At 36.8% G+C, this 72089-nt stretch overlaps 4 protein-coding genes, 1 long non-coding RNA gene and 1 pseudogene across 6 annotated transcripts; 4 read left to right on the top strand and 2 right to left on the bottom strand.

Moving 5' to 3' along the window:
* Positions 1-11780: 11780 nt before the first annotated feature.
* LOC114536628 lies at positions 11781-20331 on the top strand. The gene is made up of 3 exons (XM_028557982.1): positions 11781-12444; positions 18076-18324; positions 18981-20331. Exons 1-3 carry the CDS (start codon positions 11781-11783, stop codon positions 20114-20116), a joined length of 2049 nt encoding a protein of 682 aa, XP_028413783.1. The 3' UTR covers positions 20117-20331.
* An 854-nt stretch (positions 20332-21185) lies between these two features.
* Positions 21186-24587, bottom strand: LOC114536627 (uncharacterized protein K02A2.6-like). The gene is made up of 2 exons (XM_028557981.1): positions 23112-24587; positions 21186-22986 (listed from the first exon to the last, which is right to left on the bottom strand). The coding sequence occupies exons 1-2, from the start codon at positions 24585-24587 to the stop codon at positions 21817-21819; spliced, it is 2646 nt and encodes an 881-aa protein (XP_028413782.1). The 3' UTR covers positions 21186-21816.
* Positions 24588-45903: 21316 nt separating this feature from the next.
* Positions 45904-66001, top strand: LOC114536605. Of its 2 annotated transcripts, none has more exons than XM_028557962.1 (4): positions 45904-45990; positions 59347-60388; positions 60486-60734; positions 64380-66001. In XM_028557962.1, exons 2-4 carry the CDS (start codon positions 59365-59367, stop codon positions 65507-65509), a joined length of 2403 nt encoding a protein of 800 aa, XP_028413763.1. In that variant the 5' UTR covers positions 45904-45990; positions 59347-59364; the 3' UTR covers positions 65510-66001. The 2 variants fall into 2 exon arrangements, with proteins under 2 accessions (XP_028413763.1, XP_028413762.1); XM_028557961.1 differs by lacking the exon at positions 45904-45990 and adding an exon at positions 47053-47142.
* Positions 49515-51537, top strand: LOC114536626 (annotated as a pseudogene).
* LOC114536607 (putative nuclease HARBI1) lies at positions 51578-53008 on the bottom strand. The gene is made up of 2 exons (XM_028557963.1): positions 52262-53008; positions 51578-51812 (listed from the first exon to the last, which is right to left on the bottom strand). Exons 1-2 carry the CDS (start codon positions 52827-52829, stop codon positions 51619-51621), a joined length of 762 nt encoding a protein of 253 aa, XP_028413764.1. The 5' UTR covers positions 52830-53008; the 3' UTR covers positions 51578-51618.
* Positions 66002-66505: 504 nt separating the features above from the next.
* On the top strand, positions 66506-68013 carry LOC114536631. The gene is made up of 4 exons (XR_003688469.1): positions 66506-66583; positions 66767-66823; positions 67368-67457; positions 67927-68013. It is a non-coding gene; the product is annotated as an uncharacterized LOC114536631 (long non-coding RNA).
* The last annotated feature ends 4076 nt before the right edge of the window (positions 68014-72089 follow it).

The following is a 72089-nucleotide window of genomic DNA, read 5'->3' as shown; positions in this document are numbered from 1 at the left end:
TTGTATCGGATTGCGATGTTTTGGACGTGAAATTTAAGGAACGAGGCTTTAACGCAACGGCACCTTTCCCCTGTTCAGTGTCTATTTTGCGTTTCTTGTCCGCTGGCGATCGGTTTACAACTGGGCAAGGTGAATCCAGCTCAGATACACGAAGCTGGATTTTTCTTACGTTCCTTTCCTCAACAAATTTAGCCTGTTGCAACATTTCATCTACGTTTTGAGGATCGTCTTCTGTCAGGTTAATATAGTCGCCGTCGTCGTCAAGGAATCTAATACGGATCGTTTGTGGTGTGAGATGTGCAAACCCAGGACAGCGTTTCTTGATGTCATCAACGAGATTATAAAATGTGTACGAGCTTGTATCGATATTACGAAAAAAATAACAAACTTTCCCGGACTGTACTCAATTTTAAATTGGTAGTTCACCATTTTGATAAAGAAACGTATGAACGCAGAGGCATGAACGCAAAATGCATTTGCCACGCCTCTCGGTTGTTTTTTAAAAGACGTGCGCGAGGAACACGCACGTCACCGCTAAAGTAAACTATATAAAATCGTTGCTCTATTTATTTTTAATTTGCACCATTTCAAGGAAAGAATTCAAGGGACGACAAAAATTATTTCACAGTCGAAGTTGATCGCGGTAAATCAGTTTAGCACATTACCACCGTGAACAAAAATCAAACGTCTTCCAATATTTAATACTCAAGACAAAAGTCAGCAGACAATGACGTATCTTGTGGTTCGAGGAAGAACAACACTTCGTATACTGTAAAATGTTCGTCTGCTGTAGTATTTATTCACGAAACACGCATAACGTTGGCAATAGGTGAACGTAACGTTGAGTAGGGATGAACGTAACGTTGAATATGGGTAAACGTCACGTTGACTGCGAGTAAACAACGATAAAAATTCGGCGCGCGGCGCGTTTGATTGCAAATAGCAGTAGGAGTGACCGGCTGCAAACTTACTGAACTAGATGTGAGTAACGGCAACGGTCAAGCAGTTGAAAGTGCTCAATATTTAACTTACACGTGGTGCTCTGACATCGCTTCATGTTAAATGCGATGGTTTAGCAGCTGAAAATGCTAAATATTCCGCGATGGCTATTTTTGTCAGTGCATGATCACTGGAGAATAGTTGTATGTGCTTTGTTATTTTTATAGCGCGACTTCCCAAGTCCACCAATTAGATTATTCTTAAATGAAAATATCTACCAATGCGATTGCGATTTTAAGCTGTAGTATAATTACTTTAATTTGACTACCACTAGATCTATTGTAGTAATTAATTTAATCTGACTACCTCTAGATCAGCAACTGGCCTGAACATGTACCGTGATGTACGTCTTCCCCGTTGAAACAAAAGGATTTTAATTCATGCATGACCAGTTAGCTAATAAATGACATTTCGAGTGGTTTATACACACTTCAAATTCAAGCCAGTAACAGTTAATGGAAATGGATGATTTTTTGCACTTCACGCGATGCAGGTAAATTCTATAAAGGTTTTTTTAAAGTGTCTTAATTTCGAGTGGATTATACACACTTCAAGTGGATTATACACAATTCAAGCCAGGAACAGTTGATGAAAAAATGAGTCAACTATCAGCCCTCCTGGCAGGAATCGTAAATTGTTTTACAGGCAGGAATCATAATTGATTTACCCTCACCTATTCCCGGCATTACATTAACTACGCTTGCTCTTTTCAGCTACCCCTGTAGCTCAGTGGCAAGAGCATTGCACCGGCATCGCAAAAGCGTAGGTTCGAATCCTGGTAGAGGACCGATAGTTGATTAATTTTTTCATCAACTGTTCCTGGCTTTAATTTGAAGTGTGCATAATTGACTCGAAATTAAGACACTTTGAACCTCTGGAATTCATACGTCATATATATGTGTCAATTTTATCTATGTAACAATGGCTTTGTTTAAATTTTAATTGTATTAGTGCATTTTTTCGACAAATAAAGTTTAAACTATTCGCAATTGGGTTACCGTTTAGTTCTCCATTTTTCTGCCAGCAAAAATAGTATTACTATCTGCCGACTGTAAGTCCAAATAAATTTTTTTTGGCCGGTGTGACATCCCCCATGTCTCATCCCCCGTGCATGTGTACTGCCCTGCTTCCAGATGCGAAATTTTAATTTTGGGAGATTGTCCAAGCTATGCGTATTTACGAGGCATTTATACGCATTATATAGATGATTTACATGCACATTATACGCATTTACACATTATTTAACACTTATTAAAATTATGATAAAAGTAAAGGTTTTTATGATAAAGATCAGGTTTTCATTAACTACCGTTTTTATGACGTCACATTTCGATCGATTTCAGGTTTAAATTCAAGCTTAGGTATTTTGGTGTAAGTATCGCAGCATATTCATCATTGGTAGTCAAGATTAAAGATAATATCGTAGATGGCGGATCGACAGTTTATTGGCTATTTTTAGCCAAAAGATTTCGTGAACAAAGCACGATATGACAAATCTAAAATCTCCCACTCATCCCCCAACTTAAAAAATAAATTGATCACAATTAGGGAGAAAAATATGAATAATTATAATCTTTGAAATGGTGACATAAATCTTTCACTTTGTAAACCAATTACTGAATATTTAAAAAAGAGTTTTGAGTACATTGGGGCTTCCCTTACAAGGAGCCATGTTGAAAAGCTGGTCATGCCAGCTTTTCAAAAAGGAAAAATGCTCGTATGCACGGCCATCAAAGAAAACTTGCGCAGTCTTCGTCCCAATCGAACGTCCCAATTGAAGTTTTATCATTTTTTGTTTGTTTTCAGATTCTGACGTATACTCATTTTATCATGGTTCATATTATCGGAAAATATACCATATTAATTATGACACCAAATATATCGTAAAACTGGTCAAGAAAAATTCGTGAAATTTTTCGCCAGTTGTACGGAGCTTTATCAGCTATAATGAAACCACACTTTACAAAATCTCATGGAGACTTTCCTGGAAGTTATTAAAATTAGATTGGACTTCTATGAGTCATAACTCATAACACTGCATCTAGGGATCACATGCCCGCCCCCCGAACTTCCAACACACTCAACCCTATATATTAATAATCTAAATAAGATCCAGTTGGCAATGGTCGACTTGCGATTTAAACTTTTTGATTGAAGTAACCAAAAACAAAATAAATCATCACAGTTAGAAAAGATCTTACTTAAATTAGTGCAAATGCAAAGATTGGCTGCGAAACTTGTAAAATACGAAAAAGTCGAAAAATATAGCCATGCGAAGTTGGCAAAATTGTGGAAATCTGTAACTAAATTAGTTACACACTTCTGGCCGTAATACAAAAGTATACAAAATTCGTTAACTTCGCTTGGCTATATTTTCCGTAATTTACAACAGTTCGCACCAAAACTTGGAAGTTTTACTAATTTCAGTAAGAGGCTCTTTCAGAAAATGTCATTTTTATCGCCAAGGTAAGAAATTAGTCTAAAGCGCAAGTCGTCCATTAAAACAAACTTTGTATGCACTAGTACATGTGATCAGGGCGGGTATATGTCCGCCCTGCAGTGATACAACATTCGACTTTCGATTTTAGAAACTGACGGCGCATGCGTGCTTCTATCTCATGTGATGCTAGATCCTAAAAATCCTAGATGCATTGATGCTGTGTAGAAATTTAGAGTTCCAATCAAACCACACTAAGTATTGGCTTGTTCGATAGATAAGGCGGTATATTCCTCCTTCAACAAAACAGCAGTGCTAGAAAGACGACTTTGAACTTCGTTTACGTTGTTGAACAAAAATTGGTCCCTGTTGACGGGGAACTTGAGTGCTTCCTTCCACTGGCGATTAACATTTAACACAGGCATTATAATACGGAATTTGTACAAGGACACACATTGTCTTTAGGTTCAATAATCACTTAGTCTTAGAAATTACAACGTGAAATTACAACGTAAGCATATAAAAAAGAGCATAGCCATGCAAAGCAAACTTTATAATAGAAACAATAATTATTTTAAAAAGTCAAATTAAAATTATGTTAGACATTTTTGTCCATGAGGCATGATTTTTAACTACACACTTTTCCATTTACAAGGACACATTCGCCTTTCACAAGGACACAAATTGTGTCAAAAACACGCGTATTATAATGCCTGATTTAACATTGATAATTACATGCTACGTTCCATCCAAAGAATATGGTCTACAAGTGTTGCAAGATTGGCAAACTACTAAGTGAAACAACAAGTAAGACGTTAAATACAGCTTTTACCGAAGTGTTGGAAAAGTTTAGTAACTAGAGCTCACAGGTATGATTTATTTTAACGCCTAATTTTCCCCTGTATAACTAGCGACTTGGTAAAAAATTGAATATTTTGTTGGCCTAAACGTATATGACGGTGATGTCAGAGATGACTGAAACCTCGACTGAAACGATACTCATAATTGGAGCTGTAGACTTTAGTTTTATATACACTCTGCATTTACCTGTTTCCATATGTGGATAAAAAGATTGAGTAAAGTCAGGATTGGTTGCTTCAAAATAATATGTGATGACAAATGAGGAAACAAAAAAAAAAGAATCAATCCCCGGCCATGCATGGAATTGGAATGCATGCAACTGTAATTATACAGGTAATTAATATTCTGGCTACATCAGTTGATCATTTTTGACATGGTTGTATCTGCATGGGTGCTATATATGTTGAGTTTGCGCTCGATGCCATTTTATTTATGCACACTAAAACACTCTCAAGGTTGAGACAACAAGAACAACATGATACCAAGTTACCAATTGAAGAATACAAGAGTGTGTTTACCTATTTATATGAATTGAGACTGCTTGCTGATTAGTCACATTATAGTGTCCGGTTTGACTATTTATGGTTACAAGTTGCAACATTTACAACAGTACATGACATGACAGTAAACAGATCATTACAACAATGAAACATTTTACTTACATGAGAACATTACACGTAACACTATATATACTTTTTGCAACTTTGTTAAGAACAGATTGCAGATTTGTTAAGAACAGCAAAATGTTATTGTAGATATCGTAATTTATATACTTCCTCATTAATTAATGGACCTGTAAAGGGCTGCATGAGTGACCATTGCATCTAAAAATTTAGCAGCACACACTTTATTTATTTTCATGTCTTTGAGTATAGCAGATACATTTTGCCATGACGCACCACTAGATTGGAATTCAGATGGTAATTCATTCCAATTAGTTAGTTAATTGCGCTAGATGGAGTAGGAAATATACCCTTGACCCTTCTTGTTTAATGCTTTTCTTACAAATTAAAGATACTTCAAATTGTCACAATGCAAATTCTGATTTGAGTTCAGCTTTAAAGTATTTGAAATATTATATTTAATTCAAACTATAATTCACTAATATTTTTGAAATATTTTCTAAGCATTTGTACATAAATATTGTTTATTTTGCACCAGTGGTTTCCAGCCAATTTCCTTTAGACTCAGACCTAACTTAATTAATATGATTTTCCTAACTTTTAATATGACCTAACTTTATATGGTTACTGTTTGAAAAATTTAAGATGTGACATTTCTCATATTAATACACAGTCTCACCTGCAGTTTTATCAAGATTGCCATCAAATATTCCCTTTTCACAATCAATCTTCAATGCATTATCAAAACCTTTCATCTACTATGCTGATCAGATACCAATATTATTTTACCTACGTGAATTTTTCCCATATTTCTCCACCTGGGAATTTAAACTTGCGGAGCCTCTAGCACCTCTGAACAACACCAATCCCCCGCCACTTAGGAATGCCCCAATTACATCAAAACCTTGGAAATGGAACCACTAAATTATAAGAGATCAAATTTAATCAGAATTCCCTGTGTACCGATGAATCGTATTTCCAATTCCTGTATGATTGATGTCTGTTTACTTAACGCAAGATCAATGAACAATAAAGCATTAACTATTAAAGATTTCATTGTGGATAGCGATATTAATTGATATACTGGCACTTAATGAGACATGGTTAAATACAGATCTATGCAATTAACCATTCCACAATAAATAGCTAGTTATATGTCCGACAGGATATCTGTTTCAGCATGAATCTCGCGAGAAAAGAGGAGGTTGGATTGGTATTCTATATATATAAACAATCTTTGAAGCTGAAGACCAAGTCATCCAGGTCCACATCCTATAAATCATTTGAATTAGCGGATTATACGATGAATTATTCAACCTTTACTATTAGAGCGATAGCTTTATAAATATAGACCATCATCATCTGCTGGAAACGGAATGACAACAAGCATTTCCCTGTAAGAATTTAGCAATTTTTTGGAGCAAGAGATTATTAATTTCAAATCAATTATCATTCTTGGTGACTTTAATATCCCTTTTTTAAATCCCCAAATGATGCAGCTGCAGTAAAGTTTATTAAGAAACCACCTCCTCAGCAGAAAAAAATTTCATATCGTAATATTAAAGCAGTGGATAAAGAATGTGTGAAGCAGACATTAAGAGATTATCCTTCATAGATTTTGACGATATTGACAATGTTGCTTAACCTCTGGCTCTTTATGATAATACATTGTCTTCAATTATTGAAAAACACGCGGAACGTAAGAAACGAATTGTTACTTTAAAACCGCCGTCACAATGGTATACGACCGAGATAAAAACTAAAAAGAATAAATCAGTCGATAGCAGAGAAAAATATGTTGAGCAATGCAATGTAGTAAATAACCTTGTCTATCAAACTAAAATGTAATTCTATAATAAACTTATAGATGAAAATGCCGACAACCAAGCGGTCTGGTTTAATACAGTCGATAAGATGATTGAAAAGTGAAAGACAAATTACCTTCTTATGACGATGCATATCCATAGTTTAGCTAATAAAGTTCACTAACTTTTTTGTGGAAAAGATACAGACTGTAAGAATCAATGTGGTTCTAGCGACCAATGTGTTCTAGCGAGGATAGTATAATATATAATAATAATGTTCTGTGATGGAACTTCATGAATTTACATACATTACCAAAGAAGAACTATCTCCTCTTATATCCCGTTTGGTTGGGAAGTCTTGTATCTTAGATCCTATATGTACCTGGTTACATCTTAAGGGACTGCATTGAAGAATTGCCACGACCTGTTACAAGAATTATCAACCTCTCATTACAAACAGTTGTGATGCCTAAAGACCTCAAGGAAGCCGTCCAGAAACCGAAGATCAAAAAGGCTTAACTTGACAATGAAATATTTCCTAGCTATCGAGCTATTTCTAATATTCGGTTCTTGGCGAAAGCTACAGAGAAGTGAGAAGGTTGTTGCACATAAACTAGACCGTCACCTGACCAATTCGAATATTCATGAAGTTTATCAGTCAGAGCTCATACAAGCAGGGACATAGTACAGAAACAGCACTTGTGAGGGTACATAATAATATTCTACGTGGAATTGACGAAGGTGGTTATGTGGTCTTGTTACTATTGGATCTTTCTGCAGCTTTTGATAAGGTATACCATGACATATTACTTGACCGTCTCAGTATCGTCTTTGGCATAAAGGAAAGGCGCTTGCATGGTTTAGATCGTACTTATCAGATCTAGCTCGATTTGTGCAGATAAATGATAAATGATTCTTCTCACCATCATAACTTGACCTGTGGTGTTCCACAGGGCTCTGTACTTTGGCCTATTCTTTACTTGTTATATACAGCGCCCCTTGCAGATGTCATCAGACGCCATAAAATGTGTTACCACTTCTATGTTGAGATGATCAAATTTATATGACGTTCAAACCATTGATTAATGAAACCATTGAAAATCAGAGATCCACCATTGAAGCATTTTCCAGAGATATAAATTACTGGATGAGTACCAACAAGCTCAAACTTAACAATGGTAAAACTTAATTACTTGCAATACAAACCTCTCATCGACCATTACCATTACAGAGCATTTACTTTGGTACAGAATAGACCTTAAGCCTTATCACGTCATAAGGCTTAAGGTCTATTAATTTAATCAAAACGATCTGCGAAGAACATTGCTGGATAGTTTGATAACACTATGTCCATGAAGAAACAGGAGAATGCCATCTGTAAGAAAGCTTTCTACCATCTAGGAAATATAGCATCAATAAAAAAGTTTTATCGCAACGACATTGTGAAACCTTAATGCGCGCTTTTTTGACGTCATCATTAGATTATTTTAATTCACTTTTGAATGGTCTGCCACAATATCAAATGAAGAAATTACAACATGTACAAAATGCTGCGGCTCGTCTCCTTACTGCTACTAGAAAACGTGAGCATATAACACATAGACTAAAGGAACTCCATTGGCTTCTAATTAAAGAAAGAATGGATTTAAGATTTAATACTCACGTTCAAGGTGCTAAGTGGAACGGCACCAAAATATTTATCAGATGTTTTAACTCCATAACGAATAAAGGACTTTTAGTAGTACCAAATTGTAATCTTAAATTATATGGGAGAAAAGCTTTCTCTGTTGCTGCACCAATGTTGTGGAATGCTCTAACAGATGATATTAGGATTTAGGAATGCAACTTCTATAACTATTTTTAAAAATAAATTAAAGACTTTCTTATAAAACTTCTTATGAAACATATTAATTAACTACTTAAGTAGTAAATTGTTATAATAGAAATAGTATTTTTAATATAAACAGTGTAAAGTGCCAATGGTTGATTAGAAGAAATGGCGCTTTATAAATGATTAAATATTATTATTATTATTGTCCAATAATGACTTTTGCAGCCCTGTTCTGCATTTTCTGAAGTAAAGTCTATCACGCAGATATAAGCCAAACAAGATAATATTCCAAACAATGCTACTGAAATCAAAATGAGGTTCTGTGACATTTTGTTATATTTTAGTCAACTATCAACTGTTTCAACCCCTTATGAGTGATTTAATGGTTTTCCACATAGATTTTGGATCCTTATTGGAGAATTTATGGCATTATTGAAATCAAAATGAGGTTCTGTGACATTTTGTGATATTTTAGTCAACTATCAACTGTTTCAACCCCCTATGAGTGAGTTAATGGTTTTCCACATAGATTTTGGATCCTTATTGGAGAATTTATGGCATTATTGTAAGAATATTTTAAGTGTCATTTTGCACACTTCTGTAAGTTATTTTGAGCCTTTTTATACGCATAATTTCCATTAAGCTAACATGAAAAATAATTTAACATGTTTTGACTGCATATTTTAAGAGATAATCACTACTTAAGGGTTAGAGACTGTTGTGAGTGTTTTGTTGACAAATAAACGCACGCGCTGACCATACAATGAACGAGACATTTCGAGCTCATTGTATGGTCAGCAAGTGCATTTATTTGTAAACAAAACACGAACATAAAGTCTCTAACACTTTTAATATGCAATCTGAGTTCATTGATTGCTGCATTGAAGATTTAACCTACGCTGCAGGCTGTCATTTTTGAATAAACTACGATTTTCATGGGTTATTGCGAATAAACCACGATTTTCATGATCTGTCGCCATCTGTTGCAGGCGACAAGAAACCACGTGATTGATTTTGACCAATCGCGTGAGTAGATTTAGGCCAATGCACGAAGACGATACATTAAAGTATGATAATCATTACATCTCTGACCTTTCCGTTTACTTCGTACATAAATATACCTATACCAACAAAAATCGGTTGATGGTAAGAATTAAACACAATGAACTATAGAAATTGATTTTCAAAATCGAATCATAAACACTATTCACTATTGTTACAAAAAGGCAATCACAAAACTCGATCATATAAGGAAGATACTATATATCTCAGACAACCCGTCGCATTTTAAAGAGAGAAGTTAAAAAATTTGGTTATGTTTTTTTCTTGCTATTATTGCATGTCCTTAGTTTTTTCATTGTTTTGGATTTGTTCGATTTTAGGCTAATTTAAGCACGGATAATAAAATCAGTCTTTTAACTATCTATGATTTAAGACATCTGAAACTACTTAGACCCCGTTTACACTAGAACGAAAGTTTCCGGATTTGTAAAATTTTCCGGATTCATTGTTACACACATGTATCGGATTCGTCAGGTGTTTACATTACACTTTAGCTGTCTCTGTATGCGGATTTGTCGGTTTACACTCACATTACTTGTTCTTGGAGAATTGTTTGGTCGTCATATCGAATTTCTTCGGATTCGTCGTGCAAAGCGTTTACACAAGAAAATTTTCCGGATTCAAATGTTTCTGGATACGAAGTTTCCACAAACTTTTACGGATTCAACGTTTCCGGATACGGCTTAAAACCGAGTACATTTTCTATCGGATTCGTTGCTGCGTGTGTAAACAGCAACATGAATCCGGTACTAAAACATTCCGCTTTCGTGATGAATCCGAAAACTTTCGCTGTAGTGTAAACGGGGTCTTAGAATTGTTTCTTCATCTTTGTTACCTATAATTCGTTTGTAGAATCACTGTGGCGGTCATTAACATTTACCAGGGAAGGCATTCGCGGAGGTGTCGATTAAACAAGATCGTTAACACCCAAAATCATTTTCACTATTCGGTTTTATTTATTTTTTATTTTTAGATCAGTGGTTTTATCGTCGCTATCTTTTTCGAAATTTCTTTATATTCGCTCGTCATATGACTTTCTAACAGCAATCTTTAATTCTCGTACCACCGGACATACCAAGACGATAATGTCGGTTGTCTTTCCCTCTTTACAACCTTCACGGAGAACTTTCGTGTTTCGATGGCCTTATCCAAACACAGGCTTCGACCAATCAGAACACACGTTATATACATGTTATTTTATAATACTTAATAATACCTCATTATTATAAATCGATGTAATAATTTAAAGCCTCCAAGCCATTTACACTTAATTACACCATCATCGCGTTTTTCTAGTACTGTGCAAATTTTAAAAGAAGTAAGGTATTCAGAAAAAAATATGTTAGTCTGAGCATTTCATCATCTGGTCTATTCATCATTAAAAAACAATCAATAAAATCTCGAAAAGTAAGAAATCAGTATGTGTTGTGGAATTCTCGCTAATATATCTTTCACGCCCGTTTAACCTCGCGACTGTATTCAACCAACCGCGACAACAAGCGAAACCTGCACCACTTTATATGTTTAATACATCTGTGAATACATGTATTTGACAGTACAGATACTAAATTACAGAATCATTTTACCTTTGTTACAAAATATTGGGTTATATTTATAGTGTTTTTTAAGGAATCATGCATAACTTAGGACCTACGTTAAAGGAAGAACATTTAATTGCTTACTTATTTATGACCTTTTGCTCTTCAGCTCTTCCAAGAAAAAATAGTAATGTGTATTTTCTTTGTATAGGTTTTCAATATAGGTGAATGACAATGGAAACTGTAAAGAATTTCGCAAAGAGAATGGTTTCTAGTTTTTTTCCGGCTGCTGCTGTATTGAAACCTTTGCCAGCTTCAGCTGAAGATTTTGAGGCGGAACTGAGATCATTTCAAGACCTTGATCGGGACGCCGACCCACCACCTAGAGCAAAACTTTATCACTGCTTGCTATCAAGTGTAGACATCAAACGTCCATTTAATTCTACGATGATTTTGGTGGTAGGAAGTACTGGGGTTGGAAAGTCATCTACGATAAACCATTTACTTGATACAGGAGAAGGAATCCCTGTTGCGGTCACCAGTGGTTCTGAGTCCGAAACTAAAGCAACCAGCGAATACATTCTTACCACTGACGACTCGAATTACGAAGTTTGCGATTTAAAAATGGGTATTATAGATACACCAGGTTTAAACGATACTGCTGGTGTGAAGCAAGATGCTTGTAATTTTGTTTCGATAAAAAGATTTTTCGAAACACATCCAGGCTTACCTGAGCAGTCTACTTATCCTAATCTTGTATTTTTGGTGGTGAACGTGAATGATACACGGGTCAAGGGTGAGAATAGCAGTCTTTCAAAATGCCTTAGAGGGATTAAATTGCTTGAAGTGGTTGACACAAGACATCCAAATCTTGTTGTGGTTGTAACACATTGCTGTTCTGTTGGTTACAAAAATTTGAGTAAGTGGAGAGACAAGATAAAAGAAAAGAAAGATGCAATTTCGGCTACCGTGTTTGAAGTGCTTGGCGTCTTAGCACCTGTCGTATTGATAGAAAATGATTTTGAAAGCTATGATCTTAAGAAGGCAGGTGGTTTTACAATTCTTCCTAATGGCGACAGACAGCCTAAGAATTTATACGACGCCTGTGCAGAGCTGCTTGATAGAAATAAAGATCACTTTGGTCTGTTGGTGTTTAATTCTTGTTTCACAGGAGCAAAAAAGGATAGGCCAACAGGTCATAAAGTTGAGGCGAAAGATTCTAAAAGTGAAGAATTATCAGATGAAGAGGAAGAATTTGGAAATGCTTTTAGCGATGCTGCAAAAGGAGGTAGGAAAAAGAACGTTATAGGTATTTATTTTTTTACAAGTCAGCAGCGGGGGAATCCAAGCCTTTCCTGTAAACTGATCGCCAGTACCAGCGGGCGCGGAGTTTTACGATATGACGATATCTGATCGCGGTCCGGAATCATATATTTTATGCTCGAGCGAAAGCGTATTTTTGTCTTATTCGCCATTTCATTTGCCTTTTTTTTAAATATTTGGATCTAATGATTATCACGATAAATTGAACTGAAATTTAGTAAATTAAACATGCACATGAGGTTTTGATTGTTTATGTTTTTGTCGTCACTGCTGAGTCTGACTCACTGAGCTATACTATAATTCCTGGAGGACTTCCCGCGACCAAAAAGTGAAGCAAAAAACATGGCAGATTTCGGCGTTTGCTGACGCCAGATTGACGTCACTGGTTCCTATTCGCCATGGTAGTTACCACTTACCAAGCCTCAATTCTGAGCCCGCTATGCCTGATGCACTGCCCCCTGGTTTTTGCTAAAAATATATATATATAAAAATATATTATATTTTCCGAGAAAAAAATCAAACGTCTGTCTGAGTGTCTGCCAATATTTTTGAACTGAAAACTTTTTAATCAGATATGTTCGATGTTTTTGTGAAGATGTCGAATTCGTACACGTTACTCCTTTAACAGGAAACAAATAACAGATAAACTTCAGGAAATTAGCCGAAACGAAAATGCAGTTGACTGACAGGTAAATATATTATTCATAAATTTCATTTTTTTAGATAAAATTTCACCATCTTTTAGTCGTGAACAGTCTTTAGATAGATGTCGTTGTTTATATATTATTTGCCCAAAAACGGCGGCACGAGAAGTGAAATGTACAGGGTGTATAAAAAATATTCGAATCGAAATTTCGCGTGTAATAATGCAAAATATATTTAACAAATTTGGTTGATTTTTACACCATTGTTAAGTTCATTTATTTCTCTTTCAAATGACACATTGTACGTGTAATTCAGTTAGTTGAAAAATGAAGAAGTACTGGTTCGACAAAAAAGTTCATAAAAATCACCATTTTCCGCCGATGGGTACTGGACGTTGGTTTTATTGCAAATAAGTCCCAAAGGGCTTTAAAATCTAATCATTACTGAAAACTAAAACGCAAATTTATCGCAAAAATTCTGCTTATTCAATGTTCAACGATAGAAGTTTTAAGAACACAATGCCTCCATTAATTAAATTTGCATTTTCTTTTGTCTGGAGGTCTCATTTCGAATTCCCATCGGCGGAAAAATTTGATTTCGAGCAACAATTTTTAAAAGCCACGGCCAGTTTTGGTCGTGTCGATATAAAAACGGTATAATCGTAAACTAAATAAGCTAATCTTTGTTGCCATATAAAAATTATATCGTTTACCTTAGTATTTTATACACAGCAGCTTGTCAAAGTTGGATTCGAATTTTTTTTATACACACTGTATAGTTTGAATTTGAGCAACCTAAACACTTTTCTAAAAAGATTACCCTGTATACGTACTGGGAAGTAATTTATTTTTACATATTACATGCGTACTTCAGGCATTTTCTTCTAAAGAACGCTAAAAGGTAACAAGATGTAAAGAGCTTTGTACTTAATTGAACTAAAGGCTAAGAATCATTCAGGAGGATGAAGATGTGTAATTTCAACCAAGGGTTTCTATTGGATTTAACTGGATTTCATTAGCCAGAAGAAATAGTTTTTTCTGTACTGAACTATATCATCATACAGTATATCATGTATATTGATGAGCTTATTAGCTTGAACCTACAGTGATGAACTATTAAATTGAAAGCTTCCAGCTGTTCTATACACGTATTGACAACAACAAGAAGCCTTTTATTTGGCGCCAAAAGATGTGATGAACGCGAGGTAAACAGCCAATTTCGCCAAAACAGTCTAAAAACCCGTCTTGAATTGAGGTTGCAGATGGGATATTCTCAGGAACTTGGTATACTTGCTTGATCAGGTTTAGTTTGACAGATGTGTTTAGTCCGAGAATGGGAACTGAATCTGAGTCAACAACGATAAAGAGAACATATGCTGTTCGACCTTTGTGTTTCAGTCCACTTGTCTGAAACAGGAATGGGCGTGTCATTGTAGGCAGAAAGCTTTATTGTAGCGGGTTTGAGCTTGAGTTTGGGTGACAATTTGTGAAGTAGACACTTGGGAATAACGTTGCACTGAGCACCCGTATCCATCTTGAAAGGTGCATCAGCACCATTCATTTCGAGTGTGACGGACCAGTCCAGTTTCGTGTCACCAACTGTGAATACATTTGTTTCACCAGGCAAAGTTGCTGACTGGGAAGGATTTGCACGAGATTCATTGATACTGGTGACCATATCGATGGGGGAGTCCTTTTTAGCAACGCTTTTGACTTCTTTCTCCGGACAGCAGGATTCAAAGTGGTTTCTCTTCTGGCATTTGTAGCATCTTTTACGATATGCAGGGCAGTTTCCACGTTGGTCAGATCCACTGCAAAATTTGCACTTGTTGATCATGTCTGGGTGTGTGGATTTCTTGTCAGAATTTCGCGGTTGGTTATCCCTTCGACGGTTGATTTTGTGAACCTCAGAGGATTCTTGGTGTTCCTTGAGCTCTTTGGCATGAAGTTTTGTTTCTTCTGCTGCGTGACCGGCAGCAATTGCTTTTTCGAGAGTGAGATCGGCATCACGAAGAAGGCGTTTACGAAGTGTGTGGTCAGTCGTGCCGCAAACAATCATGTCTTTAGTTTGCGAGTCTGTCAAATCACCAAACTCACATTCAGAACTGCATTTCTTTAGCTCGGCGATGAAGTCGTTGAAGCATATTGGCCTTCAACAGTGGCGTCGCTAGCTTGATAAGTGAGGGGGACTTATTCATGTATTCGTTTTTACATTATTCATTTCTTTTCAAATTGATTGTTTTAACGGTCTGTGAGCATGAATATATGAATATGTCCACCCCACTTATCGATGCTGGCGACGCCACTGGCCTTCAACTTGCTTGTACGTGAACAATTTGTGACGCAGGATGGTAATATTTTTGCAAGGGTTGCAATACGAAGTGAACTTCTCTAAGACAGGCTTTAATTTGAGTTTTTCAGTGTCTTGCTCAAATGTGAAAGTTTCGTAAATGTCTCTACCTTTCGGTCCGATGCACGTAAGTAGAGTGGATGTCTTGATCTTATCACTTTTTGAGACTGATTTAGTGGCAGTAAGAAAGAACTGAAAGTGTTTTTGCCACGTTTTCCATCCGTGAGACACATTTCCTTCGAAGGAAAATGGAGGAGGCGGTCTGAGTTTGTCCATGTACCGGGTGGCGCAAAAAAATGTTCCTCCTCTTTGACTTAATTTAATTTAAAAACTAAAAAATATATCATTTTCAAGTAAAGTCTATTGAGTGGAGTGGTGTTTAACTTAAATTTTAATTTAAGCCTTGTACATTTCTATACAATATTAGGCAAGATATAGGCGTTTAAACTCAAGGTAGCGTTTCTGGGAGAAGCAAAAAATGTTCTAAAATAGAATGAAAACATCACGCAACAGTAAGAACAAATATTGATAGCTTCGTCTGGCAAATCCTCACTGTTTTTATGCTTGGAGATGGAATATTATTCCAATGATTTTGCCATCGACGTAAAACTTCTTTTGCATTGTTAGTCCTCGCATATTCCAAACAAATCCAAACTCGTTGCTGTATCGTTAAACGAGGCATGTTTATAACAAAGCGGGCAAGCTCCTTTGCTTTCGTTCCCTTGCGCATTGCAACTCCTTGTTCGAACGATGAACAGTATTATTTTAACATCAAATACACTTACAAGATACTTCGAATACCTTAATCTAAGAATCTTTAAACATGCAAAGACAACATACATGAAAAAAACGCTTTAAAAAACGCCTATCGTGGAAGTTGAAAATTACTTAGTTGAGTCGCGATATTTAGTCATGTTATTTGCTTCGTCAAAAAATGCACCTTTATTTTAAACGGCTCGATCTCGACCAATATTGTACAGAATTGTTCAAGACATATATCAAAATTTAAGTTAGACATTACAGCGTTCAACAAACTTTATTTGAATAAGATATCTGTATTAGTTTTTTAATTACGATAAGTCTAAGAGGGGGAACGTTTTTTTGCGCCACCCGGTAGAATCGAACGAAATAGATAACCAAAACAGTTCAAATCGGAGCGTGATATACTGAGAAATAATTCTGCTGTTCGTAAAAAAAATTGATATAGAGCGGTTATGACAATAAAATCCCACTTTTTGACACCATGTTATATACGCGTATTGACAACAACAAGAAGCCTCTTATTTGGCGTCAAAAGACCCACTAACATTAAATAACATACATCGCAAGGATGTTAAAAAACATACACTAAAGGGAGATTAGACAATAACATAATACCAGCAGTCAACACCATGCAGTGGTCAGCACTATAATTGTCTCACTGCACAGGCCATGCTCTTTTCATAGTATAAAACCAGTAATTATGGCCCCTGGGCAGGTCATATGCTTTTCTATATTTGCAAATTATAATGCAGAGGTTGCATTAAGGAAGATTAGAACCAGGGATGTTTGTAGGTCAAGATTTCCATTGTAATTATTATTGATTATATAATCCCAGATTAGCCTGGAATGACTGAAAAGGTTTATTGGAAATGAAATAAACAAAGCCTTATCAATTGTAATATATTTTCTTTTAATAAAACATTGTATTTTGTAAAAATAATAAAACAGTTTCTGTATTTAAGAATGTGTGTAGTTCATGTGTATAATAGTATGGTTGTCTCAATTCAATTCTCCAGAATTTTGCATAACATGCAATGTCGTAAAAACCAAAAAATGTCGTAAAAACAAAATCTTGTTTTTATCGAAAACTATATAGGAGGGTGCTCGCATTTTTTCATGCGTTGGATCGCGGTTGGTCAGTGGTAACTACCATTGCAAATAAGAACCAGTGGCGTCAATCTGGCGTCAGCAAAGGCCAAGATCCGCCATGTTTTTTGCTTCACTTTTTGTATTTCAAAACATTAGGGGCCAGCGGCGTAGCCAGCCTTACGATTTTGTCCCGCTATGTAAATTTCGAGTTATTATAATTATTCATGCCCTTAGAAATCTATTGTTTTCACAGTCAGTGAACACTAAAATATTAGCATAGCGGGACAAATCGACAGGCTGGCTACGCTACTGTTAGGGGTAAGTCCTCCAGGAATTATAGTATAGCTCAGTGGTCTGACTACACAATGATAATACGACTGAACGCCGCCTTTTGTAAAAAATTGAATATATATTTATAAAATTAAATCTGTTCTTATGTCGACATTTTACAAAAAGTTCAGTTCTGTTATTTAATGTTAAAGTTTTAGATTCGCATGTGCGGAACCGACATTACTGTTGTTGATATCTAAAACCCTGTAATGTGGTTCGTTTGTGGAAAAATTCACGGCGAAAAAGCAGAATCTCTTCCCTACTTTTCATCTCTTCGCCCGCTTTTCATCTGCGCCCCTCGCTTTTCTCTAGATTGAACGTGCGTACGACGCCATCTCTTGTCCAGTAATCCCAATCGTAACGTTTCAGGTGATGTTATCATTAAGAAAGACCGTTTTAATTGGTCAAAAATTGATTTCAGGTTTGAATCCAATGGCGATTTATGCGATGGAATATGTTAAAGAAAACAAACTTGACAAAACACAACAGGAGAAAGTTTTAAAACTGGGGACCTGGATGAACTCTATGGGTTTGTCAAAGGAAGAGAAATTACAGTCTGTAACATTGGCAGCAATATATTGTCTTTATGACGGGGAGATTACTGACCATTGCATCGAAATGCTGAAACAGAAATTTGGAATTAGAAATGGAAGTAATTCGTATACTTCAGGTATTGATTAGACATTAAATATTTTTATGTTTTCATCAATTATTATGCTTTTATTAATTGAAGTGTTCATAGCTGGAAATCATGTAACCATAATTATGTGCAAGCTATCTGCTGTACCAGAACAATATTAATGACTGAATTACTAAGATTTATAACTACAAAACTACGCGCAACAAAACACAGAATCGTGTGCAATTTAGGTTATTAGGCCCAAGCATCACATATCTCGGCATACGTGTAATCCATCGATAAAATGCCAGAAACGTAACGAGAACGATGATTGCGGGTTAGTATTCAGTTCTGTCCCACAGATTTCTATTGTAAGTGAAATTGGAGAATTTTGAAGCAAGGCAATTCAGCCATTGAAATCCAGAGTTTGCCAAATAGGAACATACAAACCGTGTCTTAAGGCTGTTACCCGACATGAACCCGCTTACCCGAGATTCGACGAAACATGAGATGATTTTGAGGTATTGAGATAAGTTTTTGTGAGAAAAAAACAAGCAGATGATATTGTCGGGATGACTTCACCAGTGCCAGGATCATATAATTTATTTATATTCCCAAGGCAAAACATTTTACGCTTCTTTTAAACTCGGATACGCTAGGTGGATCATGTATAAACATCCCCTTAAGATCGATTTTGTTTCTTATAGCTGAACTTGTTGGCCGAGGATATAATATCTTATTAGACAAAACCGTCTCCGCTGATATTTTCAAGTTTTCGGCTGACAGTGTAAAACGAACGAAATATGGTTTTAATGTCCCGGCTTGTGCTCAAATCATCAAAGCCAATGATACCCAAGAATTTCAAATGAACTTTCAGTCCGATAAATTGTGCGTGGAGAATAGATTAAAAAATCTCGGTTTAAGCCTGGATTTTGCACAGAGCATGATAAGAATGGCGCCCAAGTTCAAAGCGAGTGCAAATCAGAAGGAAAATGGCAGCAGCAAGTCTACCAGGACCACCAAGATATCATTAAAAGAACATCGAATTGCTAAGATTCTTATTGGAAATTTTGAGTCCCAAGAGATCTCCTTCACAGATGATTTTGTGTCTGCTGTTAAAAAATTACCTGACCAATACACAGGCGACGAAAAATGCAAGGACGATTTTATCAACTTTTTCAATCGTTTCGGTCATTTCGTGGTCACTTCAGCTTATTTTGGCGGAGCGGTTGAGGTAAAAACTTGTACTGAAGGTTTAGAATCATCAAAACAAGGTGATGACTCAATAGATGGATCAGTTGGTGCGGATCTAAGTGGAGTTATCGGAGCTAAAGTGGGTCCCAAGTACCAGGTATCGACAGAGAGTGCAAAGAATACTGTCTTGGATAAAACCGAGACACGGTGGTATGGAGGTCGGAGTGACCTGCATAAAAAAAGCACACTACACTCTGAAGAGAACTTCCAAGAGTGGAAACTGTCCCTCTCCAAAGAGCCAGCGATGTTGACGACTGAAATGACTCTGGAGAATATTTCTACTGTGGTCGCCATCATTGATAAGAAGAAAGGAGAAGTTTGCAAACAAGCACTGCGTAGTCTTTTTGATGATAAAGTTCTACAACCTGTTCGTGATCAAAAAGAGAGATATCAACTGGAGGAAAGAAAGAAGAAAGATAAAGACGACGAAGAGCAACGTAGAAAAGAATCAAACACGAGAGAAGAATCAATAAAGCTGCCTGATACTAAGGGATGGCGGGAAACCATCACAGGAAATGTTTACGCAATCGGTGCAGGAGTTCTTGTGGTATTAGGTGTTGGTGTTGTGGCTATATTCTCAAAGCGCTGAAATTACCATATATGCATGTTAATTGTAAGTCTCATAAATCATATATAAGCAAAGGACATGCAGTATTGTTAGTCACTACCGTATGAGGCATGTATAGTAGCTAGTATGCTAATATTGTTGTATGTAGGTAATTTACATATCAACTTAGTTTTAGCTATTTTAGTTTTTAGGTCTAGTTAATAAATTGACTAGCTTTGATACTGTTTCAACGCTGTAATCACCCCTGCGAGCAGTAGCGTAGCCAGCCTGTCGATTTGTCCCGCTATGCTAATATTTTTGTGTTCACTGACTGTGAAAACAATGGATTTCTAAAGACATGAATAATTATAATAACTCGAAATTTACATAGCGGGACAAAATCGTCAGGCTGGCTACGCCACTGCCTGCGAGAAACCATCCTAGAGCGATTTTGATTTGTTCGTAGACTTCGTGCCGCCCACGCGCGATTTTCGTAAACTCACGACGCAAAAGGAAAAACCCGAGTTATTAACACTTATTATTTTTTTACTGCGACCGAAGGAAACATTATGTTTTGTGGACCCGAGACCAGTCGATATTTCACGAGGCGAAGCGGTTTTTTATTATACCACTTGTCAAAGAAAAACCAAACTACAAGGTAAACAACGAAATATCTATTCATAAGACATAATCTCAAATGGATAAACAGTCTAAAGGTCGCACGCAGGGTGCTTCTATTTAAAATCGCTTGTTTCTCGATTGAATCCAACTGTTATATGCCGTGATAGTCAGTAAATGAAACGGATTCTTCTCGATTAAACGTGTAATTTTATAATATAAATACTCGCCATTTTGGCTTCGTTAACAGCCACCACCGAGCTGTAGGAGCCTGGTATTTAACCTAAAGCTAACTATATCACATACACCAAATGGTACTAAATCCCATACATTACATCCCTCCTTTTCCAGAAAGAGTTTCTAAATAAAAAACAATCTATAAAGTTTCTATCCCTTTTTGAATTCATTTTAAAGTTTTGTTCTCTTTTTTTTCCATAGTTTAAGATTGCCCTAAAGTTCATCATTTCAAATGTACTTATTTACCATACAACATAACTAGAAATTACAATATCCTACTAACTAGAAGTAATTTCAATGTTCATAATCGTTTAGATAACTAGGTTTCTTTTTAATCCTATCTGATCGTCTTAACGGAACGTTTTTCTTAGCGATACTCGCCTGTCCTACTCCCTCTTCTGGAATTCTTCTGTCTTCACCTGCTGTTTCTTGCTGCGTTGACACGAAATCTTGCACCTCTGTCTCAATGGTCGTTTGTTGAATATCGTTATTTCCTATACTGGTAGGTGACTCCACTTGTTCTGTATCAATTTCTGACTGACACTCTCCTTCAAAATCTTCTAGAAACTTTTTACAATGTGAGGTATTGCGTGAATATTGTACTCCATCTTTCGATTGGACTACCAAACTATTCCCATGTTTCCTCACCACCGTAAAAGGAACAGGATTGAATCGGGTTGAGAATTTATTCTTCCTCTCTTGCTGAACCAAGACTTTATCACCTGGACAAATATCGGAGTAACAAGCCCTTCGTTTGTCATCAGCATACTCTTTACTTTTATTCTTCTGCTCATGATCTCGATCTCTTACTTCCAGATCAACATACACATCCCGAAGTTCTGGCAAACGCGTTCGTATTTTCCGCCCAAACAACAATTCCGCAGGGCTCACTCCCGTAGTGGGATGGGGTAAACTACGATAAGAGGACAGATATACATTTCTTTCCTCCAATCTTTCTTCTCTACCTGTGCGATCTGGATTCTCTTCAACAGTGACCGATTTTGTCGTTCCACCTCGCCGTTTGCTTGGGGCCACTTCGCAGTAACTCTTCGGTGTCGAATTCTTTGATAATCCATATAGGCTTTGAACTCAGAAGAGATAAATTGAGGTCCGTTATCTGATGTAATACTTTCTGGAAGACCATATCTACAGAAGACTTCTTCAAGACTCTCGATTATCTTATCAGTAACAGTTGATCTCATGATAACAACCTCGTAATAACGACTGTAATAATCGATAATAACCAATATTGATTCTCCTGTCGGCAAAGGTCCTAACAGGTCAACAGCTAAATCTCTCCATGGGCCACTAGGAAGAGTAGTTGTTCTAATGGGTTCTACAAAATCAGGTCGACTAACCAATTGGCACCCATGGCATGCCTTACAATACTTCTCTGCATCCTTTTCCATTCCTGGCCACCAAACTTTACTTCGAAGCTTTTGTTTGGTTCCCACAATACCGAGATGCCCCTCATGAGCCAAACTCAGCACCTTAGGTCTCAATTTCTTCGGGATAACCACTCTCGTTCCCCTGAGTACCAGTTGACCAATTACACATAACTCATCACAACACGGAATGTATTGTTTGTAGGCCATTTTGTCCCATGAACTATCATTTATAGACTTTCTGACTGTCGCAAGTTCTTCGTCATCCGCAGATGCTTCTTCAACTTCTCGAGTTGTCATCGCGCTAGGCGTCGCCATCACTGCTACGAACCGCACATAACTTTCAACTTCTTCTTCATACTCGCTGAAGGTTTGACGGCCATTTATCAATCTTGATAGCGGATCAGCAATATTCTTTGATCCCGGGGCATATTTTACTTTAAATTGATATGGTTGCATTCGCAGCACCCACCGCTCTATACGTGCACAAGGCTTCGATTTTGGCCCATAGATGACCTCTAACGGCTTGTGATCTGTGATCAATTCAAATTGAATCCCATATACATACTGGTGGAACTTCTCACAGGCCCAGTAAGGCTGCGACTTGCGTAGCTTACAACTCGTGGACCATCTTTCTGGGTCTGTGTCAACACCGCCCCTAATCCAACTGGACTTGCATCAGCAACTACTTGAGTTGGTGCATCTTTGTCAAAATAACCAAGTGTTGTGGAACTTGATAACAGATTCTTTAACTCTTGAAATGATTTCTTTTGCTTCGGCCCAAAACTAAATGGTACTCCCTTCTTTGTCAGACATCTTAAGGGTTCTGATATGGTTGCCAAATCAGGGATAAACCGACCACAATAATTAACCAGCCCCAGAAAGCTTCGCACTTCTGATGCTGATTCTGGTTCTCTAGCTTCGACTACTGCTTTCACCTTTTCTTCTGTGCAGCTAATACCCTTTTCAGACAAGACCATTCCAACAAATGTCAGACGATCCATGCTAAATTGGCACTTCTCAACATTCAGTGTTAACCCAAAATCTCTCAATCTCTTGACAACATTCTCTAATCGAGTGTCATGTTCCTTTTGGTTCTGTCCGTATACAATAATGTCATCAGATATATTTACTTGCCCCTCTAATCCCGCAAGTGCTCTCTGAATTTCATGCTGATATTGCTCCGATGCAGAATTGACTCCAAACAATAGTCTTTTATATCTGTATAATCCACAATGGGTGACAAACGTGGTGATATCTCTCGATTCAGGAGTTAGTTCCAACTGATGGTACCCCCACTTTAAATCAAGCTTACTAAAGACACTGCTTCCATTCATGCCTTGTGTAATCTCATCAACTGTGGGAATGGGATGCCTTTCACGCATAATAGCCTCATTCGCTCTGCGCATATCAACGCAAAGTCTTATCTCCCCATTTCGTTTCGGAACTATTACCACTGGATTGACCCATGATGTTGGACCTTCCACTGGTTCAATAATATCTAGATTTATAAGTTCATTAATCTTTTCTTCAACTTTGGGTCGCAAACTGAACGGAATCCTTCGAACTGGCTGGGCTACTGGCTTTACTTCTGAATTAATATGAAGTTGTACTGTCCGACCTTTCAACTTACCAACGGCTTTAAAAACTTCTGGATATTTCGTCTGAATAATTTCTTCGACATTCTGTGGTTTTGACCTCACTGAAGCAATATCCATGCCCATCTTTAGAACTCCAAGTTTCATGGCTGTATCTTTACCAAGGAGTGACTCTCCTTTCCCAGAAATGACACAAATCTCTGCATCAGAGGTACGATGACCAACAGAAACTTTGCAATTAAATGTCCCAATTATCTTCAATGGTTCCTGTGAAGCATAGGTATAAAGTTTCTTTTCTGAACGAGTTGACGTACAAACGACTCGGTTCTTTTTCAGCCATTCCCAAGTTTGCCTATCAACGATGTTAACACTGGCACCAGAGTCAATAATCATATACAATGGACATCCTCCAACACTAACTTCAACTTTCTCTGGTTTGGTACTTCCCACAATAAATGCATATACTGGATCATGATCATCTTCCTTCGGATTTACCGCATTGACAGTTCCCTTACGCTGCGAGTGTCGATTGATGTTATGTCTTTTCTCTTCCTTGGGCTTCGTCTCCTCTTGCTGGACAGCTAAGATCTTTTCCGAAATGACCAGTTTTGCCGCATCTGTAACAAGTTTTATCTTGACCCATTCTCTGTTTTCTATTATGGCTATGCCCACCATCTTTTTTCCCTGTTACATAATTCACAACTTCACCACCGTCCTGTTTCACTGCCGACATGGCTGTCAACTGTGAGTTAACTTTCTCACAATTCTCAGCAATTTCTAGTGCTCGTTGTAGGGTTAGTCCTTGACCCTCCTCTAAAAGTTTCCTTTTAATATATGAACTTATACATTTGCAAAGGATTTCATCACGGATTTGATTGTCCGTTTCCTCTCCATAATCACAGTCTTTTGCAGCTCGTCTTAACCTAGTTGCAAATTGGCGGACAGTTTCCCCTGGTGCCTGAGTTAATTTTCTAAAACAATGCCTAGCATATGTCGTATCGACTTTTGGAATGAAATACTTATTCAAAGCGATAATAGCTTTATCATAATCTTCAACATCACCTGTTTCCGGTAGGGTTGAAAATATGTCCTGGACATCTGGTCCTGCTAGATGTAACAATAAGGCACGTCTTCTCTGTTTAACTGTCGCATTATCTCTTGTAATAATTAAACCTTTACCATCTGCATATAATTCGAAACCCGATAACCACCGTTTCCATCTTAACCCAAGTGTTTCGGGATCTCGAAAACAGTCAAACGTTTTAATACTATTATTGTCGTTTTCCTCCATGTATTTCTTTTATTAATTGTTTAAAACTCTTCTACAAGTATTGTTTCTCCTCGTCGCCAATGTTATATGCCGCGATATTCAGTAAATGAAACGGATTCTTCTCGATTAAACGTGTAATTTTATAATATAAATACTCGCCATTTTGGCTTCGTTAACAGCCACCACCGAGCTGTAGGAGCCTGGTATTTAACCTAAAGCTAACTATATCACATACACCAAATGGTACTAAATCCCATACATTACACCAACGAGCTCAAAGTTTTAAAATTTTTGGCATTTGGGAGCAAAACTTCTATCATTCATACTGTTAGATATTTCGTACCAAGATAATTATAGAGTATTAAATGACGACATTAATTAGCATAGAGACATTATTTGCATGCCAGAGTTATAATCCGTAATATATGACGATGTAAGTTGAGAGGTAGATTTAATTGTGAGCAGTGATTGTGAGTGACAGAGTGAACTTTGCAGTGATCGTGTTTAATTCGTTATATTTATTAAACTATACACTAACATTTCCAACACTAAGTGGCACTTCCGACGGGATACAACATTTGAACATGTCTGAAGAGAGTGAGGAAGCTAAACTGGTGGCAGATCTAAATGCCAAACTAAAGCATTTGAAGTTTACTCGGGACAGAACTAATTCGATCGTGGAGGGTTTGAATATTGTGGCTATGGAGCGTCAACTGAAAGCGTTGAACTCTGTAGTAGACGAGGTTGATTCGTTGCGGAGAAAAATCGAACAGTCAAAGTTTGGAAAGGGCGAAGAACCAGATGCGGTAGCCAAATGGGGCGAAGAAGTCGACGCGGAGACAAGCAAAACCGATGAGGTGATAACTACGTTAAACGTCACCATGAACGAGGTAAGATCAAACCAATTTGTTAAAGATAGAGAGATAGAGCATGCATTAAAAGAAAAGGAACGAGAAGAACAGTTAGTCTTCGAGAAACGTCAACTTGAACAGAAATTAGCTTATGAGAAAGAACTCGAAGTAACTCGGAAGGCGCAAGGACAAGGTCATACTCATGAATCGAAACCGCACAAACCCAATTCCAAACTTCCAGAGTTAAAAATTACTAAGTTCGACAGGCAAGTGAGCAAATGGCTAACATTCTGGAACAAGTTTGAGGCGGAGATTGATAAGTCCGACCTTGCGCCAACTACGAAACTCGCATATCTGAAAGAAATGCTCGAACCAGAAATACGTAAGGAAGTAGACGGGTTACCTTTTTCAAGTGAAGGGTATTTACGCGCCAAAACAATCCTGATCAGTGAATACGGTAAAACCAGCGAAATCGTAAACGCGTATATCCAAAATATAATGAATTTGCCAGTAATTACTGGGGTCCAGCCCTCCAAAGTACACGAGTTTTATAAAACCTTATTATTCAACGTGCAGTCATTAGAGACCTTGGGCAAACTTAATGATGTCAAGGGCAATGTGCGATTCGTCGTTGACAAGCCTAAAGGGATTAAATCGGAGTTGGTAAGGGGCCATAGTGGGTGGCAAGATTGGGGTTTCTCACAACTAGTAACAGCACTCGAGATGTGGAAAGATATAAATCCAATTGAGGCAAGCGATGACAGCAAGAAGATGACATCACGCTATTACCAAACACGTGATCATCCCACACCACCCGGGAGGTGTGTATACTGCAATAGTGAAGCCCACAAATCGATTGACTGTGACAAATTGAAAACAGTAGATTACCGTACGGTTCGAATCGCGTCTCATTAACACTGATGAAATACATTTGCTTATATCACGACAAAATTAACATGCATTTTCAGAGTAAATCTTGTTTAAATTCTTAAAATCAAGATTAAAACACACATAAATATGCTTATTTTGATATACTGCACTTCGTTTTGAATCACAGACATTTATATTCATAAAAACATGCCGCATGTCAAAAAAAATTAAAGAACTTATATGACATTAGCTAATATTATATCTCAACTGTAAATCATCCAATCAGAAAGCTCGATTTGTACCACGTGATCAGTAAATTAATCATGGAGTTCCATCGAATTTTTTCACATTATGCTATAAAGTCGAATACCCCGCTGCAGCGGGGTATTCGAGTTTGCGTGTACCACGCGTGAATGCCTCGCGCACGACTCGAGGTTGTCAACAATTTCAAAATGGAGGCAAAAGAAGCCATTTCACCCACACGTTGTTTCGATATAATATATAATTTATAGACCTTCCGCTCGGGGAATTCGACGAAATATTACCCCCTCGGGAAAATCTCCCCTTGGGGGTAATATTTCGTCGAATTCCCCTCGCTCCAGGTCTATAAATGTAATAGCTAAAAGCGAATGTTTGTCAAATACCAATGGTAATCTTTCTATGGTTGCCGAAATGGTGCAAAATTCAACATATAAATATTCATTCACATTCAACAAACACATTTCACATTCAACAACACTTGAACTTACACAAAGTATTGAAGAAGGAGTCTGGAACTGGTTTCATTAAAATGGGGTAGTTACTTTAAGTGACCCCTCTTGAAGTGTATCATAATTCCTAATTTTACTAGGTCTATAGCCTAACATATTCAACAATAGACCTCCATAACATAGCCGTCCGTAGACCTCCATAGCACTCCATAGCATTCCATAGCATTCCATAACGTTCCATAGCACTCCATACGCCTCCATAGCACTCCATAGCACTCCATAGGCCTCCATAGCCCTTAATAGGCCTTCATAGGCCTCTATAGCACTCCATACGCCTCCATAGCCCACCATAGGCCTGGCACATAGCACCATAGCACCATAGGCCTCCATAGCACTCCATAAGCCACCACCATACCACTCCATAGGCATCCATAGGCCCCTCCATAGCACTCTATAGGCCTCCGCATACGGTATAACTCACATGCATGTGGTACATTTCATTCCGTTCGCTTTTTTCAAGCGAGGTTCAAAAATTGTATTCTTTTTAAAAAAATAGTCTGAGCATTTCTGTTACATTCCTGTTATTTGCAGTTGTTTCCTTTCTAATGAAGATACTAATGTATTAATATTTTCAGCTAGGTGTATACATGTATGTTAATATATATTTTTAAAAGAATATAATTGAAAACTAATGACAGTGCATAAGCTGAAAATACAGATGTATATTCAGATACTATGTTGGTCATACGCACAAGTGATAATAAATTCGTGAAACCGTTTAAAAATCTGTATGTTCGTCTAAACGAAAGAATATTTTAAACTCGGTTCTTGGTTAACGATATTCGCCAAGGTTCATTTAATTGCTTCCGTAGCAGTGGCGGATCTAGGGGTGTGCAGAATAAATTACTACAGCTTAAAATCGGAATCGCATTGGCAGATTTTCATTTAAAAATATTATTTTCAATTATATCTTTTATATATAATATAAGTTCTTATTATATATATATATATATCAAGAGCCATAATACAAAGATCCAACGTGAAACACGCGACGCCAACGACGAATCCCCAACTAATAAGTGCAACTGCCCCGTCAAATCCGATTGCCCAATTAATGGAGAATGTAAGACCAGTAATATAGTATACGAAGCAACAGTAACAGCCGAAGATCAAACCACAAGAAACTATATTGGTATGACAGAGCACCGCTTTAAAACCCGATACGCCGATCACAAGCAATCCTTTAAAAAGAAGAAATACGCAACAAAAACATCGCTGTCGAAGTACTTCTGGAAATTAAAGGAATCAGGAATAAAGTATCATTACCAGAAATTTGCGACATGATAATTTGCATTTATACTAATTTGCATTTAACTTTCAGCATAATGGCCTTCAACTTTTACTATTAAATACATATAGTAAATATACAAAACCTTAAAATGTCGTTGCCCTAGACCTTGCCCACTGTTTGCCGACCTCTGAGTCAATAGAACAGCCGTTTCCCAACGTTTTAATGATCGAATTACTTACCTTAGGTATTTCTACGTTCGGCCAACTGATTGTGAACAAATGTGTATATAGCCTTCGTATTGTTCAAGTTCCTGATAAGACTGATAATATTTTTTAAAGTGATTGCAGTGAAAATCCGAGCCGTATACAGAAAAGTTTATACACAAATACGAAAGACAATATCTTTAACAACTTTTTTTGGTATATTACACGTCAATTCATCAACTACCTGAATCGAAATATTCGAATCAATGTGAGCGACTTTATAAGTTCGTTGACAGAACACGGACAAAACTTTGAGCAATATATTTTTAAATTTGGCAGATTACAGAAATGCCCAAGCAAAAAAATTCGGCCACCAAAACGTTTCTAAACAGCTGCTCGACCGATCTAGACGTCGGCAAACAGTAGGCAAGGTCTAGGTCAACGGCATTTTTAAGTTTTGTATATTTACTATATATATTTTATAGTAAATGTTGAAGGCCATTATGCTGAAAGTTAAATGCAAATTAGTATACATGCAAATTATCATGTCGCAAATTTCTGGTAATGATTCAATCAAGTGGTCAGTTATACAGCGAGCCCGTGCTTACCGTGGTGGATCAAGACAATATATATATTTCGTATCGATATTTTTAGACCAATTAACAAAATATAAAATGTTTTTGCTCTTCAGCTCTCCCAAGAAAAAAAATAGTAATGTGTATTTTCTTCGAATAGGTTTTCAATATACGTATGTGAATGACAATGGAAACTGTAAAGAATTTCGCAAAGGGAATGGTTCCTAGTTTCTTTAATTTCTACCTGCTGCTGTATTGAAACCTTTGCCAGCTTTAGCTGAAGATTTAACGACGAACTCAAATCATTTCAAAACCTCGATCAAGACGTCGCCCCACCACCCAGAGTAAAACTTTATCACAGCTTACTTTCAAGTGTAAACATCAAACGTCCATTTAATTCTGCAATGATTTTGTTGATAGGGAGTTCTGGGGTTGGGAGATCATCTACAATTAGCCATTTACTTGATACAGGAAAAGGAACCCTTGTTGCGGTCACCAGTAGTTCTGAGTCCGAAACTAGAACGACCAGCGAATACATTCTTACCACTGACGACCCAGATTACGAAGTTTGCGATTTAAAAATGGGTATTATAGATACACCAGCATTAAACGATACTGCTGGTGTGAAGCAAGATGCTTGCAATTTCGCTTCCATTAAAAGATTTTTCGAAACACATCCAGACTTACCTGAGCAGTCTACTTATCCTAATCTTGTATTCTTGGTTGTGAGCGTCAATGAAACCCGGATAAAGGGTGAAAATAGCAATCTTTCCAAAAGCCTTAGAGGGAGTTAAATTGCCCGAAGTGGTTGACGCAAGTCATCCAAATCTTTTTGTGGTTGTAACACATTGCTGTTCTGTTGGTTATCGGAAATTGGATAAATGGAAAGACAAGATAAAAGAAAAGAAAGATACCATTTTAAATATCGTGTTTGAAGTGCTTGGTGTTTCGGCACCTGTCGTATTGATAGAAACAGGGGCGGATCTAGGGGTAGTCACACCGATCACGCGACTAACGTAAAAATTTCGTACTAATTAAATGCAGTGAGATTATATTTTTCAGATCGCAGTCCTGTTGTAAATTTGTACAGTCGCATAATAATTTTTGCGCTTGATAAATTAAATAAACACTGATCTCGTTCGATTTCCTCGCTCCTGAATGCAGACTTGCGCAATATTTTCATTCGTTTCTATGGAGACAAACATTCTGCTCGTTCTGGAGGTTTGGTCTGCTCGTTTTGGAGGTTGGTTGGGGGCGTTTCTCTTCAATCTGATTGGCCCATTCGGTAGTTTCCATGGAGACAAAAATTCTGCTCGTTTTGGGGGTTGGTCTGCTCGTTTTGGGGGTTTGGTCTGCTCGTTCTGGAGGTGTGCCTGTGAGCCAGAGCCTGTGAGCTTTCGTTTTGAGCTTTCCGGATGACTTCATGCAGAGAAAGCTTTTGCAGTCGAATACAGTTCTTTGCAACGGACGCTATTTGTGGCACTGATAACCATTGCTGATAAAATGTTGTCGAGTAATTTTGCTATGGAGGTTTGTTTTCATAATATACTCGTTTGCGTAACGAATCGAGAAGTGTAATGTCGAGTGTTCTACGCGAAGGTAAATTTAATATTCACTCTCTGTTCATGTTTATTTAAACTATTCTCCGATAATACTATAAGTTAATATAAACTATAAACCGAGCGATAACATAAGCCGTATATTTCACTTGGACTTTGAAGCTGCCTTTATTAGCATTTATTTGCATTCGCCCGCCGCCGGTCAAATGTCATAAAATTATATTAATATTTAGAATTTGGAGCCGTTCATATTCTCATTTGTTGTATTGTTTATTCATATTAGCTGAGCGTGAGCTGGTGTGTTATATCTGTATTATTTAAAAGTGTGATAGATTTTGAATTTTGAATATGAATATTTGTAAAATCATGTTATGTCTGTATGTTTATATGTCTGCACCGTAGAAATAATATCCAGACATTAATAGTATTATATATTAATGCTTGTTATGTGGCCCGCGTGTTTCTGCTATAAACTTATAAAGCAATTTTGCTTTGACCAAGCTCAATACAATAAAGGTGTGATTTATATCGAATCAGCTAGTAAACTGTGAAATATAACTAATTTCATCAATCTGGGGGGGGGGAGCGAAAATTCTTCTTACTCTGTAAACGTAGAATTGACTTGAGTATTGACCAGCGAAAATTTTGACTAACGTAAAAAAAATCCTAGATCCGCCCCTGGATAGAAAATGACTTCGATGACCATGAACTTGAGAAAGCAGGTGATTTTACAGTTCTTCCGAATGACGAGAGACAGCCTAAGAATTTATACGACTCCTGTGCGGAGCTTCTTGATCGAAATAAGGATCGTTTTGGGCTATTAGCGTTTCACAAGAGCTAAAAAGGATAGGCCAACAGAAGGTCATAAAGTTGAGGCGAAAGATTCTCGAAGTAAAGAATTGTCTGATGAAGAGAAAAATTTTTTCAATCATGCTGCAAAAGGAGGTAGGAAAAAAGTATATATTTTCACAATCACGAGACCTGAAAGTGTCGGTAATAATAGAGAGTTTTAATGGCACTGTTTTGTTCAGCTTACAGACGATACGGCATAAATTGCGGAAACGTTCTGGATTAATCGATTGGGTTTTCTTAATGCTGATGCGGAATGGCATGAAAGCATATCTCGATTCATGCGTGGATTTAGCTAATATAACATTTAATTAGCTAAATTAACAACGAATTTAATTTTCTATTTTAATGTATGCCGTCGTTATAACAATTATAACAAAGTGTTTATATAAACACTTTAATTTCAAACATTTAAGTACATATATGACTAGAAATACATGCATGCAAAATCCCTTCACCTGAAGCGATAAACGTATATTTCCATTACTGAAATTCTATAATACTCGTTTTTGCTGAATGATCGAAGTCGTATATAGATATGTTTGAAGACGCTGCCACGCTGCTTTCTGGTTATATTGGCAAATGATTTTCATGGGTTATTGCGAATAAATTATGATTGCCATGATCTGTGGCCAGGCACAAGAAACCACGTGATTCATTTTGACCAATCGCGCGAGTAGATTTAGGCCAATGCACGAAGATTGTACGTATATTAATAAGGGCTATAGATACTGTTGTGAGTGTTTTGTTCACAAATAAACGCACACGCTGACCAAACAATGAACCTAACACTCGAAATAAATCAAGCATCCATTTATTTTTGTTTATTTGAAAAAAATGTTTTTTGGAAAAGTTCTTAACCCCCAGGGCGCGTAGACTATTTCTGATTGTTGGATCTTAATCGCACACGTGTTATTATCATGAATAATCGCAATTGTGTTATTTTCGCGTTTACCAATGGCGGATTCCCCAATAAAATACTGCATATAGCGAACCAACCATGAAGTAATTTGTTTATTAAATGTGTATAGTGAGCAATTTGTCGACGAAACACTTTTAATATTATACAAAAACACAGCGACAACAAAAAGCGAAATTGTGTAATTTAGTATGAATCAAAAGCCAGGCATGGCATTTTCTCACACATGAAAAACATCGTACGTCCAATCAAATTGCATGAAGTAAATTTACCCAATGATATACGATTTTTATTGCATCATTCCGCTGCGCATAAATCCCTATACACATATAAGGTTGCTCGCAGTGGAAAGAGTGCCGTTAGTGTCAAATTGATCTCTATACACATTTAATAAACAAATTACTTCATGGTTGGCTCCTTTGTACGATTTTTATTATGCACTCGCTGTGTGCACTTCTACGCACTCGCTAACCATTAAGTAATCGATATTTATATATGACGTATATGAGCATGCGTGAAACAAGTCGCCTTTACACTTAAGCAAATTCTCGTGGGTACAACTTTGCTATAAGTGTACCTCGCTTCCTCTATAATTAACCGCGCGTAAGACTCTTTCTTGTCCAGTTCTGCGCCTGTGCGCGATTCAATCGTATATGAAATACATGCATGCAGCAACCCCTCGCCATTTCAAACGAAGCAAAATATTTCCTGAGCTAGCCAGACCTAACCTTCAATATTATGAAATGTCCTAAATGTAAGGCCGATAGCTGATGTTTCAAATATTTCGGAAACAAACACAGTCGTAAAGGTGAAGTGAAATCACCCGTTTTCTTGCTGCTTTCCGTTGCATTAAGTTATAGACTTTCACAGTTTAAGTGAGAGTTAATACTTCATTATAGCTAAACCTTCAAAACATCAAAACAGCCCAAATAATATAAATAACCGAGCAGTGAACGTCGAATGTTGTTTTTCGATTATTAAATTCGTGCAGTGATTGCAGTCGACTATATATAAACCTTTAAAGTGATATTTGTTATATTAAAACTCCGAATTACACTCTTAAGGACTCTTTTCGAAGTTAAAACGATGATGTAAAGCCTTAGATAGTCGGTCACGTCTTCGCAAAACCGAGCAAAACGACATACTGTACCAAGGTCATAAAATGTATTCGTACAGCAAACACGAAATAAACCTCGAAATAAACAAAATAGACTCCTACCATTTCAAGGATTATAATCGAGTTGTTCCTTTTCACTGCTAATTCCTCTAGTTCTGATAATATTTTAAACTCTTCCCAGTGTTTTATCTGTTTTTTGATTCCACATTTCATATTTTGTTTTCGAAACATTTTTTTAAAAAATAGTTTGCAAAATGACAGTTAAATTGCTGACGTTTTTCACTGAAACACAAACGTTTCGTCTTAGCCAATCAGGAAGTTGCTGATTACCAGTCTACACTCGTTCGCATTTCGCGCATGCGCACAAGTATAATGAGCATTGAACGTCCATGACATTTGGGCATCTTTGGATTCCGCTATGTTCTCCCGGGTCCCGGGTGTAATTCCTAATCTCCGGGCGGAATTAGTACCCTCGCACGGTGCTCTGCACCGGCTTGGGGACAAAGACGATTTTAATTGGTAAAAATTTATTTTAAGCTGTCAATCGATTCGCCATGTTTGTGGCCGAGTACGTTGTAGAAAACAAACTCGACAAAATAGAGCGAGAGAGAGTTTCAAAACTTGGGAACTGGATGAACTCTGTGAGTTTGTCAAAGGAAGGAAGATTACAGCCTTTTTCATTAGCAGCGATAAATTGTCTTTATAACGGGAAGATTACCATTGTGTTAAAATGCTGGAACAGAAATTTGGAATTAAAAATGAAAATAATTCATCTTTTTCAGGTATTAAAACCTCGGGAACGAGGTGGACAACTTGACAAAACAAAGAGATGATATTGTCGGGATGACTATACTAGTTCCAGGATTATATAATTTACTCATTTTTCCTCTGTTTTACCTTGCATATTTCAAAACTTGAATAAGCTAGATGATGTAAACATCCCGTTAAGATCGATTTTCTTTCTCATATAGCTGAAGTGGTTGGCCGAGGATATAATATCATATTGGACAAAACTGTCTCCACTGATATTTTCAAGTTATCGGCTGTAAATGGAACAAAGTATGGTTTTAATATCCCTACTTGTGCTCAAATCATCAAAGTCAACGAGACTCGGGAATTTCAAATGAACTTCCACTTCGATGAATTGTGCGTAAAGAATAGATTGAAAAATCTCGGCTTAAGTCTTGATTTTGCACAGAACGTATTAAAAATGGCGCTCAAGTTCAAAGCGAGTGCAAATCAGAAGGAAAATGGCAATAGCAAGTCTACAAAAATTTGATTAAAAGAACATCGAATTGCTAAGATTCTTATTGGAAATTTTGAGTCCCAGGAGATTTCCTTCACAGATGATTTTGTGTCTGCTGTTGAAAAATTACCTGACCAATACACAGACGATGAAAAATGCAAGGACGATTTGATGAACTTTTTCAATCGTTTTGGCCATTTCGTATTCACTTCAGCTTATGTTGGCGGAGCAGTTGAGGTAAAAACCTGCATTGAAGGTTTGGAAGCATCCACACAAGGTGATAACTCAGTTGATGGATCAGTTGATCTAAGTGGAGTTATTGGAGCTAAAATTACTCCTGACCAATTATTGACAAAGAGAGCAAAGAAGACTGTCTTGGATAAAACAGAAACACGGTGGAATGGAGGGCGAAGTGCCTTGCATACAAAGAGCACATTACTCTCTGAAGAGAAATTCCTGGAGTGGAAGTTGTCCCTGTGCAAAGAGCCAGCGATATTGACTACTGAAATGAGTCTGGAGTATTAAGAAGAAAGGGGAGGTTTGCTACAAGCATTGCGTGGTCTTTTTGATGATAAAGATCTGCAACCCATTCATGATGAAAAAGAGAGATGTCAATTGGAAGAAAGAAAGAACAAAGAAGAAGACCTCGAAGTGCAACGTAGACAAATATCAAACACGAGGGAAGATTCAATAAAGGAGACTGATACTGAAGGATGGCAAGAAATCGTTACAGGAAAGTATTACCTAATCGGTCGAGGAGTTGCGGTACTGGTTTTTGGTATAGGTTTATTATGTAAACGCTGAAATTTTCATATAATTATGAATGTACTGACGACTAACATTATCGTGGATGTAACATCGTGTTCAAATACGTTGTTGTATGGCATGAAATTAAAAGAGTGTTGTTTTGAGTAATTAATACTCGACTTGCTAATTATAAGTCTTATAAATTATATAAATAAAAGGATATGTTGTATTGTTAATCACTATACCTTGATTGTCGTGGAGTGCTGATCACTCACGCTTAAAATTCGTGTTGATTGATTGATCGGCGGTTTAATTATTAAACTAAGTGGTCTATAATAACTTCCACTCATGATTTTGTTCAACAGTTAAATATGCAAATATTGTTGTAAAAATAATTGAACGCCATTGATACAGTCTCAACAAGTAGAAATATTTAGGCGCAAAAAATTTTGAACATATTTTACAAGGCTGAAGTTTGATCGGAAGTTTGCATGCAAAGGCGAGCGAGCAATTTGAGATTGGGGTGGGGGCGGTGTCTTGTGATAGTGACCGACTTTTACATCCGCGTTGGGAACTACGTTTTTACTTTTTTGTGACGGGCTTCCGTTTTATGCGTTACTTTTTCTCTTGGACAAGAGAGAAAAATAGATATCAGCCGTAAACGGAGTTAAAAACAAGCAAAGATAGAAATATAATGTGTTTGATAAATCAAAAAAAGTTTTACTTTTACCCGTTCTTTCACACTGATATCCTCCACGTCCAATGCCATTGTTACTCCTACTTCACGTGAACTGTAGTCATCAAGCATGCTTAGGTTTACAGACAAATGGCAGCCTTACTTAGCTTATCTTAGTCAGCTTTGAAGCGAAATTTAGAAAAAATAAACTGAGACACAAAGTTCTGTTTTATAAATGATCTTTCTAGCATTACGGAACCGGAATGTACACATTGATTTTTGAGGAAACTTCCATTAAGGGAACAATTGACTGCATAAGCGTGTAGTCGATAATTTATGCATTCGCTGCCACTCACAAGAACATTAAATTTGGAGTGTATTGCGCATGTATAGTTAGAAGTACATGCTGTAAAAATATTCGGCAATAAAGAGATGCCCTCGTCCCGATATGGTGGGCTTTTATTGTGTGAATGAAGTTTAGCCAGATGTATACAGTAGAGTACAATTTAATTTATTGTGCTATACTATAACTGTTTTGATTTTTGAATACATGCATTATGCACTTTTAGTGACATGCAATTATACAAGATACGTCGAGACCAAAGCTAAATTTTTGTCCATATGCAAACTTATTCTAGTACATTTTATTTTTACTCTGCTGCTTTGCAAACTGCAAGCATATATTGAATTAACAACTATGCAAAGCCATACAAGATTCTTATATCTTACATTACTGATCAGTTTACATACTTTGGTTATCGTATAGTACATATTACAATGCTCTCTTGCATTACCTGGTCCTATGATCAATATAATCTTGTCATAGTTCGATACTTAGGCCCATGCAGTTACACGATGTCGGATTAGTGGCGTTCCAGATTACTTTCTAATAGGCGTTGCAGTTACACGAGGATATAGCAATCCGGTACGCTCCACGGTCCCGCGTTGTCAAAATCACTCCACTCTGGAGGTGACATGAAAAATGATTCATGAAAAATGGTACATTTCTTTTTCCGTGTAATCGCTCTTATCCGGTATATAATATGTTTGGCGGGAGAAATAAATGGACATCGAACGATTGCAAAGGTTACCGATTTCAAAAGTTTTATTTCATTGTCTGTACACGAGGATATTTTTTTATTTTTTGACCTCCATTTTGTTTGTATTTTGAATCAATCCGGTACCGTGTAATCAAGACAAATCCGATATCATATGCATGTATATCGAATCAACGTAGATAATGCGATCGGAAAACTAATGCAGTATCGTGTACTGTTGCTGGGGCTCATTCTGTGCTAAATATTCAGGCCTGATTTTTTTCAATCTATTCTGCTACTGCCACTGACTGGTTTATCTAGATGGACCATATCTAATCTTATAAGGCCATTATAAGCAATCAAAAAAATATCATACAACATTTCTTAAAATCTCGACAAGTGCAGTGGTAGGTGTGAAATAGCCTAAATCTATCCTTTGTTCTGGGTGGTGTATACAAATCAGTCTCTAATGATCGCAGTCTCTTCCTTCTCGTTGTTGCGACATGCAAGCAACGATTAATATAAATGGACTCTTGGCTTAAATATTATCCTTCCATTATCGGCAGCAAGTACATTTATTTAATTAACAAGGAAGCATTTCCTCAAAGTTGAATTACGATCGATTCTTTGTACGTTTTCTATAATTTCCAAAATCACTAACTCACTTATATTCACATCCTTACCTATTTTCTACTTGCTTATTTGCTCGCCAAAATATTTCTTCCTAAGTAGCTGGTAATTTTGACGTGTGAAGACAAAGGCGATTCCAACATAGACCCCAGTAAGCCACGCTACCGTCAGCAATGCTATCATTACGTCAGAATTAAACACTAAGCCCTCAAATATAAGAGGTGCCCAGCTTATAGCTGTGGTGGTTGAGAGCTTAAATAACATTATGAAACTTCTGCGATTCTTTACAATGTTAGATTTCTGTACAATGCTGCTGCTTGCTTTGAGTTTTTGGCGAATTCGATAAGCGGTGAAGATGAACATTGCAATGATGTAGAAAAGAAGACAGCTCGGAACAAAATAATTTTCCACCACAACCAACCAGTTAGGAAGATTATGATAATTAGCACAAACAACTGATTCCTGAGTTACATGCTGATGAAACCTGGAGACTTCCGTCACCACAAGAACGATGTTGATAAACGTTATAAGGAGAGGTACACCCCAGCTAAAAAGACAGTACTTCAAGAAAGTTTTCAGCTTGTTTACATCAGATCTCACCAGAGTATTGCCACAAAAGGTTTTTCTTAAGTGATAGATATTAACAGCCGCATTCATGAGTATGTTATATGTAATGAACTTATTTATAATTTTCAGGTGTGCACATGGAAAGTCCAGCTCTTTACCTACACGTAGGTACAGGGACAGATACACCACGTAACTAAACAATGCCAATAGAAAAGAGAAGCTTAAACTCATCAAATTCAAACCAGGAAGAGTGCGCAACTCTGGAAGCATTCCATAAACTATCAACAGAAATAATAAAGAAATTATTGAAAGAGCTAAGGCACAAAATGGTGCTAGGAATGACAATCTAATATCTAATATTTTGAGTTTAGCACGCTTATCAGTACATAATATAAATTTACCATCCACCACGCTATATCTGTACTTTGTTGAAACTTTCCTTGACAACAACATACTAACATTAAACGCGGTATATTTCCCGGTATACCCGATATAAGTCGTATTATGAATTCTGTACGATTTTGTGACCCTCTGCAACTTTACGCCTTTCAGTAGAGGGAAATCACCTCGCTTGTTCGTCTTCGTGATGATTGATTTATTACAACTTTCAAAATAAATAAACGACTTTATCAAGTAATTTCGCATTTTCCAAATATTCTTTACGTAGTCATCAGTGGAGTTGCAAATCTTTATCCCATCATTCAGAACACGATACTCAGTATAATCATACACCTTGTTTTGATGGAGTAATGAAAAGTTATTCCAAACTTTGTATTTATCATCGTATTTAATCTTAATAATTGAGTCATTGCATGTTGATAGATCTTTCTTGGTATACTCTGTTGTTACTGGTCTTAACTTTTCCTTGCATATATGCGGTTGACCGTTATTCACCCCAAAATCTTTTCCTGTGAAATATTCACCAGTTGCTGCCCAGTAGACATTCAAGGACTTCGTCACAACATAGTAATCGGAAGTGATGCTTACATTACAACCTTTACGCTTCATTCCTAACTTTACTACGTAATTACGCAATTTCCAACCCCCCCGTACGTATTCGTCAGTGGAGTTACAAATCTTTATGCCATCATTCAGAACTCGATACTCAGTGTAATTATATAACGTGTTCTTATAGAGTAATGAAAAATCATTCCAAACTTTGTATTCATCATCGTATTTTATATTGAAAATCGAATCGTTGCATGTTAATAGATCTTTTTTGGTATACTCTGATGATAAAGGTCTTAATTTCTCCTTGCATATGTATGGTTTACCATCTATCACTTCATACTCATTTCTTCCAAAAATTTGCCCAGCTACTGCATAGTAGATTTGAAACTGCTTTCCCACAACATAATAATTAAAGGTGATGGTTTTGTTACAATCTTTATAACTCGACATTTGTTCTTTTATCCTGTCGTTACGAGTTTTCGAAATGTCGCGTACGTAGTTTTGACTGGAGTTGTAAATCTTTATGCCATCATCCAGAACTCGATACTCAGAATAATCATACACCTTGTTCTTATAGAGTATTGAAAAGTTTTTCCAAACTTTGTATTCATCATCGTATTTTATATTGATGATTAAGTTCCATGTTAATCGATCTTTCTTGGAATGATCTGACATCTCATGACGATTTACTTTGAAACGTCGTTTAGGTAAGAAATTTCGTTCAGGTGAGAAATTTTTTTTAGTAAGAAATTGCCATAATGCCTTGCGGTAAATATTCAAAGTCCTGTCCTCTGACCATTCAGAGATGAGATGAATGAGATCAGCTTCCTTGCAGTGTCTAAGCAAGTATTCACAATTTGCAATGAGAATACTTGCTCTCCAAACTTTCTTTACGTAGTCATTAGTGGAATTGCAAATCTCAAAGCCATTATCCAGAACTCGATACTCAGTATAATCATACACCTTTTTCTTATAGAGTATTGAAAAATTATTCAGAAATTTATATTCATCATCGTATTTTATATTGATGATTGAATCGTTGCATGTTGAAAGATGTTTCTTGGAATACTCTTTGCTCAAGACATACAATTTTAGGGCAGGAAATTCACCTTTTGTTTCCCTTTCCACCCAGTAATTTCGCATTTTCCAAACATTGCGCACGTAGTCATCGGTCGAGTTACAAACCTTTACGCTATCATTCATAACACGATACTCAGTGTAATCATACACCTTGTTCTTATAGAGTATTGAGAAGTTGTTCAAAACTTTGTATTCATCACCGTATTTTATATCGATGATTGAGTCGTTGCATTTTAATAAATCTTCCTTGGTAAACTCTCCTGTGACTGGTTTTAATTTCTCTTTGCATACGTATGGTTCACCGTTTATCACGCCATAGCTATTTCTTGGAAAATATTGATTGGCTTTTGACCAATACACATGGAACTGCTTGTTCAAAACATAATAATTCAATGCGGTGACTTTATTACAATCTTTAAACGACATTTGTTCCTTTACCCACTTGTTGCGGATTCTCCAAATATTCCAGATGTCGTTATTCGTGGAGTTACAAATCTTTATGCCATCACCCAGAACTCGATACTCAGTATAACCAAACACTTTGTCCCTATTGAGTAATGAAAAATCATTCCAAACTTTGTATTCATCATCGTATTTTATATTGATGATTGAATCGTTGCATATCGATAGATCATCCTTGGTATACTCTTTTGATACTGGTCGTAGCTTTTCTTTGCACACATGAGGTTTACCATCTATCACTCCATAGTTATTTCTTGTGAAATATTGACTAGCCCCAGCTCTGTACACATGGAAATGCTTGCTCAGACCAAAATATATTAACGTCTGAGAATTGCCACCTTTCTTGCAATTTTTACGGTACTTATGTTTCTTTATCCAGTGATTACGCATCCTCCAAATATTCTGCAGGTAGTCATCAGTGGAATTACAAATCTTTATGCCATAATTCAGAACTCGATACTCGGTATAATCATACACTTTGGACTTATAGAGTATTGAAAAGTTATTCCAAACTTTGTATTCATCATCGTATTTTATATTGATGATTGAATCATTGCATGTTGATAGATCTTCCTTGGTATACTCTGTTGAACTTGGCCGTAACTTTTCTTTACAAATGTAAGGTTTGCCGTCTTCCACGCTATATTCATTTCGTTTAAAATATTGACCTCCATATGCTGAATAAACCAGGAACTGCTCATTTACAGCGTAATATTTACTTCTTTTGAGAGATATTCCTTGGGCATGGCATTGATACGCGTTTTTAGACTTTTCCCACAAATTTCGCGATCTCCAAACAGCCTGAATTCGCGAATCATTAGAAGCACACATCTCAATACTGTCTTTGTTAAGTCGATAATCGTTGTAATGATAAATATTGCTTTTGTAAGACAACGAAAAGCTCTTCGAAACCTTGTATTCTTCCTCGTACTTTACTCTGACCAAATTATCGTTGCAGGATAGACTGAGCTTCGCAGAACAAATTACAAAATATCCAAGAACTACTCCGTAATCGTGCCTTGTAAAATTTTGCTCAGTAAGTTTAAAGAAAACAGTTAAATTTTTATACACTTTGTAACCACTTTGTGGGAGGAAACCATCGACGGATACACTACAATGTTTGTAAGCCATCTTCTTCTTTTCCATGATAATCAAATTCTGCCATCTCGGTTGAATAAGAGGGTTGGAGGAAATACAAACCTGTAGTTCATCGTCTATTACTCTGTACTGGTCATAATCATACGTTTGCCCTTGGTACATGATTGAGAAGTTATTCCACACTGTGTAATCATCTTCATAATTTATAGTAAATGTAGAGTTCGTGCATTCGCTTGAACCAGACTTGCTACGTGAGGTCGCATCAATATCACGTTTGTTCCGAGTGCGTTGCGTTGTCTGTGAAACGAATTTTTCTCTTTTTCCTTTTCTTCTGAAACCCTTTCCCAATTTCGTGTGACTTAAAGAAGAGATGTTACTTGATTCTCTTCTTGGATAATTCAAATTAGGCGGTGATGAAGTTGAAAAATATACGTTTGATCTCTTCCGTATTTCAATACCTTGCTGTGTTTTTGTCACAATTTCTTAAAGATGAATTACACAGTTAGAATTGTTGGAAACTTTTAATTGAAAATGATCTCATATTTTAGAACTCACCTTTCCCTCGAATTGTCGCAATATCCGTTTTATCCACTGTCTTGTCGGTATCAACTCGGTCAATATTTTCTCTAAAGTCTAGGATCCATTCATCTTGTTCGCTTGAAACTGTACTTTTTAACAGTCTGTTTGCCAACTCTTCATTTAATCTTCTCGCTCTGATCTCTCGCGTGATGCGGCCTGAACCACAATCACCAGGATAGATACAGAAAAAAGACGAACAGAGAAAGATGAGAAAGACTCGACAAAGAAATCGAAATATAAAGCCACGATTACAATGCATGTTGCAGCTGCAAGTATTGTTAAACAACTGAATACTATTTAAAAACGGCCTTTTCATCTTCAGTTTATTGTTTTTTTAAAGCAACACCACTTATATCAACACTCGAAACCAACTTTTGTTTTATAGATAATGGACTTCAATATTCTGGATGACGGATGTACGTATTTCGTCAGTCGGGTTATAACATTATTTGAATATAGGTGACAGGTGATATGCCTAGTTTTACGAAAATATTATATGGAATATTATTTGCTGTAATGTTGTTTCATCTTCGCGCTTGATTAAGCATTTGGGCTGCTTAATAAAAAATAAAATTTTAAATGCTTCCATGGAAGTTTTTATTATTTAACAAATGGGCAACAAATGTATTAAGTCTTTTCTATTTATTCTCATATCGTTTTTAAATAATTATGACATATGTAAGGATTTAGGTAAGTACAGAAAGCAGCCCTATAACGATCAATTTCGTGACGGTATATACAAGTGTTCATAGCAAAACTGCCAAACATTTCGAGCCGTTTCAAAAGCCGCCTTTCAAGTGAATAGTTTTGTTGTAGGCTATAGGGGTAATATCGTCATGTTTGCGCACGAACGTTTTAGAATCTCATGCAAACTTAAACCCTAACCATGAAAACACATAGTTAAACAGAAAGGCTTTTTCGTGAATTTTTAATGCTTTTCAGTTGGGGCGCTAGAAGTTCATTAGTTCTGGCTTCGGTTATTGCTAGGTATAGTTGCTACATCCTGTGCATATTTTCAGAGATATACAGACATATTACTGTTCCAAAGTCATAGCATTTAACATATATGTATCTTACAACATTCTGCCTATCGGAAAAAACGAAACATTCTCTTTTCAGCTTATGACCGATCTGGCCAGCGATCTAACAACGATTACATGCAGACGCATATTTTTGTCGGAAAAAAATCAGCTTACGATTGCTAAACGTAGAAAGTTCATATTTTTGGCGAGTAGCTAGTACTCAATGTCACTAAAGCTATAAATTTTATTGAGTCAGCTGTAAGATCAAGGTCAACCAACTAAATGACATGTACACCAACTGACAGTTAGTCAGTCGCATTCATATTAACTTACGTTGATTAGAAGTAATGGCTGAAAATGACAGGTGAACATAATATTTGATGAAGTAGATAAAACCCAAGCGTGGTTAGAAAGCAATATCCTTCTTCTTAATGTATTGGCTTTCACGCGGAATTTAAATGAAAATAAATTCATTAGCTGTTTTTCACATATCCAGTCTAAAATTGTCATCCCAATGGAATAAGAGTAAGAGTAATGGATTCTAACTATTCACTGTAACGTTCTAATTATTCACTGTCACGGTAACGTTTTTGTCACTGCGTTAGTGACACATACTCGATGAATTAGCGTGCAGGGCCAGTTGTTCAATACTGGGTCAGCGCTAGCTAACCTTGGCCTAAATTTTATTCCACTGTTTTGGTTTAGAAGTGCTTCTGAACCGCTGATCATTCTAAAAACTTCCAATGCGGCCTATAAGCGTAGAGTATGGGGGGGGGGTCTGAGGGGCTGAAGCTCCCCGGAATGTCTTACTGGGGGGTAGCCCCCCCTAGAGATTCTCCGGAAGGTAATAACCGCATCAGAGCAATGTTGAATCTTTGAAAAGGCATCGTTAAAATACACATTAAACGGTATTATTAGTAAATATAATAATAATTATATCAAACAACTAGGAAAAGCAATTGCGAAATACAGCTTGTTAATTTTATCTTTCACTAGCTACCCACAACAGGTCATAACCAATGGTAAATAATCATTTTCTGCGCCTATCGGCCATATAAACCATGACTACCGATGCAACTATACAATAATATCAAGAGAAAAATTCCTTTTTTTTAAGAAAACCAGAAGAAAACCAAACTCTAAACTTTTAAAAACTTCACAAAATATGGTTCTTGTTGTCCAAGAAAATATTTATGACAAAAGATATTCAACTTTGTAAACAAGAAGAAAATTGATGTAAAGATTTGCTTTAACCGGGTTAAGCTAACCAGCTTTTGAACGCTCGGTGCCAGTGTTCTAACGACCCTGCAGAAGTATTCTAATTTTAGGCGGCGATATTGTTGTGACTCATTAGTTATTCACACAGGGATTTAAAGCGAAAGAGAAACAAATAGTGATTAATTTGTAATCAGGGGGTACGTCACGTTTCATAATTCATATAATCAGGATTCCGCGACTCTTTTAAATCCTACGTCAGCAATACCTCCCTACAATTACATATAATAAGAGTGGTCACATCAATATTTCTGCAATTATAGCTCAATTTTTATGTATACCTGATGCGCGATCCAGCAGTTTTCAGAACAATAGCGCAAACCAATACGTCCGCAATTTGCTGACCAGCGCAAACGACCTGCTATGCAAATTTCCCATACCTGAGACACCCGTCTAGCAACACAATACTTCGTTGTTGGTATTAACGCAAGCCGAAGTTAGCAATCTGCTGAACGGGTTTTTCGGAAGAGATCAGTTGGGAATATTTACCACAGGTAAGACATAACCTTTTATTCTGGACCTGTCACTAAATGTTGGTAAATTTAAGTCATTTAAATTATTGAAATCATATATCAAATGTGAACCTCGCTTCGAATGAGGAAATCGAAAGTGATAATGAAAGAAAGGTACTTCGTAAGTCGGTGCTATTTGTTACGATTTTATGCTGTAATGTACTATTATTCATTTGTTTTAAACATTTGAAATTCTCTTCAGTGTGTTTTTGAATTTTTTTCGCACTGTTCATAGTGTTCTTGTGAATACATAATAAAACTGATATGCTACAGCTAAGATAGCTAGGCAAGCTTAGACAAGAAGATTACGAAAACTAAAAACAATTCAGTTGTGAAAATGCGGATGAATGCAATAACAAGGGTTCGTCAATTCAAATATGCAGTAAAAAAACCTCGCTTATAATAATTAAAAATTTGAAAAGCAAAACCTAATCGTCGTTACATACGCCACTGCATACGTCTGTTGTTAGGGACGCGCTCGCAAAACAAATATCTCATACGGCACAAAGTTGTCATTAAAATGTGGTCCTACGAGTGTCGCCATATACGACGCTTACATGTGAGGGCTGTTTGTGAAAACTGTTTTATCATATATATAACATAAATGGAACACAACGTAACACTTACTTTGTATATGGCTATATAGCCTACTGCAATTTTTTTATCACAGACATACGCATTAACGGCAACACGTCACATGTATCAACAACATGTCTCAATATAAAAATATAAAAGTCAAAATTTATTCATTTCTGAAAATTCCTGACCGGTTATTTCTTTTCATACGACCACACTATATTTAATACATTAGGTTCCAAAAAAGTAAATTGAAATTATTAAAAAGAAGTTGTGTTAGCTAAGTCAATGTTTATACCGTTAGTGTCATCAGGTCTAGACACATAAAGATGGCTGCAATTAGCTCAAAAATTATTATGCATACCTGCTGCGTGATCCAGCATTTTTCAGATGAGTGGCACAAACCAGTACGCCCCCACGAATTTTTAAGCAAATTTCCCATACTTGAGATTCCAGTTGCAACACAACACTTCGTTGTTGGTGATAACGCTGTTAGAAATCTGCTGAAGGGTTCTTTTTAAAAAATTATAAAAGATCAGTAGCAAATACTAACTACAGGTAAGATTTTAGCCTTTTAATCCGCTCCTGTCACTAAACTCTGCAAGTAACAAGGCTGTTTAGGAAATTCTCTACGAAGGATCCTGTACAAAGGCTGTTTAATTAGCTTATTAATCCAATTTCTATAGATCATTCAATCCCTGCATCTCAGTGTTTGCTATTTTGGTTGCTATTTACTTATGGCGTAGTTTCTGTTGGCATATCTATAAACTCTTTGGAGTAAAATTTATCTGTTATTACCGATAGTTTGGTTCAAAATTTATCTCTGCCAATTGTATGACTGTGAATTTCAGTTGTTGATTATAATTATACTTAGAATTTAGATGTCGCGTTTTTTGTATGTACACATATATACATACGCACGTAAAAGTTTAAAATAATTTAAATCAATGAATGAGTAGATGCACAGGGTTGAATTCTTTTGATATTTGGTGTGTTTATTATTATACAACAACTTAGAAGGTTTTACGCACGTGTACGTAAGTGCAAAAAACGCGCGACACATTCGTCCTGATGAACATTTCGATTACATTTACGAGCTTTGATAGAAAATGTATGGCAGCATATAGACTTTATTAACGCATTCACACGTTGATATGTCGCCTGCTTTGTAACTTTTGTTAGAATTTTCGCACGTTTTCGAAGGATCGATAGATCATAAACATTATAATGTCCAATTCTTTTTCATGAAATACATTTCTCGCGTTTGCAACGGCACGAATTTAGCGCGCAGACCAAGGTGGCAGACCATAGTGTGAGGTTTCGCCAGATGTCTAGCTTTGTTGTGATAAAAAGTATTATGTTTCGTTCATATTCAAAATATACCCTCATTATCCGACCACATTCCATGCAAGGGCTACCGCAATCCAAGATAGATTTTAGATACTGTTGATTATATAGTTCCTAATGAGTATGGAAAGCCAATAGTGCAGGAGATCTAATACAGTGTGATTAAATCTCGGTCTCGGACCGTTTTTAAGACATCTTCACCCCACCTCGTTACAATTAATAAACGCACGAAGTTGGACAACATTTGAATATTCGGCAACATTTGAATATTCGGCATTGACTACTAGATTTTTGTAAACGTACACGTGAATTACCTAAGCATCATCGCTTTGTTTTGACGAACATTTCGAACTACATTTACGTCGTTTGATAGGAAACATATGGCAAAATCAAATGTCAGCCGGCCAATGTATAGAAATTGTGAGCACATTCGCACGTTCATATTGTTATTTGTTATCCTGAAGCACATTTCTCGCGTTCGCAACGCTACGAATCTCTCCAAGGATGATAAATTCGTTGGAATATTTAGCACGGACAAATCAAGGCGGCAGACTCTGTTTGAGGTTTCGCCCGATGTCTAGCTTTGTTGTGACTAGAAGTATTATGTTTCGTTTATGCACTGGCGGTCAAAAAGAACTGATCAAAACAAGTTACATGCTCTCGAATAAACGTATAACTGTACCTCTAACAATATATACGAGTAAATATAGACTAGATTACATGCTAAGCTATATGGAATACTAATATTTTGTTGACCCTCCTTTGGCCTTATAATTGATAACAGCGTTACACCTGCGTGGCATACTTTCTGGTGGTAATCTTAGTGGTCAAAAGAAATTCATCCTATGGACAGTCTTTACAGCAACCCACAAACCATGGACGCTTTATGAATAATTCCTTTCTTGCACTATCCCCGTGACAATGTTCCGTAGATTTCCAATAGGGTTAAGGTCTTTTTAGTGTGCACGCCAATCCATTTTTGTCACCCCCTCTTCCTGAAACCATTATTTGACTATCTTGGAAGTGTGGCAGGTTGCATATAATATTATTGAAATATTGCTTGGAATGAGAGAATTATCCAAAATGCCTCTGACGCTCTCTCTATATTCGATTCTTTTTTATGAGTTTGTACCTAAACAGTTCTTTTTGACCGCTAGTGTACAATAAAAGATTGATTGTCGCGATTCCTGTTACATACGACAATAGCAACATTTGAGCAGTTCTTTTTGACCGCCAGTGTATATTCAAAGAAGACGTGCTTGCTAAGCGTTTACTCGAGCTAAATGGCTGCTTTTAGGTTATCTTAAAACGAGGACTATCCTTATAAGAAGGGAATCTGCAAATCGCCCATTTTAAAATATAAATAATAACTATATAGATCGAGCACCAAATTATGCGCGCAGTCCTTTCGTTTTGATCGAGTTCACGGAATATGTGTACTACGGAAGCCCGGAAGTGCCATATGAATTTTGCATTCAACTTGGTTGAACCCGTGGTTGAACGCACAGCCTCGTACCCAGGCGCTTTAATAGTAAATATAAGTATAACGTTGCATCCAGGTATAGAGTTCAGGGGCCGGTTGTATCAAAGGCGTTTAAGCTAAACGGCGTTTAGCTCCTATCCACCGTATAAATTTATTATCCGGCGGATAGTTAAACGCTCGATAAAATTGCGTTGTATGAAGGCCGTTTAGTACAGCGTTTAACTAACCTGCGGATAACTTTAAATTTATCCGGAGAAAACTGGAGAAAACCGGTTATTCCCGGTGGTTGCTAGGCGTTGCTATGCGTCCGAAGCGCGGGAAATTTTGAAAGCAAACAATGGAGGCTAAGCGAGCGAGAAAACCAAACTTTTCCGCCGCGGAATGTGCTTTAATTCTTCAGCTTGCTGAGGAAAATATCAATATCATCCGCGATAAATTTTCAACAACTGTTTCAAACAAGAAAAAAAGCGAAACTTGGCAAAGAATATGCGATCGGGTGAATGCGCTTGGGGTGGCGAAGAGAACTCCGAGTGAGTTAAGAGAGAAGTGGCGGGGGATGAAAGGCGAAGCGAGAAAAGACCTTGGAAAAGAAAAAAATTCTCACAAAAAAACTGGAGGTGAAAGATCCCCCATCAGCCGTTGAAGCCAACAGTCCAGCGAATACTTGAGTTGTTTAGGGGGATGAACCTAGCTTTTGTGGGATACAAGGGGGGATTGAATCAGGTGAGTGGTGTCATGCGCATAATATTACATAAATCAGTGAAATATATGAAGAGAAAGGCGAGCGTCATTGTAAACGTTGTTTTATGTCATTTAAAACGCATATTTTGAATATATCGGCTATAAGTATGGTAGTTTGGAATGTTTAAATCTCGAAATGGCTTACAAAAGACGTACGTCGCATAGTATCTTCTTTCGACAGTGGAAATCCCTACTTTATACGTCGGTCGTGAGGGTCTGAAAGATTTCACTTGATATGTTCATATGTTTAATATAAACACACACATATTTTTCAAAGATAAGTACATTTGTATAGTTTTTAGCTATAATTTTTATATTCAGTAGTCAGTGGCCGGTACTGCATTTACATATTGACACAGGTATCTAGCAGTTCTCAAATATGGTGTTCAATTTCTAGACTCTAGTTTCTTGTAGTCAAATATTGTTTGATTTTTGTAGGAACAAATACAAATTGGGATGCCCTAGATGATCATACCATGGAGCTCCCTTTTGCTGAGGCATGTTCAAGTCTCCCTATTCCTCCACCTGCTGTTGGTGATGTGCCACCATCATTTCTTGAAAAGATTCCACTACCAGTGGTAACAGTCCCTCACCCAGCAACTGTTACAACACCTCCTGCAGATGGTGCAGCAACTATTACTATTACAACACTGCATGAAGCAGCAAACCCAACCCTACAAGCATCTGGCTCAGGAACACTTCCTGCAGAAGACCCAGATATACAGGTAATTGTGGATCAGCCACCCACCAAAAAGCAAAGAAAAGTGACCACACAGGACATCCAATTAGCACAAATGGATGTCCTTATATTGGAGAAGAAGAAAATTGAACTAGAAGTTCAAAATTTAATGCTAGTTCAGGAAAAATTAAGGCTGGAAGTTGAGATGTTGAGAGTTAACACATCATTTGAAAATTGAACAACAATGGTTATTGTTTATTTATTTGTAACATAACATTCATTTGCAAATATCAAGCAGGCTAAATATAAGTGAGTTTTCACCAGCATTAATATAAGAGGCTTTTTACAAATATAATAATAGTATAATACTGAATAAAACTCACTTATTTTTAGAGGAATAAATTTTAATTAACACAATTGAATTGAATGCATGTATATACAATTTAAAAAATTAAGAAATCTTCAAATGTTCTATATAAACAGTTTTATTTGAAATGTGAAATTATTTTATTAAAAGTATGTTGCTGCAATAATTTCGAATTGCTGCTCCAGAATCAATACCATTATAATTGTTGTCCTCTTCTATCAGGAGTTCTTCCTCTTCCTGATCAATTGGCTCATTGTGATCAATGGCAATATTATGCAAAACGCAACATGCGACAACGATGGTGCACACCCTCTCTGGACACAATCTTACTTCACCATGCAAAACATGAAAGCATCGTTTCAGGACCCCAAAAGTCCTCTCAATAATACACCTTGTGACCCTGTGTGCTCGATTAAATCATCGCTGGGGCTGTGTCTGTGGTTCTGGGTATGGGGTCATTAAATAAGGCATACAGGCATAGCCACTATCACCTAAGAGAACACCATTTTCAAAATTGGTCCCTTCTAAATTGCGGCCAATAGATGATGTTCTAAAAATGTGGCTATCATGAGTTGACCCAGGCCATTTGGCGACAATATTGGTAAATTTCCCTACAAGATAAAGTGAAAATAAAGCCTGGTTTCCATATGACGCCGACCTGTCGCCGACTCATTGTCTGTAATCATCCAAGGAGAAAATGATTTCAGAAAGACAAAAGATTTCACTCATCAGTAATCACCGACAATAATACTTTGCCGACGTCGGCGTCATATGGAAACCAGGCTTAAATTTCATTTCTAATTTGAAGAGGGGGGGGGGGCTTCATGGCATAATGTGAGTGCGTGTGTGATTTTCAACCTCTGATTTTCTACCAAGCTATGATGAAAAGTTGTTACAATTATTAATAATAAAATGGACAAGTCAGAGAACAATATTGACTAATTTGACTTCCGGTAAAAAAAATCCATTCACAATCATCCCTATTTACCCTACGAGACTATTTACATTTTTAATGCGCCATATTTAAATAACTGTGGTATAAACAAAATATTTCCTGTACCTTTATGGTCGCAGATTCCTTGTACGTTTATACTGTGGACCCTCTTTCGATTTACGAAATCTGGCTCGTTTTCTGAAGGCGCCTGGATTTTAATGTGTGTGCCGTCAACACAGCCGATTACACACGGAAAGTTTGCAATCTCGTAAAAACCTTGCTTCACGATGTCACGATCTTCTTGTGATTGAGGGAATTTAATGAATTGGTTAATCTTACGACATAGAGCAACAGTAACACGACGTATTATTCGACAAACAGTGGCCTTATCCAAGCTTGCAAGAGTATCTCCGGTCACTTGTTGGAAGCTGCCAGATGCAAGAAACCGAAGTGTTATTAAAACTTGGTGGGTGGCCGAAACAGCGTGAGTACGATTAGTTGCAGGACTGATTTCGTCTCGTACAAGATTGGTTATGTAGACGATGGTTTGCCTACCGAAACGGTATCGTTTTCGCAGCTCATCATCATAATATTGTAAAATGTTGTCAATTTCACGTCTAAAAACTCTGTCCGCTCTTCTATTTACTCGTGGAAGTGCATAAAAATGGATTCCAGGTAATCTGTACAATGCCATTTTAGATGTTTTTTTTTTAATTGACAACGAATTTAAACTTTATCCTCCGGATAGTGACTTAAACGGTCTCAAGGGACCGTTTAAATTTACACGCTGGATAGGCAAATTTTAACCGGTGGATAGTGCTAAACGGATTTGATACAACGCTATTTCTCAAGCGTATAAATTTTATACGGTGGATAGCGAGTTATACGGTGGATAGCGAGTTATACGGTGGATAGCGACTTAAACCACAGGTAGCCCGCTATTGGATTTGCTTTTAGTTAAATATTTTTAAAATACATTCTATGCAAAACGACATGAAGTGTAACCTTCCTTTATTCACTGCTGACATATTATCGCATGCGCCAATTCGTGCGGTGCAGTGTGACCTTTATGTATATATTAATATAAGGTTGGCAACTCTTTGTCGTATTTTCACATTTACGAATTACATACACAAATTACACATGAAAATACTCGTACTTAAACACAAAAATATACACAAAAAACTAAATCTATTTGGGAACTGACTCTCCTAAAACATTTCCGAAACATTTGTTTGTCTTTAAAGCCATTGCAAATATGTGAAATTTACGAAAATACAAACACTTTTTGGTTGAATTTTTTGAAAAGCCTTCGGGATCCCATCACCCTGCCCTACGTCACAGCAAATACGCTATATGATTGGCTGGTTGAGTCCCGTTAACGTAAACAAATTTCAAAATTCAAAACTAAGCCAATCATATTGCGTGTTTGCTGTGACGTAGGGCAGGGTGATGGGATCCCGACGGCTTTTCAAAAAATTCAACCAAAAAGTGTTTGTATTTTCGTAAATTTCACATATTTGCAATGGCTTTAAAGACAAACAAATGTTTCGGAAATGTTTTAGGAGAGTCAGTTCCCAAATAGATTTAGTTTTTTGTGTATATTTTTGTGTTTAAGTACGAGTATTTTCATGTGTAATTTGTGTATGTAATTCGTAAATGTGAAAATACGACAAAGAGTTGCCAACCTTATATTAATAGAGAGCTTTAGATTTGACTACGGCTCCCGCTACGGCTACGAGATTCGTCACTGTGGCGCGAAACAAACGTTGTATGCATGCGCCACCACGTACTGGCATGATAAATCTCTGCAAACACAATAATAAACGCATGTTTATCCCGTCAAATATTTCGGGAATTTTACCCTCACCATTTCCAAAAATACGCGTATTCAAAGGCCACAGTCATGGAAAACATTTCTCTAAATTTTTTTTCTGGAAAAAAAGGAAAAAATGTCAACTTTTATTGCTTTTTAAATCACGTAGTCAGGACTACGAAGTTTTGTTAAAATGCCGTAGTCAGATGAGCGAGGGCTACGTGCCTCTGGCGTCAGTACGAAGTATCACGAATATCACGTCAATGTGACGAATCTCGTAGCCGTAGCGGGAGCCGTAGTCAAATCTAAAGCTCTCTAATATATACATAAAGGTCACACTGCACCGCACGAATTGGCGCATGCGATAATATGTCAGCAGTGAATAAAGGAAGGTTACACTTCATGTCGTTTTGCATAGAATGTATTTTAAAAATATTTAACTAAAAGCAAATCCAATAGCGGGCTACCTGTGCTTAAACGCCTTTGATACAACCGGCCCCAGCTGAAAAAACCAAGCGCGCAAGGGTGCTTGGGGAGGTTTGTTTTAGCGAGGAAGCGCGAGGCAGAAAATGACCCATTTCTGGCAAATTGTTACCGATTCTGGAAAACGCTTGTATTTTGCAGTTTTTATTTTCATTATTTATAATTTTTTTACTGGATCGACTGTCGACAGGCTAGCCAAGTATTATGAACGTTTCCCTTGGCGAAGAATCATCTGAAGGTACTTTTATTTAAATATTTTCCGTCGGAGTGACTATATCGTAGAGCACTCGAATAATCGCCTGCCGTATTTACATATATACTATTGAAAAAAGCGAGCGCATTTCAACATATTAAGAGGTTTCTGTCCATGACATGACAGATAAACTTATACTCCTTTGTTTACAGGTTTAATAATCCGAGGACGTACATGTATTCAACGCGAACATATGGCAACAACTTGAGTTTAAAAGTAAATTGATTTCATACGTGATACTTATTGGATATAATTTGTAACATGAAATGTTCAATATTAATCAACCTATAACATTTTTAAAAACCGGTGTATCTGTAAAAACCTGGATCTAATTCAAGTAATTATAGTATATAATTATATTGTATTGTATTATATTGTATAATTCATTTGATTGTTTCCATGTTGAATTCATTTTCTGCCAGGCGCTAAATTTGGCAAAACCACCCCAAGCACCCCCGCGCGCACCTGGGTACGAGGCTGTTGAACGCATCCAATAAAATGGACTGTAAAATATCAGACCGAGGCTTTTTCGATCGCCGATCCATCAGGAGATGAAAAACAGAGAAATTCTGAATGAAAAAGGCACAAATAAATGCTCAAGAGAGAATTTGATTGCTTTTGAAATTAAAAAAGACGTCCCAGACAGTTTAAACGGTAAACTAAAAAAATTTGATATTTAGTTTTTGTTTTTATCAAATGCGTACCAGGCTACAAATACGAATTTATGCATTTCTTGTTTGTTTCAAGTGCAAATACATACCTTATGCGATACGGGTCTTTACGGAGAAATATCGGACCTCAATCTTTTTGTACAAACCTCACTCTTCGAGTTCAGTTTGTTCAAAAAGACCTCGGCCGATATTTCTCGGTAAAGACCTCGCCCTTGGTTAATAAGAAGTTATTATTCTATTCTGTTCTGTTCACGAAGTTGCTAGTGCGTACGAATTACATAATTTGATTCAAATTTCAAATTCAAAAACAAATTAGACAGCAAGATTTTGAAGAGAATAAAATGTTACAATTTTACCGCCTTGGACTAAAAATGTTGTCTAAACCAAATATTCCATGCAATGGGCTCATCTTTTTGTCCCACCTCGGTAGTACGTACGAGTTCCGTGCCTCGAGGACTCTACCACAAATGCGCAAATCAGACATATAAGAGGGGTCGGTACGTACCTATATGAACAAGCATTGGTTGATGATAAACATAAAACACAATGAAATATAGAAATTGATTGCTAAAAGAACGAATCATAAACACTGTTCACTATTGTTACAAAAAGCCAATCACAAAACTCGTTCATATTAGGTGGATATACTTACTGTATATATAAGAGAGTCAACCCAGCAAGTTTTTTTTCCAATACTAAAACCTTATTTCTATGCCACGGGCCAAAATTATAATACCTCCACTTCAAAATTTGAAAATATAATTATATACAAATATAGTTTATTACACTATGCCTGTCGCCTTCGTCAGCCAATATGTATCGCATAAAATATTTCGGTAAAGCCGTAAAGGCACATTACTCACCTCCAAATTTAACACTGAACAGTTCATTGCCCAGTTATAAGCGGCAGTTAATCAAACCATTGAATTACAAAAATCGCAAAATTTTTTTCGTTAAAATAACAGAATAAAGTTTGCAGCCTCGCATTTGTACCATGTAAATTATCCATGTCTGTAATTTTCGATTTATTTTTATTTATATAATAACGTTAAGAATTCAAGCAATTTCATTGGTCGAGAGCCGTGATCTGTAAGAGGAAAGACGCACGGAATGACTTCACAGATAATAATCGATAATTTTAACGAATTTAATCAGTCATCTCTTGTTTTATTTTGTGAGCCGATTAAATTTTAGTAACAGCTTAAGCCAGCTAATAGCATTTCGTCAATCATATGGATCACGTATGCGTGATATGTGCAAAATTTCTACTTTGACAATTTTCCAAGTGTTGGGGAAACTATTTACTATGATAAGAACAAAAGTTATCTGTTTGTACAAATATACAATTTCACAAATTATCACATCTAATTTCGGCCATGTTTATGCAAAAAGTTTCACGTTTTGTAAATTTCCGAGGACATATAACCAATCAATTGAACTTTAGATATTTTTCAAATTGTTCACGAATAAGACTATCTTATCACCACGTATATCACCTTCTCGCCGTGTTTCATTTTGTGTCTTTCTCGAAGCCTTATGCGGTACTCGGACGACCATCTCTTCCACACGACATCTTTGCACCGTTGGATGTACCTTGCTCGTTTCCGAAGATCGTGATCTGCAATTCCACCTCAATCAATATCCAGGATCACTTCTTCCAACTCTGTGCAAGAAAGATGCCCGTTACCGAAAGATTTGTACAGCGCTTGTTTGATAAGACCTATCAATCTCTTGTACTGGCCACCCGACTAAGGCGCTCGATTCAACTTGAACTGTCACTTGATAGCCATCTTCGCCAACTCATCGTTGAATCTCTCGTCATGCATAATTCGTTTTAGCCACCTCGCTCCAGGAACAAATGTCTTCACATCTGAGTATACTTTCTCCGGCCGTCTATAAACCTTTTCAAGTTGGTAAGGAACTCTTCTGTTCTCAGAGTTTTCGTTATACTTCAAGGTACAGCGCACGCGCCAAGGAGCAGGCGTAGACTAGGATGTAGGCTTTATGTTCTTGCTCGTAATCGATTCCTACGACTTGGGACGGGCTCTCCTGACGATCGATCTCTCGGTAACTTTCCCGGTTGAGGGTTTGGTAATCGTGATGCGTGGAAACGTTTGCAACCAAAACAGTTCTTTCTCACTCGTCTAGCGATTCTTCTTAGTCGTTGGATCAAGTACTCGTTTCAAACCTGGGCTATAGTCAATCCCACCCCCCATGAAGGGACACTTATGGGAATGCGCACCACTAACTTCTCGGTAAAATGGTCTTTGTCTGGGAGGTAGATTGGGTGATCGCCTTGAATGCGACCATGAAAGACAAGAATAACATTACTGGAAGGCTTAGTTTTGCTCGATCTTCCACAGCTCTGCTATGGATCTCAAATTTGGGCACCACAATCAGTGACCTTAATCAAACGCGTGGAAAGACTTCAAAGACGCGCAACAAAGTACGTTCTAAATCTGCCCTTCCGTTGTGACACAACCTACAACCAGAGACTCGCACTTTTAGACCTCCTCCCATTGTGCTACTGGCATGAATTTCAAGATATGATAACCTTCTACAAACTAACGCATGGCATCATGACCATTGACAATGATTTAATACAGTCGTCACCCAATAACAACAGAAGAGATACCAGGTCGTCTGATCCTAATCATCTGTCATTTACAATGGTACAATGCAAGACCACTACCTACCAAAGGTCATTTCTCAACCGAACAAAGAGATTATGGAACGTACTACCAAAGAGTTTGACAAACAATAACATCAGTTTAGGACAATTCAAAAACGGACTTTCTAAATATTACAAGTTAGCACTGGAAGACGTTTTTGACGTTGATGACCCAAGGACATGGAAATCTATATGTTTGTTTTGTAACAAATCTCGTAATCTGTCCTGTCAAATATCGTGCTGTTATTAGATTTGTGTTTGTTGTATAGTATTAGTATAGTTTATGGGGCTGCTGTAATTGGTGAAAACTGTAGCGTGCACCCTTCCAATTTTCCATATTGTATATTGTTGTAAATATATTGGTAAATGTTGCATATTACTTGGCAAAGTTAAATAAAACAAAATAAAACAAAAATTCCGCTGTGTTCTTGTTTCTTTCTTGTACTCTCGCGACCCACCACAAAGTGGTAGCCACTTTGGCCCTTTCCACCAGGGGTGCCCTTTTTCGCTGACCTTTCCTCCCCTGCTACCCAAGTTGGCAGGATTCTCTTCGTTGGATATGTGTCGCCACTGAATGTAATATTTCTCCTGTACGTGATCCATATACCTAAATCTTTTTCTTTTTCTGTGACCATCAGGGACTTGTTATTGATCTTGTTATTGATCATCGCTAATCACTGTAGTTAATTCCTTAACTATATAATTAGTTAACTACACGACTTAATAACTGCGTTGCACAAAACCTAGTTTGTCGGATGATTAATTAATCACGTGGTTAACTTGCGTACATTGTACGCAAGTACATCGAGTGATTTCAGTCTCGATATGAAATTTCTCCATTGTATTGCTTAATATTAGATTGTAAATTCCAACCAAATTGGTTGAAGTCCAAAACATCATTTCTATACGACGCATTTCCCATTTTTGGGTTTCACTTTGACTTTGTAGAGCAATGCAGGCGAGGCGTAAGAACCCCCCCCCCGGATGTAGAATATTAATTTTGTCCGGATTTTCTGCCCATTCTATCAGGTCGCGCGCCTGGCAAATCTGTGCAGTTCACTGACACCATTGATACTGCACAAGTTGACTAAGCATTGTCAGATTTAAAGAACTTTCTTTTTAATATGCAATGTTAAAAACAATAGGACGATTCGGAAATAAATATATTGTCGAATGGAATAGCACATCTTAACATATTTGAGAAATTTAGCGATGGTGGTGGCCAACTGACTCAACTCTATCATTTATTATCATCTATCACTTCATTGTCCTCAACATTCCCAAGCAATATGGTAATAAAATATTTTTGTTTCATAGGTTTTTAAATACATTTGAATGGCAATGGAAACGAATCCTGATGAATTGAAACCTTTGCCAGCTTCAGCTGAAGATTTTATGGAGGAAATGAGATTATTTGAAAACCTTCATCGGGACTCCGACCCACCTCCCAGAGCAAAGCTTTACCACTGTTTACTCTCGAGTGCAAAGATAAAACGTCCATGTAATTCTGCCATGATTTTGTTGGTAGGAAGTAGTGGGGTTGGGAAGTCGTCTACAATAAACCATTTACTTGATACAGGAGAAGGAACTCCTGTTGCGGTCACCAGTAGTTCCAAGTCCGAAACTAAAACCACCAGAGAATACATTCTTACCACTGACAACCAAGATTACGCAGTTTGTGATTTAAAAATGGGTATTATAGATACACCAGGATTTAATGATGATGATGCTGGTGTGAAGCAAGATGCTTGTAATTTCGTTTCCATTAAAAGATTTTTTGAAACACATCCAGGCTTACCAAATCAGCTTACTTATCCAAATCTTGTATTTTTGGTGGTTAACGTCCTTACTACCCGGATCGAGCGTGAGAAGAGCAGTTTTTCCAAATGCCTTAGGGGGATTAAATTGCTCAAAGTGGTTGACACAAGTCATCCAAATCTTGTTGTGATTGCAACATTTTGCTGCTCTTTTGGTCACCGGAATGTGAAAAAATGGGAAAAAAAGATACAAGAAAAGAAAGATGCAATTTCAGCTACCGTGTTTAACGTGCTTGGCGTCTCTGCACCTGTGGTATTGATAGAAAATGACTTCGATGACCATGAACTTGAGAAAGCAGGTGATTTTACAATTCTACCGAATAGCGAGAGACAGCCTAAGAACTTATACGACGCCTGTGCGGAGCTTCTTGATCGAAATAAAGATCGCTTTGGCCTATTAGCGTTTAATTCTTGTTTCACAAGAGCTAAAAAGGACCCAACAGAAGAAGGTCATAAAGTTGAGGCGAAGGATTCTCAAAGTGAAGAATTGTCTGATGAAGAGGAAGAATTTTCAAATGCTTTTAGCGATGATGCAAAAGGAGGTTGGTATTATATATTGTTTTTGGAGTTATTTTAAATATTTTTTATTGCCAATTTCCTTTAAAAAGACAATTTTAATTGGTAAAAATCGATTTTAAGGTTTGAATCGAGTCGGCATGTTTGTGAACGACTATGTGAAAGAAAACAAACTCGACAAAACACAACAAGAGAAAGTTTTAAAACTTGGTATCTGGATGAACTCTATGGGTTTGTCAAAGGAAGGAAGATTACAGTCTGTATCACTGGCAGCAATAAATTGTCTTTATGACGGAGAGATTACCGATCATTGTTTTAAAATGCTTCAACAGAAATTTGGAATTAAAAATGAAAGTGATTCATCTTTTTCAGGTATTAAATCTTTTTATGTTTTCATAACTGTCATGCTTCTAATAAAGTATTTAATCGTGGTCAGAAATCACAGGTCAGTAACTATCAACGCATTAATTCTGCTTTCGAAATCGTCCGCTGCGGTTTGATCTTTTTCCAAGGCGTCCAACTTTGCACTGCGAAGTCGTTTCTCACTCGCTTTCTTTTCCATTTGGCTTCGGCATCGCCGAACCAGAAAAATCATTACTGGACGCGCACTGGTTCGAAATCACGCTGGTTTCGAGCTCGTCCATGATTTTCATAGCTGGATATTTCCTCTATCCAGGAAATATTTCGCGGATAAACTAGTCAAGAGTAATTCACAATTACCATAAATAGCTGGATTGGCATCGATTGAAACTCGATGTGGCCGAAAAAGAAAGATATTTGAAGAAAAATTTTTGTTCGAAACGATCAGCAAACCAAAACGGTATCTAGCGAAACGTGTTATGATCAGCGCAGCACATGCGTGCTCATGGAATCTCTGCGGTGGTAAGACTGATGGAATATATTTCTGCTTGCCGATGTTTGCCCGAGCATTTTTCCGATCGTTCCCGATGATGTCATCAACACCACGCGTCGCGTGACCTGATGTTTGCCCGAACATTTTCCGACCATTTCCGATGATGTCATCAACCCCGCGCGTCGCGTATTTTTGGCGCTGGATAGGGAGGTTTACCTACCACCGGCAAAAAACCGGGAAATTTTCAAATATTTTTTAGATATTTCCCTTTAAGCTTAACTCTCGAAATTTCCACACGAAATATAACTTTTTTATTGTTTTAATTTCATATACGGCTCAACATTTGGGGACAAATAATTCAACTCATAACTCAGAAAAAGTAAAAAGCACTGGCTTCAATTTTTCTAAGTTATCATTCCAACGTCCCAAAGGCACAACAGTGGACTACACAGATGAACACAGAGGTGGAACTCGCGGCGAATCTTGTCCCCTGTTTTTAATGCGCATGCGCTAGGCTCTGGCAAGTGTTTTTGCACTTTTTAAAAAGGAAAATTCGATTTTTTAGCAGAAAAAAATGTAATTTTAAAGCCAATTAAGGGTCTTTTGCTCTTGGTCTCTTTTGACAATTTTTTTTTATCTTTCCGACATTGCTCCTTTTGGATTAAAAATGACTGCGATAATACGAATTAAAACGGTAAAAAACGGTAAATACAACTACGAGGAGTGTGATTTTCACACGAAGCTTCTAGAACTGCCAGGTAAAAATTCAAAGTTTGGTATTTCATCTAATAAATGTAGGTCTATATGACTATATTTCGCCAACATGCAGTCGTATTTTTTTCTAGATGGCAAAACAATCTTCTTAAAGTTAACTTTTGAGCAGATGACATATCAAGTCATTTAGTTCTACTGTTCAAGATAGCAAGTTAGATGGCTATTAAAAAACGTTTTACAACGTATACGCAGTTTACTGATATTTGTGAACCCTATTATGTCTCCTATGTGTACTATTATTTCACTTTGGACTCTTCGGACCCTCTTCGGGCCGGTACCAATGGAAATTCTTGAACTAAATTATCTAGCAGCAGCAGCAAGGTTAGACAACGGTTCTACAGATATATAGCTTGCATATTAGTATAAGAAATTTATGTTAGGTAAGCTTTTATATTACCATTTTTATGCATTCACTGTTCAAATTATTTAGGCTTGGTCTAAATTCATTCATGTAATTAATCTCAACAAAAAGCCTTGTTCTTGAATCTATCCATGCAATGCACATTCTACAACATTAAAACTCCATGTAAAAGGGAAGGTTAGGACACATTGAGTTCATCACCATATTATAGTTTCAGAGCACAAAATATTTATATTTTTCATTAAATATTCACATCAAAAAATTGGAAAATAGCTTTCAATCTTCTCATGGAAGCCACACAGAATTGAATAGATTAGATTGGAAATTGATTTGCATGTCCTTCATGAATATTACAATCATGTATGAACTGAAGTTAATATCTGTTGGCATTTGCCATTTGTGTGTGAATTTGGATTTATACTCATGTAAAAAGTATTGTATATATAGGTAAAAGTTGTATTTGTTTATTGTAAATCCTTTGAATTCAAGTTCAAGATTCGAATAAAAAACATGTAGTTTTTGCTAGCTTTATGGCAGAATAAATTATTTTCAAAGAAATTTTTTCGTGTGTTTTGAATTGTAGAAATAACATATCAATCATGCTTGTTTTAAGATCAGCTCAGATGTTTTCTGGATGGAAAAATAACTGCCTAATTTCTAATCGATGTTGGCAATCAGCTTGATATTTATAAAGAAAATCATTCGTGCTTGTATTTCTTACCTCTTTATTAACCTAACGCATATATTTTTTTAAAAAAAAACATTTACCGTTTGTTTTTAAGATTTAGGCCAATAAAAAGAGATCAATAGAGCCAGCTTTAAAATATTAACATTTTTCGTCTTTCGAACACCTTTTTCCTTTACTTTAGAGTCAAAATACACTTGCCAGAGCAATTTGCGTGGCGCGTGAAATAGCGTAGGCAGGGGGACAGCAACATCAAAGGGTTCCGCCGCGAGTTCCATAACTGTATATCATTAAATTGTGCCAAAAGGGCGGAAATGTGAAACCGAAACAACTTCAAGAGAACAATTCAAAATTGTAATGTTCATCACAATTATTGAATTCGGTTTTCACATTATATGAAGAATTATCAAGCCTTAGTTTGTTATTATCCACCGCAGTCTTCGTCTTCGGTTAATAATCACAAACTTCGGCTTGATATTTAACAGTTATTCTGCGAACTCGAGTGGCTGTCGGCCATATACGACGAGAGTGAGCAGAATAACTGTTTTATTATATACACAAACTTTGTCGCCCTTTCGATGCATTTTGGTGTGCTATTATCAACTAAAGCTTGGATTTCTATTTCACTCAACTTCCCAAATCTTTCAGCCATTTTGTCTGCTTTCTCTACAAGACAGATATGAGCTAATATCTGTCTAGTAACCAACCAATGAAATTGCAGCATACCTAATATCTGGCGCTTGTGTATATTGTATATAATAATAAAGAATTATTATATACACAAGCGCCAGATATTAGGTATGCTGCAATTTCATTAGTTGGCTACTAGACAGATATTATAGCTCAAATCTGTCTAGTATAGAAAGTAAACAAAATGGCTGAAAGACTTCGGGAGTTGAGTGAAATAGAAATCTAAGCTTTAGCTGATAATAGCACACCAAAATGCACCGAAAGGGCGACAAAGTTTGTGTATATAATAAAACGTCAGCTCAACGTCAGCTATAACTATCAGCTCATATACGACTCGAGTTCGCAGAATAACTGTTAAATATCATGTTCAACTTCATTCAAAAATTGTAAATTATTACACTGACGAAGCCCCAGGTTTACGGACCGAAAGCCTTGCAATAGTAAATACTTACGTGGTGTACCTCCCAGTTAATTTACTTATTTGATGTCACCACGCAAACGTATAAGAATATTATGACTAGTTTCATGTTATTGTAATAATTATACTCCATTTTACCTTTTATATTTCAAAATCATTTTACGCCTCAACTCGCATAAGCTAGGTGGATCATACATGTAAACATCCCATTAAGAGCGATTTTGTTTCTTTTATAGCTGACGTGGTTGGCCGAGGATATAATATCTTATTGGACAAAAGTGTCACCACTGATATTTTTAAGTTATCAGCTGTAAATGAAACAAAGTATGGTTTTAATATCCCTACTTGCGCTGAAATCGTCAAAGTCAACGAGACTCGGGAATTTCAAATGAACTTTCAGTCCGATGAATTGCATGTAAAGCATAGATTGAAATGTCTCGGCGTAAGCCTTGATTTTGCACAGAACATATTGAGAATGGCGCCTAAGTTCGAAGCAAGTGCAAATCAGAAGGAAAATGGTAGTAGCAAGTCTACGAAGACCACCACGATTTCATTGCAAGAATATCGAATTGCTAAGATTATTATTGGAAATTTCGAGTCCCAGAAGATCTCCACCACAGATGATTTTGTGTCTGCTGTTGAAAAATTACCTGACCAATACACAGGCGACGAAAAATGCAAGCACGATTTTATGAATTTTTTTAATCGTTTCGGTCATTTCGTGGTCACTTCAGCTTATGTTGGAGGAGCAGTTGAGGTAAAAACCTTCACTGAAGGTTTGGAAGCATCAAAACAAGATGATAACTCAGTAGATGGATCAGTTGGTGCGGATCTAAGTGGAGTTATCGGGACTAAAGTGGGTCCCAAGTACCAAGTATCGACAGAGATGGCAAAGAAGACTGTCTTGGATAAAACAGAAACACGGTGGAATGGAGGGCGAAGTGCCTTGCATACAAAGAGCACACTATTCTCTGAAGAGAAATTCCTGGAGTGGAAGTTGTCCCTGCCCAAAGAGCCAGCGATGTTGACTACTGAAATGAATCTAGAGAATATTTCTAATGTAGTCGCCACTATTGATAAGAAGAAAGGGGAAGTTTGCCATCAAGCATTGCGTGGTCTTTTTGATGATAAAGATCTGCAACCGGTTCATGATGAAAAAGAGAAATGTCAATTGGAAGAAAAAAAGAATGAGGAGAAAGACATGGAAGAGCAACGTAGAGAAGTATCAAACACGAGAGAAGAATCAATAAAGGAGCCTGATACTGAGGGATGGAAAGAAAACGTCACAGGAAATCGTTACTTATTTGGTGGAGGAGTTATTGTGGTACTGGCTTTGGCTGTTATACGTTTTTTATTTAATCGCTAAAGGATCGTGGATATATTACATCGTGTTCAAATACGTTGTTGTGTGCCTGAAATTTAAAGAGTGTTGGTTCTATTAATTAATACTCGACTTGGTAGTTATAAGTCCCGTAAATCATATAAAAAAAGGACATGTACTATTGTTAATCACTATTCACTAAACCTTGATTGTCGTCGTGTCCTTATCACTTACAGCTACGCTTAAAGTTCGTGCTAATTGATCGGCGGCGACTAGACTGTTAGAAAAAACTGAGAATCTTTCCTTTGGAGATTTAATTACTACTCTAAGTGTCTATTAACGTCTAGAAGTCTATTAACTTCCACTAATGATTTCGTTCAACAATAGAAATTTTCCTTCCAGGGTATGTATAACTAGGTATGTGAATATTGTTGTAAAAATAATTTACACATCAACTTAGTCTTAACTATTTTAGTTTTTAGTCTAGCTGATATATTAAACAGCCGCACAGTCTGATGTGTCATGTAGAAATATTTAGACGCGAAATATTTTGCACAATAGCAAATTTAACTTGATTAAAGCTTGATTGGAATTGCATGCAGGGGCGTGGCCACAGAGGAGAGATTGACAGAGAGTCGACTCGCGGCTCCACGCGTCCCACTGAGCTATATAATAATTCCTGGAGGACCGGCTCGTCATTTTTCAGTAACTTCGCCGCCATCTTTTTGAAGCCACCAACATGGCGGACTTCGCCCTTCTGCGCATGCGTAGAAGCTCTGCTGACGCCACCTGGTCCTAAATGGCCATGGTAGTTACCACTGACCAGGCTCAAATCTGAGCCCGCTAAAACAATCACTCCCCCCTGTTTTTTTTAAATACTGCGGCAAACATATTGTAATTCTCTTGCCTGCGCCACAAATGTTTTGACACGATGTTTAGAATAATTGTGTTAAAAAAAACGTACGAAGGAAGAAACGGTTTCGCAGACCACAGCTGGCTGATATTTGAACTTTTTTTAAACAATATTTCTTAAAACGTCCGCGCCTTCATCGTCCACATGAAAAAAAAACAAATACAAGCCGGAGAAAAATATGGAAGTGCAGTCTTGAAGTGAAAGAGGTATTTTCTATTATTATTTTATATTTTCTTATATTATTATAAACCGTTGCTTTGTGCACATCCCTTGTTTTTTTGGAAATCTTAAGGGCTTGTAATAAATTCATGAAAGTAACATAAACTCATTCAAACACTTTTTTATGTGAAATCGTGCATTGCGTCAACTATTTGTTTTTATTTCTACAGACAAAAAAGCCCTGAAAACTTCAGAAGTGATGACTATCTTTAATTATTGGCTAACAGGTATTAAAAAAGTGTCTTTACCCTTTAATTGTGTAAACCAGGCCAATCATTTCAAAGCCAAAAAAAACAATGCATCATTCACATTGTTAGCCATTTTTCCAGGCTCAGTGTATATAGTGATACAGGCCTGTTACAAATTGTGATAAAAAGTGCAATAATTGCATACCACCTAGGAGGACGCACTTACCATACTTGTCATACCTTCATATATCAATACAATTTATAACACTACCAGTGGCATAGCCAGCATTGATAATTAGGGGGGCCCATATTCATATATTTATGATATTAACAGACTGTAAAGACAATCCTGCATATCAGGAATATATGAATATGGCCCTAAGACCCTAATTATCGTTCTGGCTTTGCCATTGAACACCACCTTTTTTAATTGGAAAGTAAGTTTGATTGTCTCTGGTATTAAACTGTGCATTGTGCAGTACTGACAAACCCTAGAAGGATGCAAGGGAAAATGGCAGGGATGCATATTTGACAATTTTTGCAATGTCTGTTGCACTTCATTTTATTGTGTTTTTCTTTCAAGGTGATTTCAGTTTCATGTACTCTTCAAAACCATTTCCCTATTGGGATGCATGGACCACAGGAGTTGCAACTGAATTGTTTGGAAAGAAAGGTATTAAGTATTTTACATCATATGGATTATCATTGTAAAATTTATTGAATATTTGTAGCAATTATAGATGTAATTGAACTATACTCAATCAAATTTCCAATAGTTTGAGATTCCGAAAGTTACAATTTTCTTCTTACAACTAATGTGTTAAGTTTCATGTAGAGATTTCATAAAATATTTAATTATGCATGTCATTATTACCTTCATTATCTATATAGTAGTAGTAGCATTTTGAAACATTTTTAATTTTAGGTTGTTGGCTATTTAAATTCCATAATGCAACATTAACAAAACCAACAAAAGTTAAATCACAATGGTTAAAACCAGGACAAGTGTGAAGGTTAAAATTTCAAATTTCCATTTGAACATGAGCTATGCATGGGTCTGAAACTTTAATGCAAAAATTTAAGGTCCATTGAGAACATTTGTAACCTGCACACTTGGAAAATGAAAAATATTGTTTCTTTAGAAACTGTAACAGAACAATTGTTTCAGCTGTTCAGGATGCATTTCAGTGCAATACAGTGGATTGGCAGACTCTGACCATATGCCTAGGTTCCCCATATTTAAAACATCTTCTTTTCTACAAAATATATACAATAGATTTTACCTGTAATTACCTGTATGATGTAGACTATTATCAATAAAAAAAAAACAATTGTCTATTGATAAGGTCTCTGCTATATGTATAAACACAACAATTACTATGAACTGGTTTATGACCATGCAGTTAATTAATTATAATGAGTTAAACTATCAGCTCACTTCATATTGTCCTATTTGGGGTATGAAAGAAGACTTTTTAGGTGGAAGAGTTGCCAGAAAAATTACGGATTTCATAGCATCATTTAGTACAACTGCATGTATTTCTCTCACTTTATCCATTTCTATTTTGCGCTGAAATGAATAAAATATGATATTGTGACTATTAAAAAAACATACAATGTTAGTCTCCATCCCCTACCTGACCCTCAATTCTCATACTCTAGGTGTGATAACAAACAACTAAAAAACACATACATTTTTTGCAATTGATTGCCCAGTGGGCCCTCTTTTTACAATTGCGGCATATTCCTAAATAAAATATCCATGGTAAATTTAGTTTTGATTGGCCCAGATAGAGTATTCACAATAATAACATACAGTTATGTAATTTATAGTATACTCAGCAAAATGGAGAAAAAAATGGGCTGTAATCATTGACCTCTACTTCTATGACTACTGCCTGCAGATATTTGCGTACGTACTATATACATGTATAATAAAACCTTGCTAGTTTTTTTGGAATTGGTTATCCTGCATATAACCTTTGAATTAAAGTAAGAGCAATATAATTAGACTAGTATTATATTCACTACCATATGATGTAAAGTTTAAATTATAAGCCATGTAAGTCAAAGATTAAATTGTACAATTTAATAACTATATCTTCAATGCAACATTATAATCACAATTTAAACTATGTATTAATTACCTCAAAAATTATAAATTGTATGAAACAATTCAGTGTTACAAAAATTAGAAGGGATCATTATATAATTTTCTAATTTCAGTGTTACAGTTTATCTTTATTTTACAGATTTACACTGTCAATGTTTAACTGCCAAAGCATATAAACCATTCTCTCTCTGACATCCTGAACCCCATTCCCTCTTGGACACTCTATATGACCATAGGAGTGATGGAAATTAAAACTCTTCGTTCTTGATCTGGTCAAATAACCAATGTCCATAATTGGCTTCATGACACTATGACAAGCAAAGAATAATTTTATATTGTGGACTGGACTAGTTTTCTTAATTATATTTTCTCCATGATTGTTTGTGGGACCAGTATCACATATTGGTTTGCATATCATCAATTGGCATCATAATACTTTGTCAGGAAGAAAATATTGCTGATGGTTTTCATATTTCAATATCTTTTCTCCATGATCTTGTTATGTATCTAATACGATTTTCACAGTAGTGGTATCACTGGTTTGTGAATCATCAAATAGTTGTGACAATAAATTTATTGACCATTTTGTCGTAATTTCTGTAACATACTCTGTATCTGGAAGATTTTCTTGTTCTTGTCCAGCTTACGAATGTGTTATCATGACTTTAGAACCACAATGTGCATGGATTGTTTGTGGAAATTAATAAATTGCTCCATCATTTTCAGCTGCCATCAATCTGATTGATACAAATGATCGATACTTTTCATTTGTAATACAATATCTTGAGTGTTCTTATTGGACAACTCCAAAAAGTGTCAAGAAAGATGGAATATCTGCATGGCTAGCCAAACATTGACATTATATTACAGTGCTCGTGCCTGTGTGGTTATACTATTATTAGTCCTATGTAATAAATGAAGTCTAAATGCATTAGGTTATGTGACATTAATAAATATAAAACAAAATTTCTATAATCTATATTTTACATAATAATAAACAATAATAAATAATTTCTTTTATGATTGTAGTGGAATCTTTTAAGGTGCCAAAAATGTATTCTTAACCTAACAGATAAAAAAAGACACAAAATTATAATGGGAGAATTGCATGAATTGAAACACATTGAAAAAATAGAGAACAAAAACGTAATATTTACCTCTAGTGACATATCAATTGACATATTAAATAATTAATTAAGTGTTATCAAACACCGTACACACGTTTAATACTCTGTCAACCCCTAGACACATCTAAAATGTGCAGGTTCCGTTGACCATGCATTCTCAACAATGCACACTTCCTCGCAACACAAATAATTGTGCCAGGATACGCCCAACCTTCGAAAAATGCAATGTCTATATTAACTGAAATATTAGAAATGAGGTCGCAGGCCAGATACATTATATGAATAAATTAATTTTCTCTTTTTAATAAAAAAATTGTTTAAATTTTGGTAAAGATGTAAAACGTTCAATATTATTTTAAAAAGAAATTATGAAATTTCAAATGTTTGCAATTTTAAATGGCCATAGTCAGTTAGATTGACATTGCATTCCAAGGCATACAGGCAAACCTCGAAAGCACCACAAGAGTGCCCAGGCACGTGTCAACTCTACTGGTGTTTGAACAACACAAGCTTTGAAAACTGCTTACGTACTACCTTCTCATGCATTCTTGCATTCCTCAACTTACACAAATGATGCATACGGATCGTTACGTAACTCTGACAGCAGCATTTGATCAAAGCAAATAGGTGGTTATCAACTGCACTCGAATCAAACATGTGTTCATTTAACGTACTGAAGACCCCAGCTTTAACACAGATTTCTAACACCGTCTTGGCAATCGCACTTGAAAGGCCGGTGCTTTGCGGTAAACCACCTTGGTTTGAATTCAGCATTCTGACGATGCACTTCTCCGTTTCTTCACAGATCTTGATAACTCCACGTGATGGCAGCTTGAGACCCCCATTCGTTTTCCACGTTACGAACAAATCTGGAATGTTCTCTTCTGACGTGGTCAAAGCCGTTGTGCATTTCATACAGTGGATCTTCTTCAGTACCATTTTCACCACATACCCGGCAATATATGATATTGCAGCCTCTTTGTATTCCGACAATTCTATGACATTGGACACGTCACAATAATCATGATCGACGGCTGCTGGCTGTCTCACCTCCAAGTCGTATTTCTTTGCAATTGTTATATCTAAAATGCCAGTCGATGATTTGTCAATATCACACTGGTCTTGAAGGGCATTTAGAATTTCCGTGTCATCCTGAGCAACGCAATTTCCACGTCCTCCTTTAATGTTGTGTCTCATCAGCAGTTGTTTGTAAGCTGCTACAAACTGGCGTGTGGTTGGATTATTATTCCATCCTCCGCATGCTCGCACGGCACCGAAGAACAACTCCAAGTGATCTTGACTGATCTTGTACGTCAGTAGATAATCCAGGACTGGTTTCTCGGTCATAACCAGATCATCAGCCAATCCTAGAACTGCTTTGATGCAAATCAGAAAACCAAGAAATCCGGTTTTCCTTCTCGTCTGGAAAATCGATCTACCATCAGGACCCTTCAGATTTCAAATGTACTCACTCGCCTGGTCCAGAAACTTCTTCGTGTACTGATAGTTCGATCTCTTGATTGGCGCTTTGTAATGCTTCGCCAGCCGGTTTCTGGAATTTAGAACATCAAAGAGGCGATCAAAAACACGTATAAACTTCACTGTTGGATCACATCCCTGAAATTGTGGCAATTTCAGCTTACCTTCACAGTATTCTAGCGCATCAGCAACACTCGAACTGAGGGCCTGCGTTGCTAGGTTTACCTTCATTTTCTGTGGCTTCCATTTAATATGCGCTACTCGGAGCTTATTTGCAAGATGCAAACCTTCCGACTCTGCAACTCATGCAGTTTCTCGATGAACTGCCACTGAATGGTGTTGTCATCTCCATCTTTCAGGACTTTCCAGTCCGACATAACGTTACGTACAAGCTTTATCATATGACAAGCATCTAGAAATATATAGATCTTTGCTTCGGGGTCAGACGGATGCTTAAAATACACTTGTAGATCGTCAGGAGACAACTTAGCTCCCAAGCTTCTTCAGCATCGCCTGGTGGGACTGAGGACCATCGCAAGTGAATGAAATCACCCTCACACCAACGTCGTGTAATTTCTGAATACAT

The sequence above is a fragment of the Dendronephthya gigantea genome, unplaced genomic scaffold, assembly GCF_004324835.1.
Source record: "Dendronephthya gigantea isolate DGI-Jeju-01 unplaced genomic scaffold, DenGig_1.0 000141F, whole genome shotgun sequence".
NCBI classification, from domain to species: Eukaryota; Metazoa; Cnidaria; class Anthozoa; order Malacalcyonacea; family Nephtheidae; genus Dendronephthya; species Dendronephthya gigantea.
Note: the sequence above shows the minus strand (reverse complement) of the source record. Positions and strands in the feature narration are given on the sequence as shown.

Excerpts from the sequence above, each read along its gene's own strand:
- LOC114536628 (XM_028557982.1), top strand. The coding sequence starts at position 11,781 with ATGGGTATTATAGATACACCAGGTTTAAACGATACTGCTGGTGTGAAG. Across the intron at positions 12,445-18,075 it reads TAGCGATGCTGCAAAAGGAG|GTTTGAATCCAATGGCGATT; the intron begins GTAGGAAAAAGA and ends AATTGATTTCAG. Across the intron at positions 18,325-18,980 it reads AAGTAATTCGTATACTTCAG|CTGAACTTGTTGGCCGAGGA; the intron begins GTATTGATTAGA and ends TGTTTCTTATAG.
- LOC114536627 (XM_028557981.1), bottom strand. The coding sequence starts at position 24,587 with ATGGTGGGCATAGCCATAATAGAAAACAGAGAATGGGTCAAGATAAAA. Across the intron at positions 22,987-23,111 it reads GATGTCTGACAAAGAAGGGA|TCCAGTTGGATTAGGGGCGG; the intron begins GTACCATTTAGT and ends TGCTGATGCAAG.
- LOC114536607 (XM_028557963.1), bottom strand. The coding sequence starts at position 52,829 with ATGGCATTGTACAGATTACCTGGAATCCATTTTTATGCACTTCCACGA. Across the intron at positions 51,813-52,261 it reads AGGAATCTGCGACCATAAAG|GGAAATTTACCAATATTGTC; the intron begins GTACAGGAAATA and ends TTTATCTTGTAG.
- LOC114536605 (XM_028557962.1), top strand. The coding sequence starts at position 59,365 with ATGGCAATGGAAACGAATCCTGATGAATTGAAACCTTTGCCAGCTTCA. Across the intron at positions 60,389-60,485 it reads TAGCGATGATGCAAAAGGAG|GTTTGAATCGAGTCGGCATG; the intron begins GTTGGTATTATA and ends ATCGATTTTAAG. Across the intron at positions 60,735-64,379 it reads AAGTGATTCATCTTTTTCAG|CTGACGTGGTTGGCCGAGGA; the intron begins GTATTAAATCTT and ends TTTCTTTTATAG.